The sequence below is a fragment of the Callospermophilus lateralis genome, chromosome 4 (assembly GCF_048772815.1).
Source record: "Callospermophilus lateralis isolate mCalLat2 chromosome 4, mCalLat2.hap1, whole genome shotgun sequence".
NCBI classification, from domain to species: Eukaryota; Metazoa; Chordata; class Mammalia; order Rodentia; family Sciuridae; genus Callospermophilus; species Callospermophilus lateralis.
The window spans coordinates 93,787,466-93,859,554 of record NC_135308.1 but is presented as its reverse complement, the minus strand read 5'-3'; the positions used below and the strand labels follow the sequence as shown (position 1 = coordinate 93,859,554).

General features: G+C 38.3%; 1 protein-coding gene across 3 annotated transcripts; it reads right to left on the bottom strand.

The window, feature by feature from the left end:
* Positions 1–27,911: 27,911 nt before the first annotated feature.
* Bmal2 (basic helix-loop-helix ARNT like 2) lies at positions 27,912–71,691 on the bottom strand. 3 transcript variants are annotated; one of them, XM_077109234.1, is made up of 15 exons: positions 71,629–71,691; positions 69,225–69,326; positions 60,847–61,004; positions 56,941–57,020; positions 55,232–55,324; positions 53,516–53,633; positions 52,563–52,706; positions 47,318–47,558; positions 46,755–46,861; positions 45,369–45,519; positions 44,255–44,313; positions 43,045–43,153; positions 30,851–30,926; positions 29,302–29,395; positions 27,912–28,099 (listed from the first exon to the last, which is right to left on the bottom strand). In XM_077109234.1, the coding sequence occupies exons 1-15, from the start codon at positions 71,673–71,675 to the stop codon at positions 27,963–27,965; spliced, it is 1,716 nt and encodes a 571-aa protein (XP_076965349.1). In that variant the 5' UTR covers positions 71,676–71,691; the 3' UTR covers positions 27,912–27,962. The 3 variants fall into 3 exon arrangements, with proteins under 3 accessions (XP_076965349.1, XP_076965351.1, XP_076965350.1); XM_077109236.1 differs by lacking the exon at positions 69,225–69,326 and having other exon boundaries at positions 71,629–71,690; XM_077109235.1 differs by lacking the exon at positions 71,629–71,691 and having other exon boundaries at positions 60,847–60,999; positions 69,225–69,310.
* Between the last annotated feature and the right edge of the window lie 398 nt (positions 71,692–72,089).

Here is a 72,089-nt window from a genome sequence, read left to right as displayed (position 1 = left end):
GTAGGTATGGGCAAAACCATCGTAAAATTTTGGAGTAAAAGAACCCAAAACCAAATATTGCATGGGATTTTGCACTCATGTTTTTTTCCCGTAAGTCCAAATTGGACATAAGGAAGAAAAATCATGTATATATATTTTTCAGAATGTGAATTTATGGAAACTCTCAAAAAACTTCTCGGTCCTAGCTCAGAAGATTAACAAATGGTTGCACATTTATGTTTGAAGTTAAAATGTTTAAGTTACAGACATTCCACTTTTTGGTGATTTTCTGTTTTACTCAACGTTCTCAGTTACAATGTATAGTTCAGATTACAGCAATTTGTATCTGCTTTATATTCATGGTGAACAAGGTTAAATGATGTGTGAGGTCATTTTTGAAAGGTCAAGTGGTTGCAGAAAGTTTGAAGAGCACAAGAAAAGTCTGAAATAGAGGAAAATGGAGATTGGGAAAGACAACAAGCTTTATTTTAATTAATATCAATTGTACATATTACTGGTTTCAGTATGATATATCTGTATATTCTCACAGTGTATATTGATCAAATCCCACCACCCTTCTTACAGCCCAGCCCCACCCACTGCCCTGGCATCCTTCCCAGTCACTAGTAATCACTATTCTAACTTCAGGTTGACTTTTTGTTTGTTTCCACCTGAGAGGAAGGAAACATGCAATATTTGTCTCTCTGTATCTGGCTTATTTTGCTTAAAATGACCATCTTCAGTTTCCATCCATTTTACTGCAAATGGCAGAATCTTATTCACATTATCTTCCTACAATTATCTTCATACAATTATCTGTTGATAGACACCTACACTGATTTCATGTCTTGGTTCTTGTGAATAGTGCTACAATAAACATGGGAGTGGGATAGTTAGTTGGGTCATATGGTAGTTCTAGCTTTACTGTTTTAAGGAACATTCATCCTGTTTTCTATGGTGGCTGTATTAATTTACCTTCCCATCAAGAGTATGTGAGTTCCTTTTTCTCTACACAATCACCAGCATGTTATTTTATTTTATTTATTTATTTTTAGAGAGAGAGAGAGAGAGAGAGAGAGAGAGAGAGAGAGAGAATTTTTAATATTTATTTTTTAGTTTTCGGCAGACACAACATCTTTGTTTTTGTTTGTATGTGGTGCTGAGGATCGAACCGGGGCCGCACACATGCCAGGCGAGCGCGCTACCGCTTGAGCCACATCCCGAGCCCCGAAATTTTTTTTCTTGGTGGTACTGGGGATTGAACCAGGGCCTTGTGCATGCGAGGCAAGCACTCTACCAACTGAGCTATATCCCCAGCCCCTACCAGCATGTTATTTTATTGTGGTTTTGGTAATAGCCCTTTTAAATGGGGTGAAACAAAATCTCATTACAGTTTTGATTTATGTTTACCAGATGGCTAATGATATTGAGCATTATTTCATATGTCTATTGGCCTATTTCTTTTGAGAATATCTGCTCATATCATATGCTGAATTTTTAATCAGATAACTAATTTTTAATTAAATTTTTTGAGTTTTTATCTTCTAGATATTAATTGTCAGATAAATAGCTGGAAAATATTTTCACCCATTCAGTAAGTTGTTTCTTCATTCTGTTGTTTCCTATGTTGTCCAGAAGCTATTTAGTTTGATGTAATCCCATTTATCAATTTTTGCTTTTGCTTCCTGTGCTTTTGAGGCTCTATCCAGAAAATTGTTACCTGTACAAAGATTTGAAGTGTTTTCATTATGTTTTCCACAAATAGTTTGAGTTTCAGCTCTTAGGGTCTTTGATTTACTGTCAGTTCATTTTTGCACAGGGTAAGAGGGGTCAAGTTTCTATTTTCTGTGTGTGGATGTCCAGTTTTTTCTACCACCATTTTTTCCCTTCAGACACATTTTATTATTATCTTGATACAGTCAATAAACTTGAACTTGTATTTGTGTTCAGTTAAAATATAATATAAAATCACCGATTCTCTGATATAAAGGAAGCAATCACCATTTAATAAACATACCTGATTTGTTTTGTATAAAAGGGTTAAGTCTACAACTAAACTTTTTGTAAAAGTTTAGCATGAATAATAAGTACATCATTACAATTTTTATGCAGGAATATACATCTGCCACTATCCAAGAAAACTGTAGTTTACAAGGTCCCCCCATATATATAAAATGTGTGTATATATATATATATATATATGAAATGTGGTATATATATGAAATGTGTGTATATACATATATATACACATACTATATATACATATATATGCATGTTTATATATATATATATATATATATATATATATATATATATATATATCAATGAATGAAATGTATATGGTGGGAATACAATATAAAGAAAAACTTCCAAAAAGATTCTTTCAATTTGTCATCCTCCTGGTGGGAAGGTTGGAAAATAAGTTCAGTGTCTTAAAAGATCCTGTAGATTTGCTCTCGTGGGGAAAAAAAAGTCACGAGCACTATTTATTCAGCAAAAATGTTTTGTTTATTGACACGAACTCAGAAGGGAATTCAGAAGCTTGCAAGAATGGGGTACTGATGTTCACATTTGGGGTGGTCAGTAGCATTCTGGATGCCAGATTCTGCCTGGATCTCATGGGAGTGTAAATCCAGAGCAATGTGCATACCCGAGATGTAGTTAATAAGGTGCTGCAGGATTTCCATCTTGCTTACCTTGTTCTGGGGTGGGGGTGCTAGGCACCAGCTTCTTGAACTGGGGTGGTAGATTTTCATGTTGTACAGCAGCCTCATCAGTTCGTCCACTGGGGGTTTGCTCCCAGAGATGCTGCTTTTCCTATCAACCTCACTGAAGGATTTCAGGCTGACTGTGGCGGAAGGAGAGGGAGATGGAGGGAGTGGGCTTCTCTGGAGCTCAGGCTGTCACTGCCACTCTTAGGCTTAGCTGCACTTGGCACCAGGCTCAGCTCAGAATCCCAGTACCACTCCTGTTGAGGAGGCTGTTTCTTCTTCAATGAATGATGTTAGCACTGTTGTTGAGGACCAGTTGGCTGTAGAGGTAGATCTCCATTTCCATATTCTGGTCCATTGATCCATGTATCTGTTTTTATGCTAACGCCATACTCCTTTGGTTACTACAACTGTCATATGTTTAAAATCGAGTATTGTGATGCCTCCAACTTTGCTCTTTTTGCCCAAGGTTGCATTTGATATGCAAGGTCTTTTGTGATTACATATGAATTTCAGGGTCATTTTTCTAGTTTTTCTCCCAAGTTGCTAGGATTGCAAACATGTGCCACTACACCCAGCTCAGTCTGTTATCTTTTAATTGAAGACATCATCCATTTATATTCAGTTTTTTAAAACAATTTTTTTAGTTGTAGATAGACACAATACCTTTATTTTATTTGTTTTGATTTTTATGTGGTGTTGGGGATTGAACCTAGTGCCTCATACATGCTAGGCAAGTGCTCTACCACTGAGCCACAATGCCAGCCCCTATGTTCAAGGTTTTTATTGAAAGGTATGGCCTCATATCTGTCATTTTGTTGATTTCCATCTAGTTTTTTTAAAAAATAATTCTTCCTCTTATTCATCTTTCTGGTTGGATGGCTTACTCTTTTGACAATGCTTCTTTTGTCTTTTGTGTATCTAGTCTTTTGATGGAATTTATACTTTCACATGCTCATGATGGTCATTATCTATCTTTCGTTTCTGGATGTCAGACTCCCTTAAGCATCTTTTGTAAGGCTGGTTTGGTGGTCATTTGATCAGTTTTTGATTATCCTGGAAGGTTTTATCGTGCCATTTCTTTTTTTATTGGTGTATATTGTGCAGAAGAATGGGTTTCTTTGTGACATATTCATACAAGTACTTTGATAATTTTCACCCACCACTCCGTATCTTTGGTCCCCCTTCCCTTCCTCCTCTCTCTCTCAATCCTCTTTCTCTTTTTTTTTTTCTTTCAGTTTTCCTGCTATAATTTTCATGTCTTACTCTCAGGGTGAGTGCCCCCTGATCCAGTGAAGAAAAGCAGTTTTAAGACCAAAAAAAAAAAAAAAAAAAAAAAATGCAGAGGTTTCTGGTTCCTTCACAGCAAGCCTAGACAATGGGACCCTTAAGATGGTTCCCTGTCACAGCACCATCTGCACCCAAAGGGAAACTCTTCTGCCCTGGCTTGCTATGCAGAATCCAGGTTTCCCATCTGCTCAGACTTCACATTTGCCTGCTAACAGATTCCTAGAGACTGCTGGGATTCTCTTTCAGCCCCAGAAGGGAGCTTCCTCTCCCTCACTGAGCTGCCACACATTTGGTGCTGCTATACTTTTGTGATTTCCCTTATTCTAAAAATCAGTATTTCTGGATTTCTCCTGGTCACTGACTGTCTTGAGTTGCATGCCAGTCCCTTACCTCCTCACGCAGCTGCTCACATCAATTTGGTTCAGTCCTATGGAGCAGCCAATAAATGCTAAGTGCTTCTCGTCCACCATCTTTTCTCCTTCCCCTCATTCCTAGAGGATAGCTACACTGAGTTCAATCTTGGTTGACATTTATTTTCCTTTAGTACTTAGAATATGTCATTCTCTTCCCTCCAGCCTGTAGGGTTTCTTCTGAGACACTTGCTGTTAGTCTAACAGGGTATCCCTTAAAGATGTCTTGGTACTTTTGCAAATTTTAAAAATTTTTTCTGTACTTTTAACAGTTTGACTTTAATATCATGGTGAAGATCTTTTCTATCATGTCTACTTGGAGCTCTAAAAGCTCTTAAATATGGATGTCCATGTCTTTCCCCAGATAGTTTGTCTGCTCTTATTTCATTGAATAGATTCCCCCCACCTTTTTATTAATACATTATAGTTGTATATACTGATAGGATTTGTTGTTACATATCAGTAACAATCAGTATACTATTGTAATACAGCCACATCAATGTTTATAGAAGCTCAATCCACAATAGCCAAGTACATGCACACAATCTAACAATATAATTTGGTCATTATCACTTCCCAGCACTTGTCCTCACTCCTCACCTCTCACCCTTTAGTCCCTTCTACTGATGTCCTTTTTTTTTTTTTTTTTTAAAGAAAGAGTGAGAGAGAGTGAGAAAGAGGGAGAGAATTTTTTTAATATTTATTTTTTAATTTTTGGCGGACACAACATCTTTGTTTGTATGTGGTGCTGAGGATCGAACCCGGGCGGCACGCATGCCAGGCGAGCGCGCTACCGCTTGAGTCACATCCCCAGCCCCTGATGTCCCTTTTTTAAGGAGTGCCACCCCACTTTTGTTTAACTTTATTTTATTTATTTATTTACTTTTATGTGGTGCTGAGGATCGAACCCAAGGCCTTAAACATGTGAGGTGAGTACTCTACTGCTGAGCCATAACCCCAGCCCCATCCCACTTTTCTTTTTGTTTTTCCTCTCTAGCTTCCTTATATGAGAGAAAATTTACACACAACACTTGACCTTCTGAGTTTGACTTATTTCACTTAGCGCAATGGTCCTAGTTCCATGCATTTTCTTGCAAATGACATAATTACATTTTTCTTTATGGCTGAATGAAATTCCATTGTGTATATATACCACAATTTCTTTATTCATCCATTGATGAACACCTACAAAAACTGGTTCCAAAGTTTGACTATTGTGAATTGTGCTACTGTAAACATGGGTATTCATGTATCACTGAAGTAAGATAACTTTAATTCTTTAGGGTAAATACTAAGGAGTGATATAGCTGGGTCATATGGTGGTTCCATGCCTAGTTTTTTTGAGGAATTCTCATACTGATTTCCATAGTGGTTGTACTAATTTACAGTCCCATCAATAGTGTAAAAGTGTTCCTTTTTCTCCACATCTGCTCCAGCATTTATTATTTGTATTCTTTAAAAAAAAATTTTCAATTTCTTCTTTTTAGATATACATGACAGTGGAGTGTATTTTGACATATGTACGTGGAGTATGATTTCCCATTCTTGTGGTTGTACAGAATATGGAGTTACACTGGTTGTGTATTCATATAGGAACCTAGGATAGTTATGTCCAATTCATTCTACTGTCTCCCCTCCCTTTCCTTCATTCCCCTTTGTCTAATCCAATGAACTTCTATTCTTCCCTTCCTCCCTTATTGTGTGTTAGCATCTGCATATCTAAGAGAACATTCAGCCTTTGGTTTTTTGGTATTGGCATATTTGTCTCTAGTTCCATCCATTGACTGGCAAATGCCATAATTTCATTCTTCTTTATGGCTGAGTTGCCGCAGTCTCTCGGCTGGGCACAAATCACGAGTCTCCACACAGCTTGTAGATTCAAACAGCAATTCTTTATTCCCGAACTCACACCGGCCGTCTACAAACACGCTCTGGGGGAATCCACGTTCTCTGCCCAAAATCCACACTCTGCCCTGATCCACTCTCTCCCAAATCCACTCCGCATGGGCTTCTGTCTCCCAAAATATACTGTCTGACCCTAAGCACTCAAGAGGAACTCAGCAGCAGGATACGCCCTATTCTAAAGGGGAACACCCTAATCTCCTATTATACTAAACCGCCCTATTCTAAAGGGGAAACACCCTACTCTCCTATTATGCTAAACTGCCCTATTCTAAAGGGGGAACACCCTAAACACGGATCCTGCCCTGGTCCTTGAGCAAGGTCACCTTTCAGAAGTCCTTCCACTAGACAGCATGGGAGTAAGCTGGCAAGGAATTTGTCATACCTACTTGGCTGATGGCTCCCAGCACTGAGTAATATACATTGTGTGTGTGTGTACATATATGTACATCTATATACACATTTCTCCTATTCTGTACATATTGCACACACACACACACACACACACACACACACATCACATTTCTTTATCCATTCATCTGTTGAAGGGCACCTAGGTTGTTTACATAGCTTGGCTATTGTGGATTGAGCTTCTATAAACATTGATGTGGCTGTATTACTATAGTATACTGATTTTTAAGTCCTTTGGGCATATAACTGGGTCAAAAGGTGGTTCCACTCCAAGTTTTCTGAGGAATAGCCATATTGCTTACCACAGTGATTGCACAAATTTTCAGTCTCACCAGCAATCTATGAGTGTACCTTTCATTCTGACTGGAATGGGATGAAATCTAAGTGTACTTTTAATTTGCATTTCTCCAGTTGCTAGAGATGTGGAACATTTTTCATATACTTGTTGACTGATCTTATTTCTTCCTTGAAGTGCCTGTTCATTTCCTTTGTCCATTTATTGACTGGATTATTTATTTATTTTTTGGTAAGTTTTTTGAGTTCTTTGTATATCCTGGAGATTAATGCTCTGAGGTTCAGGTGACAAAGATTTTCTCCCATTCTGTAGGCTCTCTGTTCTGTGAAGAAGCTTTTTAGTTTGATACCTTCCCATTTACTGATTCATAATTTTACTTCTTGTACTTTAGGAGTTTTGCTGAGGAATTTGGTTCCCAAGCCAACATGATGGAAATCTGGACCTACTTTTTCTTCTAGTAGGCACTTAATACCTAAGTCTTGATCAATTTTTGAGTTGAGTTTTGTGCATGGTGGGTGAGAGATAGGGGTTTAATTTTATTTTGCTACAAATGGATTTCCAGTTTTCCCAGCACCATTTGTGGAAGAGGTTCTGGTCCTGGGTTTTCTTTGTTGGTAGGCTTTTGATGGTGTCTTCACCATTATTTTATCACTGATTTCTAATTTCATTGCATTATGATCTGATAAAATACAAGGTATTCTATGTTTTTGTATTTGCTAAGAGTTGCTTTGTGCCCTAAGATATGGTCTATTTTAGAGAAGGATCCATGTCCTGCTGAGAAGAAATTGTATTTCAGTTATTGATGGATGAAATATTCTATATATGTCTGTTAAGTCTAAATTATAAATTGTATTCTTTAGTTCTATAGCTTCTTTAGTTTTTGTTTGGAAGATCTATCTGGTGATGAGAGAGGCATGTTAAAGTTACCCAGTATTATCATGTTGTGATTTATCTGATTCTTGAAATTGTGAAGGGTTTGTTTGATGTAGGTAGATGCTCCATTGTTTGGGGCATAAATATTTCACATTGTTATGTATTGTTGATGTATAATTCCCTTAAGGAGTATGAAGTGTCCTTCTTTGTTCCTTTTAATTAACTTTGGTTTGAAGTCTACCTTATCTGATATGAGGATAGAAACCCCTGCTTGTTTACAAAATCCATGTGAATGATAAGGTTTTGTTTTCCCCATCATTTAACCTTCAGTCTGTGGATGTCTCTGCCTATGAGGTGAGTCTCTAGGAGACAGCATATTGTTGGGTCTTGTTTTTAAATTCAATCTTTCAGTCTGTTTTCTAATTGTGTTTAGGCCACTTACATTCAATGTTATTATTGAGAAATTATTTTTATTCCCTGTCAGTTTGGTTTATTTCTGGTTTTTAATTTGAATTAGTTTCTCCTTCGACTATTCTTCTATGGTCATCATGATCAGTGTGGTACAATTTTTAAAAATAAACTATCATGGGCTGGGGTTGTGGCTCAGTGGTAGAGTGCTTACCTCGCATGTGCAAGGCACTGGGTTTGATTCTCAGCACCACATATAAATAAATAAAGCTGCATCGATAACTAATAAAAATATTTCTAAAAATAAAAATAATAAACTATCATGTTCTTCGGAAAAAAGAGCATAGAAAACTTATTCAAAATTTTATATAATTCTTTGTACTTATCAGATAATAATTGAATGAAATTAGAAATCAATATGACTAAACTCCACAGAAATTACATAAAGACATGGAGATTGAATAATATTCTTGAATAATGAAAAAAATCAAGGGAGAAATTTAAAAATTCTTGGACTCAAGAAAAATTCTTGAACTATGAGAATAGTGGTACAACATACCAGAACCTCTGGGACACTATGATCATGATGAGCAGCATATACATAATAATGGCTTTTCTGTTGGGTGTTAATGGTGCAGTATTTTTATACACTGAAATTTTCAATAGGAATAAGAACATTAAGAGAATAAAGATCTTAGATGAAAATGAAGAATAATAACTCTGGTGTTCTAACCCACAGAATTAATTTAAACTCCCTATAAATCCGTGACATAAGGTTATCTCGTTATGAAGAACAAAAGTTCTTAGAAGTAGGCAGCACAAACTTATACTTTTTTTCACTTTAGTTTTGATTATTTGAGCTAAAACACAATCATACAAAGATACCTCAGATAATTTTCATACTACCAGTGCACAAGTTCAGGGATTTTACTTTAAAAGAAAATCAATCCACCATCAAAATAAAGAGGCAAATATGACTTTCAAATCATTTGAAAAGCATAGTGCTTCTCTGTCTAATATAGACTCAAATGCTGTAATTATAACTTTCAAATTTGTGCAATAAAGTGTGTGTGTGTGGCGGGGGGGTTGTTCATAAGAACTGGTTTTCTGTGCTTTTAATCTTCATCTTCTCACCTTCAGATATTCTGATGATGCAGACATTTGGTCATTTAAAGGTGTCCTAAAGATCTTGATTGCTGTCTTTGCTTTTTTCCTGTGTAAATGGACTATTTCAAAAGGCCTGTCTTCAAGCTCAGACATTCTTGTGCCTGTTCTACTGTTATTGAGACTTTCCACCAAATTTATGACTTATTGAGCTCTTCAGTTCAAAGATTTGTATGGTTCTTTTTCAAAATCACTTTTGCTGAATTTCTCATTCATAACATGATCGTTTTCCTAACTTTATTTAACTGTTTCTCTGCATTCTCTTATGTCATTGAACTTTAAAATTTTATTTTTCTTACTCTTTAACAGGCACCTCATCTATTTCAATTTCTTTGTAATTTGTCACTAGCATTATCTTTTGGAGATGTCATATGACCTTTTTCATATTTCTTGTATTCCTACATTGAGCATTGTGCCTCTCCTACATCAAATATATCCATTACTTTTATAGTGAGGCCTTCTTGGTAAGCAACTTTCTCCTAAATACATATTGCAGTATCAATTTGTTTTGCAATTATGCCTTTGTTTCCAGCTGGGTACCATATTGTAACCCCCCTGTAGCTTCTTTTAATTATTATTAGTGAATTCAGGCACAGTATGTACTGTGTCGGGATCAGAAACCCACCATATCTGTGGTCTATGCAAGAGTAGAGACACTTTAACAATCTAGGCAGGTGTGGTATAGAGAGTAGGTCTGTGTGGGCACACACTATGTGTCCCCCTATAATGGGAATAGTAACACCTATCAGAAGATAAGAATTTCCTAACTGTTGAAATTCATTCTGTTGCCTATAAGGATCTCTGGCACTGGCTGCACCAGTAATGATGAAGGACCTGAAGCACTTGTCCTCCAACCAGACAGTGTTGCAGGCCCAGGTTCTTCTTGAAGTCAGGCGGTGGCAGGAACCACTACAACCCCTCTGTGGCTCTCACATGCAGCCCTATCAACAGTGTGTGATCAGACAAGATGTAGGAGTTGTGGGAACTTCTGCATGGGTGACAAAAGGAACTATGATTTTTCTCTGTTGCTACTCTGAGAGTGTCTGCCCAGGAGTGGGACATCTGGCCAATCCCTAGCAGTGCATGCCTGGGGATAGGGTGACATTGAGGGCTTTTCTCCAACCAACTCTTTCAGCTGTAGAGTCTACCAGAGGTGAGTGACAGCAAGATAGCTGGAGCCAGGGAATAATCTTGGTGACCCCTTAGTTACGGGTGTCCAGTGGGGAGGGTGGCCTGGGTTCTTCTTCCTCCACCAGCTAAGGCGCCCTACAGGGCTTAACAGGGCATGTAGACAGCCCATTACCAGGAGTGGAACAATTCTTCACGGGAGGAATGATTATTTTTTCCTGCCCCATTTAGCAAAAAGAAGAAATCTCTCTAGAACAGTTTTCAATTTGGGGCTTGGAGGATTTTGCACGTGTGCACACACACACACACATCCCAGAGAACATTCAGCAATATCTCCAGACATTTTTGGTTATCACAACTGGGATGTGCTACTGGCATCTAGTGGGCAGAGGCCAGGGGTGCTGCTGAACATTCTACAGTGCGCAGGACAGACTCCCACAACAAGGAATTATCCAACCCCAAATGCCCATAGTGCCAAGGGGAAGAAACCCTGCTCTAGAGAATGTGCTATTTTAAACTGAAAACTATAAAGTGTCCCCCGCAAGTGGAAACATTACCCAAGAATTTAAAAATATGCTTGGCTGGAGTCCTGGTCTCTCAGCATGGTTTGATGCTATCAAAGTGAGCACAAAGATTTCAAGAAGGCAGTTAGATTACAGGAGCTCCTTGAAGGCAGTGTCTGACTAGAGCCTTCAAGCCACCCACCGTGGCCTGGTGCCAGGTGCCACCTCTATACAACAAGCAGCCTCCTACAGACACACGCTCTGCCACTGCATCTGTCCTATGGCATAGGACACCCCTACTGCAAAGATCCCCTCTTTTTTTGACTTGGAGGCGGCCCTGTTACTTAAAATGTTCTTTTTTCTACTTATGTAAGTTCAGATAGGTTCATAACTGGGGATAGCTACATAATTTTCTCCTTAAGTTGTCACAGATAATGTTAGTCAACTTTGTAGCTATAATCTTTTCCTGTTATGTTTTTCTTGTTATTTATAGACCAATTATCTATGTCGAGGGATAAAAGAATGGATCTTTTTTAGTTGGTTCATTTTCTGGAAATACAAGCAAACTCTGTGTATTCTAAAAATACATAAGCAATTTGTGTACTCTAATTTGCTACAAAGGGAGGGTCAAAGGGGAGGGGCGGGGGGCGGGGACGGAAGGAAGGAAAAGCAAAAGGACAAATGAGATTTTAAAACTTCTGCTTATCAAAGAAAACTATCAATAGAGTGAAAATACAATTTACTAAATTGGAAAAATATTTGCAAATCATCAAAATCTGTTAAGGTATTAATATCCAGAACATATAAGTTTTAAAAATAAACAGAAAACCCCTAAATAACTCAAAATATGATCAAAAGACTTGAATAGACATTTTTTTTTAAAGAAGATACACAAATGGCCAATAAGGATATGAAAAGAGCATTCGGGGATCCAACATGGCGGCCGGCGAGGAAGCTGCACTTTCAATATCTCCACATTAACGGGATCAGAAACACCAATTAAAACAGCTACATTCTACCTACTGAGGATCTTCTAGCAAAATTCCGTTGAAAGGAGACCTGCCGAGAATTAGTAAGTTTATTAGACGTGACAGTTTGCCCCAGACAAGTGAAACTTGACTGGCAGCGCGGGCTCAGAGTCCAATCCCGCGGCCACCCGCCGCTTCTGCAAGCGGCAGGCGGCCCAGAGCAGCGCGGCAGAAGGGTCCCCGCCCAGCCAGCAGACAGCGCCCGCCATCCCGGCTACCCTGGCGGCCCTGCTTTCGCTCAGCGAACAGCCACCCCACCCGGCTGGTTCTTAGCCACGCCGCTGCAGCCACCCGGCTTTACAAGCACCCCCGGCGGCCCTGCTCGGCGAGAAGGGTCCCCGCCCTGCCGGCAGACAGCTCCCGCCATTCCGCTCTTGTTCTGCAAGCAGCCACCCCGCCCGCTTGGTTCTTAGCCACGAGGCTGCAGCCGCCCGGCTTTACAAGCGCCCCCGGCGACCCTGCTCGGCGAGAAGGGTCCCCGCCCTGCCGGCAGACAGCTCCCGCCATTCCGCTCTTGTTCGGCAAGCAGCCACCCCGCCCGCTTGGTTCTTAGCCACGAGGCTGCAGCCGCCCGGCTTTACAAGCGCCCCCGGCGACCCTGCTCGGCGAGAAGGGTCCCTGCCCGGCCAACAGACAGTTTCCGCCATCCCGGCTACCCTGCCGGTCCCGCTCTTGCCCTGCAAACAGCCACCCCGCCTGCCTGGGTCTTAGACACGCGGCGGCAGCCACCCGGCTTTACAAGCCCCCCCGGCGACCCTGCTCGGCGAGAAGGGTCCCCGCCCTGCCGGCAGACAGCTCCCGCCATTCCGCTCTTGTTCTGCAAACAGCCAACCCGCCCGCTTGGTTCTTAGCCACGAGGCTGCAGCCGCCCGGCTTTACAAGCGCCCCCGGCGACCCTGCTCGGCGAGAAGGGTCCCCGCCCTGCCGGCAGACAGCTCCCGCCATTCCGCTCTTGTTCTGCAAACAGCCAGCCCGCCCGCTTGGTTCTTAGCCACGAGGCTGCAGCCGCCCGGCTTTACAAGCGCCCCCGGCGACCCTCCTCGGCGAGAAGGGTCCCCGCCCTGCCGGCAGACAGCTCCCGCCATTCCGCTCTTGTTCTGCAAACAGCCACCCCGCCCGCTTGGTTCTTAGCCACGAGGCTGCAGCCGCCCGGCTTTACAAGCGCCCCCGGCGACCCTGCTCGGCGAGAAGGGTCCCTGCCCGGCCAACAGACAGTTTCCGCCATCCCGGCTACCCTGCCGGTCCCGCTCTTGCCCTGCAAACAGCCACCCCGCCCGCCTGGGTCTTAGACACGCGGCGGCAGCCGCCCGGCTTTACAAGCGCCCCCAGCGGCCCTGCTCGTCGAGAAGGGTCCCTGCCCGGCAGGCAGACAGCTCCCACCATCCCGGCACTCCTGGCGGCCCGCCCGCTCTGCGAAGGGTTACCCCACCCGGCTCTTAGCCACGCGGGCGCCATCTGCCTGGCGCTGAGGGAGCCCCCGGCGGCCCAGCGCAGCCAGAAGGGTCCCCGCCTGGCCCGACAGAAGGCACGTGCCCTTCCGGCTCTGCTAACGGCCCTGCCCACCCAGGAAAGGGCTCCCCACCTTGAGAGGATGGGAAGGAAATCTAACCAAGCCTCTATGAATTAGCGAACTGGGATCTAAAACCGGAGATTATATCAGACCAGAGACAAGCCAGTTCCACCTCTCCCTTCGGTCACTCCTGCAAGGAGCCAGGGGCCCGCCATAGCAGAGAGGGGAAGTCACCAAAGATCGGCCAAAGAGATTCCTTCCCAGCGGACTCTAAATTAGCAGGAGCGGCGAGGGAGCCGGACGGAGCTGGCGGGATCCGTGGCAGCGGCACGGGAACCGGCGGGAGCTGAGGCGGCGCTGACGCAGGAGCCGGCGGGAGCCGCGCGGCGCGGGTCTCCCAGCTACAGCACCCACCAGTGCTGACGACTGAGGTCTCTTGCACCAGATACGGGGGCGTGGCTACCAGAAGAAAGAAACGCGATCAGTATGAAAAGACAAGGAAAGAAAGGACCACAAGCAATGCAGGTCAACTCAACTTTAGAAGAGGTAATATCTGCAGCAGATGGAATGTCAGATAAAGAATTCAGGATATACATGCTTCAGATGATCTGGAGTCTCAAAGAAGACATTAGACAGCAAAATCAGACAATGAAAGACCACTTCGACCACTTCGACAATAAATTACACAAACAAATCCAAGAAGCAAAAGATCAATTATACAGGGAGATAGAGGTTATAAAAAACAAACAAACAGAAATCCTGGAAATGCAGGAAACAATAAACCAACTTAAAAACTCAATTGAGAATACTACCAGCAGAGTAGAACACTTAGAAGATAGAACATCAGACAATGAAGACAAAGTATTTCAACTGGAGAAGAACATAGACAGCTCAGCAAAGCTGTTAAGAAACCATGAGCAGAACATTCAAGAAATATGGGATAACATAAAGAGACCCAACTTAAGGGTCATGGGGATACAGGAAGGTATTGAGGTCCAAACCAAAGGAATGACCAATCTATTCAACGAAATAATACGAGAAAACTTCCCAGACTTGAAGAATGAGACAGAATCCCAAATCCTAGAAGCCTACAGGACGCCGAATGTGCAAAATCATAAGAGAGCCACACCTAGACACATTATAATGAAGATGCCCAACATACAGAATAAGGAGAGAATTTTAAAAGCTACAAGAGAAAGGAAGCAGATTACATTTAGGGGTAAACCAATCAGGATAACAGCTGATCTTTCAACACAGACTCTGAAAGCTAGAAGATCCTGGAATAACATATTTCAAACGTTGAAAGAAAAGGGGTTCCAACCAAGAATTGTGTATCCCGCGAAATTAAGCTTCAGGATGGAAGATGAAATTAAAACCTTTCATGATAAACAAAAGTTAAAAGAATTTGCAGCTAGAAAACCAGCTCTTCAAAACATCCTCGGCAAAATATTACAGGAAGAGGAAATGGAAAATATCAATGAAAACCAACAGCGGGAGGTAGTACAGTAAAGGTGGGGGGGAATAATCAAAGAGGAAAACAAACCATGTTTAGTAACATAAATAAACAAATATGGCTGGAAGAACAAACCATATCTCAATAATAACTCTAAATGTTAATGGCTTAAACTCACCAATTAAGAGACACAGGCTAGCAGAATGGATCACTAAACAAGACCCAACAATATGCTGCCTTCAGGAGACACATCTGATAGAAAAAGACATACATAGACTGAAGGTGAAAGGTTGGGAAAAATCATATCACTCATATGGACTTCGCAAACAAGCAGGAGTGTCCATACTCATTTCAAATAAAATAGATTTCAAGCCAAAGTTAATCAAAAGGGATGAAGAGGGACACTACATACTTCTCAAGGGAACCATACACCAACAAGACATAACAATCATAAATATATATGCCCCAAACAATGGTGCAGCTATGTTCATCAAACAAACTCTTCTCAAGTTCAAGAGTCTAATAGACCACCATACAATAATCATGGGAGACTTCAACACACCTCTCTCACCACTGGACAGATCTTCCAAACAAAAGTTGAATAAGGAAACTATAGAGCTCAATAACACAATTAATAACCTAGACTTAATTGACATATATAGAATATACCACCCAACATCAAGCAGTTACACTTTTTTCTCAGCAGCACATGGATCCTTCTCAAAAATAGATCATATATTATGTCACAGGGCAACTATTAGACAATATAAAGGAGTAGAGATAATACCATGCATATTATCTGATCATAATGGAATGAAATTGAAAATCAACAATAAAAGAAGTAAGGAAAAATCATGCATCACTTGGAGAATGAACAATAGGTTACTGAATGATCAATGGGTTATAGAAGACATCAAGGAGGAAATTAAAAAATTCTTAGAGATAAATGAAAACACAGACACAACATATCGGAATCTATGGGACACATTGAAAGCAGTTCTAAGAGGAAAATTTATTGCTTGGAGTTCATTCCTTAAAAAAAGAAAAAACCAACAAATAAATGATCTAATACTTCAACTCAAAATCCTAGAAAAAGAAGAGCAAAACAACAGCAAAAGAAGTAGAAGACAAGAAATAATTAAAATCAGAGCTGAAATTAATGAAATCGAAACGAAAGAAACAATTGAAAAAATTGACAAAACTAAAAGTTGGTTCTTTGAAAAAATAAATAAAATCGACAGACCCTTAGCCACGCTAACAAAGAGAAGAAGAGAGAGAACTCAAATTACCAGCATACGGGATGAAAAAGGCAATATCACAACAGACACTTCAGAAATACAGAAGATTATCAGAAATTATTTTGAATCCTTATACTCCAATAAAATAGAAGATAGTGAAGGCATCGATAAATTTCTTAAGTCATATGATTTGCCCAGATTGAGCCAGGAGGATATTGACAACCTAAACAGACCAATATCAATTGAGGAAATAGAAGATACCATCAAAAGACTACCAACTAAGAAAAGCCCAGGACCGGATGGGTATACAGCAGAGTTTTTCAAAACCTTTAAAGAGGAATTAACACCAATACTTTTCAAGCTATTTAAGGAAATAGAAAAAGAGGGAGAACTTCCAAATTCATTCTATGAGGCCAACATCACCCTGATTCCTAAACCAGACAAAGACACTTCAAAGAAAGAAAACTACAGACCAATATCTCTAATGAACCTAGATGCAAAAATCCTCAATAAACTTCTGGCGAACCGGATACAAAAACATATCAAAAAAATTGTGCACCATGATCAGGTAGGATTTATCCCTGGGATGCAAGGTTGGTTCAATATACGGAAATCAATAAATGTTATTCACCACATCAACAGGCTTAAAAATAAGAACCATATGGTCATCTCGATAGATGCGGAAAAAGCATTCGACAAAGTACAGCATCCCTTTATGTTCAAAACTCTAGAAAAACTAGGGATAACAGGAACATACCTCAACATTGTAAAAGCAATCTATGCTAAGCCTCAGGCTAGCATCATTCTGAATGGAGAAAAACTGAAGGCGTTCCCTCTAAAATCTGGAACAAGACAGGGATGCCCTCTCTCACCACTTCTGTTCAACATAGTTCTCGAATCACTGGCCAGAGCAATTAGACAGACGAAAGAAATTAAAGGCATAAAAATAGGAAAAGAAGAACTCAAATTATCACTATTTGCAGATGACATGATTCTATACCTAGCAGACCCAAAAGGGTCTACAAAGAAACTATTAGAGCTAATAAATGAATTCAGCAAAGTGGCAGGCTATAAGATCAACACGCATAAATCAAAGGCATTCCTGTATATCAGCAACAAATCCTCTGAAATGGAAATGAGGACAACCACCCCATTCACAATATCCTCAAAGAAAATAAAATACTTGGGAATCAACCTAACAAAAGAGGTGAAAGACTTATACAATGAAAACTACAGAACCCTAAAGAGAGAAATAGAAGAAGATCTTAGAAGATGGAAAAATATACCCTGTTCATGGATAGGTAGAAGTAACATCATCAAAATGGCGATATTACCAAAAGTTCTCTATAGGTTTAATGCAATGCCAATCAAAATCCCAACGGCATTTCTTGTAGAAATAGAGAAAGCAATCATGAAATTCATATGGAAAAATAAAAGACCCAGAATAGCAAAAACAATTCTAAGCAGGAAATGTGAATCAGGCGGTATAGCTATACCAGACTTCAAACTATACTACAGAGCAATAGTAACAAAAACAGCATGGTACTGGTACCAAAACAGGCAGGTGGACCAATGGTACAGAATAGAGGACACAGAAACCAATCCACAAAACTACAACTATCTTATATTTGATAAAGGGGCTAAAAGCATGAAATGGAAGAAGGATAGCATCTTCAACAAATGGTGTTGGGAAAACTGGAAATCCATATGCAACAAAATGAAAATGAATCCCTTTCTCTCGCCATGCACAAAAGTTAACTCAAAGTGGATCAAGGAACTTAATATCAAATCAGAGACATGGCGTCTGATAGAAGAAAAAGTTGGCTATGATCTACATACTGTGGGGTCGGGCTCCAAATTCCTCAATAGGACACCCATAGCACAACAGTTAATAACTAGAATCAACAAATGGGACTTACTAAAACTAAAAAGTTTTTTCTCAGCAAAAGAAACAATAAGAGAGGTGAATAGGGAGCCTACGTCCTGGGAACAAATCTTTACTCCTCACACTTCAGACAGAGCCCTAATATCCAGAATATACAAAGAACTAAAAAAATTAGACAATGAGATAACGAATAACCCAATCAACAAATGGGCCAAGGACCTGAACAGAAATTTCTCAGAGGAGGACATACAATCAATCAACAAGTATATGAAAAAATGCTCACCATCTCTAGCAGTCAGAGAAATGCAAATCAAAACCACCCTAAGATACCATCTCACTCCAGTAAGATTGGCAGCCATTAGGAAGTCAAACAGCAACAAGTGCTGGCGAGGATGTGGAGAAAAGGGTACTCTTGTACATTGCTGGTGGGACTGCAAATTGGTGCGGCCAATTTGGAAAGCAGTATGGAGATTTCTTGGAAAGCTCGGAATGGAACCACCATTTGATCCAGCTATTCCACTACTCGGTCTATTCCCTAAAGACCTAAAAAGAGCACACTATAGGGACACTGCTACATCTATGTTCATAGCAGCACAATTCACAATAGCAAGACTGTGGAACCAACCTAGATGCCCTTCAATAGACGAATGGATAAAAAAAATGTGGCATTTATACACAATGGAGTATTACTCTGCATTAAGAAATGACAAAATCATAGAATTTGGAGGGAAATGGATGGCATTAGAGCAGATTATGCTAAGTGAAGCTAGCCAATCCCTTAAAAACAAATGCCAAATGTCTTCTTTGATATAAGGAGAGTTACTAAGAACAGAGTAGGGAAGAAGAGCATGAGAAGAAGATTAACATTAAACAGGGATGAGAGGTGGGAGGGAAAGGGAGAGAGAAGGGAAATTGCATGTAAATGGAAGGAGACCCTCAGGGGTATACAAAATTACATACAAGAGGAAGTGAGGGGAAAGGAGGGAAAATATAAGGGGGAGAAATGAATTACAGTAGAGGGGGTAGAGAAAGAAGAGGGGAGGGGAGGGGGGAGGGGGGATAGCGGAGGATGGGAAAGGCAGCAGAATACAACAGACTCCAGAATGGCAATATGTAAATCAATGTGCAACTGATGTGATTCTGCAATCTGTATATGGGGTAAAAATGGGAGTTCATATCCCACTTGAATCAAAGTGTGAATTATGATATATCAAAAACTATGTAATGTTTTGAACAACCTACAATAAAAATCAATTAAAAAAAAAAAAAAATGAAAAGAGCATTCATCATCAGAGAAATACAAATACAACAATCACTAGTATGGCACTATGTAAAAATGTGGATGTATAACCGATGTGATTCTGCAATCTGTATATGGGGTAAAAATGGGAGTTCATAACCCACTTGAATCAAATGTATGAAATATGACATATCAAGAGCTATGTAATGTTTTGAATAACTAATAATAAAAAAAGAAAGAAAAAAAACCACAATGAATTATCACCTCAAACTCATTAGGAAAGCTACTGTTTTTTATAAAAAACCTACTAATGAGTTGGTAAGAATGGAGAAAAATTGGAACCCTGTGTACTGTTGATCAGAATGTAAAATGGTAAAACTGCTATGCAAAATAGCATGAAGAGTCCTCAAAAAAGTGACAGCCAGACTATTCAACAGCCTACAATTCCCTCCTTTCCCCACCTGTGGCTACCACAACCTCCTTCCCAAACAGGTCTCAGAATATGTAAAAATTTTGTAGATGGTAAAGACAGCATTTCAAATCATCGGGAAAAGAAAGGACTATTTACTGAATGGCTGCAAAGCAAGGGTATAATACTAAGTAAAGAAAAGTAGACTTCTGTGTCTCATTAAAGACCAAAATAAATTTCAGCTAGATCAAAAAGTCTGTAGTGTAAAACTGTGAAACTACATGACACTAAGAAAAAGGCTTAGGTGTGTGATTTTGGAGTAGAAAATGTTTTCTTCTTAAGCATAAAGCAAACAAAAAAATTAGGGGGAAAATTGACATATTTAACCACGCAAAAATTAAAGAATATTGTGTTTGGACTTTAAAGCAGGTGGGTCGTTTTGATCTGGTAATTAGACTTATAGAAATTCATCCTAAACAGAAACAGAGGCACACAGCAAACACTTGTGCAGAAGGATGTTAACTGACATATTTCCCATGATAATGAAACTTTCCAAACATTCTAAATGTTTCATAATAAAAACTTAAAATGGTTAGTTCTCTGTTCCAAAATCCTGCTGGGCAAATTAAGAAGTAGCAATAAAAGCATAATTAGAAATGTAACTATGAATATAATTGGCCAAAGTTGTGACTGCTCAGGAAAATAAGAATGAGACCTCAGGTGAGGCTTTCTTTTTCTGTACTTTTATATCTTCAAATATAATCTGATCTTTAGCTAATTGTATGTGTTACTTCTGTATCAGAAAAAAAAAAACATAAGCATAAAATTGTACAAACAGGATTCTACCTTTAAAAAAAATCATTAGAATACAAAGGCCTAGAAAAAGAGAACATCCAGGACTGTGGCTGTGGCTCAGTGGTAGAGCGCTTCCTTAGCACATGTGAGGCACTGGGTTCAATCCTTAGCACCACCTAAAAATAAATTAATGGTTAAAAAAGAAGAAGAAGAAGAACATCCAAGTACTGATTATAGTTTTTCACTATGTGAATATTTATTATCTTGGCATCTTTTTGTACCATGAATTTTCAAAACGAATAGGAAGTTCTTTTATAATCAGAAGAACATGTTATTGGTACTGGGGATTGAACCCAGGTATACTCTACCACTGAGCTACATCCCAAGCCCTTTTTCATTTTTTTGGTACCTGGGATAGAATCCAGGGGTGTTTAGCCATTGAACCACATCCCCCGCCCTTTTTTTTTTTAAACTTTGAGACAGGGCCTCATTAAGTTGCTGAGGTTGCTTTGAACTTGTGATCTTCCTGCCTCAGCCTCCCAAGCTGCCCTGTTTATTTTTTATTTTGAGAGAGTCTGGAGTTGCCCAGGATGTCCTTAAACTTGCAATCCTCCTGTCTCAGCCTCCCGAGTTACTGGGATTACAGGCATGTTTCAATGTACCCTGCAGAAAAAATATTAAAAACGAAATATGCTATCATAAAGAGTATGCTTTCTAATTCAATGAATTTTCATTATTTTATGTCATCATGTCCATCTTTTTATTCCCAAAAATGAATATTGCAGGTACTATAATTGAACCTTTCTTGACATTTGTCAACAACAGAACAATACCAATAGAACATCAAATCATTAATGATCAGCTGATTATGTGCTATTAGTCTAGATATCAATTCTAATAGAAGGGAAGCCTTCAGAATTATTCCTGAGCCAACCATATATTAAATGAAATTGAAGACTTCTATTCAGCCAGGCGTCGTGGTGTATACCTGTAATCCCAGCAGCTCAGGAGGCTGAGGTAGGAGGATCACGAGTTCAAAGCCAGCCTCGGCAACTTAGGGAAGCCCCAAAGCAACTCATTGAGGCTGTATCTCTAAATTTAAAACACACACACACACACACACACACACACACACTTTTTATATTCTCTCTATATATAATTCCTGGCACAAAAAAAAAAAAAGAAAGAAAAGAAAAAAAAATTCTATTCAGTTGTAAGTTTACATCATATAAGCTTCTCATTTCAGTGTAGACTTTTAGGCATCAAATATAAGGATGTGCAAAAGATTTCCTCCAGTACAGAAGTGAATGTGGGCACTACTGCCTGAAGGACAGACCAGAAACACATAGCTGGTGAGAATTTAAGACAGCTCTTTCTTGGTCCTCTCAGCACAACTGCCTTAGGCAATGAACAAAAATGATGGCCAAGGTGGAAAAAATGTTTCACAACTCGCTACTCCTGGTAAAGGATCAAAACCAAAAATATGCAAGACTCACACACCAACACCCATAATTCTAGGAAGTTGGCCATCATGAGTCACGAGCTTTTCATGGACCCTTCTTCTGCATACATTCCATTCCATTCCTTCTTCTGGCCTAGGCTGTCCAGCTGTTGGCTATTTCTGACATTTTCTTCAAGGATGCCTTTGAAGCTCATTTTAACTCATCTAGTCAGAATTTAAATGTTCTAAAGGGAGGGAAGATAAGTAGTAGGCTCTGCCTCATTCTGAGACTCTGCTCCCCACCCCACTTCCTTCGGAAGAGCCCAAGAATGAGAGGTCTGTGAGGGTCCGTTTATTTTGAACAGGAGGATCAGTGGTTCTGAAGTGTAGCCCTTGGGCCAGAAGCACCAGCACTACTGACTACTTACTGGTACTGCTTACTGAGCCACACCTCAGACCACTGAATCAGACAGTGGGGGTGGGGCTGTAACCTGTTTAACAAGCTCCCAGTGATTGTAAGTTGCAGAACCACAGGTCTGGAAGAATAAGGGGGAACAAAAAGCCAGAATATAATAAGCCTGGGAGATTATGTACAAGCAGAGATGAAGCCTGCCCTCGCTAGGCTCTTAGCTCTTGCTAATTTCCTTTAAATGTCAAGGGCCCTGTTCTATGGTTACTGCCTTCCATGGTCTCCCCCACAAAACTGGTATCTTAGAAGCAGGGACTAATGAAGCCGAGCACAGCACAGGATGAATGAGTGCTTAAATTGGAACCAATGGAGTCTTTTGGTGTTCCCAGCACCAACATCCCCCCCCCCCCCCACACACACACAAAAAAAAACTTTATAGATTTCCCCTTTATCAAATCAAACTGCTTACCTCTTTGTGTAGTTCACATACACCTTCCCTCAATGGGGTTGTCTTAGTGTCTGTATTCTGCTATTAGTTATATATCTCTATTATTTGGGTTGAACTTTTGGGAAGCTTAAATTACTCCATTGCATATATATTTATCTGGTATATAGCTTTTAGAATTCTTAAAGATGAAGCTTTAATGACACTCATCTCCAACATTTACTGTCACACTGTAGATCTTACAATACTGTTGATCACTTTGGAAACCAGTGTCAACCTAGCTGATCCAGAGGCCCAAATCAATGGGCATTTTTTAGTAAATTACTAACAAATAGAGAAGCTCTCTTTCTATTGAGATTGCCCGTTATAAAATACCCACTTGGAGCTTCTGAGTGTCATTATGGAGAGAGGGTCCACCAGAGGCTAAAACCCGTTGGTGGAAAGAGGGAGAGTCAGAGAGGCAAAGTGCTACAGCATCAGGCTGTGATATGAGCTGGAAGAAACCTTTATTGGTTAAACCACTAGGACTTTGAACTTGTAGCCATAAGGAAAGTCTGTGAATGTACCCCAAATCTATGCAGTAACACTCTTCATCATAACCCCCTGCTTAGTGGTCTGAGAACCTGGGGTCTTGAACCCCACCTATGTTTATACACTAGAAAATAGCTAAGTGCCAGGCATGGTGGTGCACACCTGTAACCCCAGCTACTCTGGAGGCTGAGGGATAGTGAGACCCTGCTTCAAAAAGGGCCTGGGATGTAGGTTAGTGATAGAGTGCCCTGTGTTCAATCCCCAGTCTCTGTGTCTGTCACACACACACACACACACACACACACACACACACGCACACACAGAATCAAAGACACACTTTTGAAAGCGTATTAATTAAAAAAAAACTACAAATAGTAATTATTATAAAATATAATTTAATTTCACTATTATTTACCACAAAATTTTAAAAATATCAATATACAGACAAGAGCAAGTGAACTGGAGAGAGCTAAAAACTGTAGAAAAGGCAAATCTACACTTGAGAACCTATGAGCATCGGGTTCCGAGAGCCTACCCCAGACTGGACGGGTTTGCTAAGGTCAGTTCTAGCTAGCAGCACATGTGGGAAACTCCCTACACCAAAGTTCTCATATTATGTGAGAAGGCGCCCCCAGACCTCCCTTGGAAAGCATTTCTCATCAACCAACCCACACCGGAGAAGCTGACTCATTCGAGGCACAGAAATCTTAAATAGTGTCTCTCACAGGCCCCAGGGAGCTTGGGAAAATTAATCTCATCAAAACACAGCACTGTGAGAAAGGAAAGGTGGCACCTAGTGGCCACTTAGCAGTTTTTCTTTACGGCTTCTTGACAATGCTGTCACCCTGCTCTGCCCTGAACAGTGTTGGGCAAGTCTGAGTCTCTTAATTCCAGAGCTCATCGATGACCTACCTGAATGGCAGGCACATCTCTAAAGCAGGATCTGAAACAGAAACCATCAAACACAGTCTAGTAACTAGGCATGGGCTAGTCCACATACTCGTGCCCCAGACTCCACAGATCAGGACTCAAGAACAGAAGTTAATTTATAGGAGACAAAAGTAATATGACCTTTTCTGTTGTCATTGTAGATACACACTTCCCTTCAATTTCATTATTCACTAATATTCTCCACTCTGTATTTTCCTATTTCCCAAAGGATTTTCAAATTCAGTGACAATCAGATGGTGTCAACCTATAACTCAAATTCTATTTGACTGTAGGCTACCATCATGTAGTAAAATGTCTGATCAAATTTTTAAATCTGGCACATGACTAGAGGCTCAGTTACTTGTACTTAATCAAGGATCAATAAATCAGGTTGACTGTTGAACGGTAGGCAAATAGACATTAACACTCGTGGTCTGAAAAAGATCAATAAATATCTTTCAAACAGTATTTAGAGGTAAATATCATCCTGATGATATAACCTTTGGTCTACTTTAATAATATCCACTTGATGAAATGATCTAGAGCAGCACTGTCCAAAAGAAAGAATGAGAGCCACGTGCGTGATTCAAAATTTTTTAGTAGCCACATTAAAGTAAAAAGATACAAGTAAAATTGTAATGTTTTACTTAATTCAGTATATCCAAGATAACATTTGAATACGTAATCGTTATAAAACTAACAAGCTATTTTAATTCACATACTAAGTCCGACGTGCTGCAGCCCCAGCACATTTTACAATACAAATTTTACAATTTGTATTGTAAAATACAAATGTGGTTTGTATTTTTTACTTTGATAACACCTCTCAGTTTGTAACAGCCACGTTGCAAGTGTTCAATGCCACATGTGGCAAGTGGCTACAGTAAAGGACAGTCCAGTTCTAGGTCTACCCCAGTGCTTAAGTTCTGTGGATTAGAATCAGAGTCACAGCTGGGAGTGAACTCAGAAAGCAAACTTTTTTTTTTTTTAAATAAATGAGGAAACTGAGGCACAGAGTTTTAAACGGCTACAGAGGGACTTTGGCTACACAGTCCCTGGCTACACAGGGACTCTTCCCACTCTGATATGATGTTACAGGTAACTCAGAGTTAAGAAAAAATTACTGTCTTTGATATTTTCATGCAATTTATAGATGTGTTATTTCTCACCAAAATTCAAGATGTTAACTTATAGGAGACAATAGTAATATGCATAATCCATACAAATATTTAACTCCTAGTTCAATGAATTTTGGAGAATACACTAAATTTGGGAGAACCATGGTACCATACAAAGCATGGATGGGCTGGATTCTGGGTCCAGGACAAGAGAATCTGGAAAAAATCAGAGTGGGCTAAAAAATAAATAAATAAATAAAATTAAAAAAATCTATATGCCCAGAGCATTCCAAGGGCTACCTGCCTGTTGGCCTATGGAATAACCCCTCCTTTTGCAATAAGAAAACTCCCGCTGTGCAAGGCAGCAAGGGCTGCATCCAGAAGCTCTGCCCCTCGAATCATGAGGGTTTGCCCCTCCTATTTTTGAGGCCATCCCATAGTGATGACATAGCCCACCACCAGGAACCTGCAATGGTGCAGTCCCCTAAAAACAGCTCTGTTGGTGGGCAGGCAGAGGGGCCATGTGATCTTTCATGCTTCTTTCAACTTAGCTGTAGTGCTGGGGCTGCAGCACGGCAACCCTCCCTCATCTTGAAGGGTTTCTTTGGCGTGTTATAAACCTGGATGTCTCTCAAGGCCTCAAATGTCAGCCCAAGAAGGGTGCTGACCCCGATGTTGCTGGAACACACGGTATGGGCTCAAGAGCACAATGTGCCAGTACATCCTCAACTACACTTGAAAGAAACATTTGCTTTGGGTGATTGCCTGTTGGTATGTCTGTCATTAACACATCTGATGAAAATTCTCATTTATCACTTAATGGCCTCCAGAAATATCATGAAGGTCAAAGTAACACATTGCTTTGGTGAGGGACTCAGAGGGAAATTTGCTGGACGGGTGTAGCACCATATGGAGAAAAGTGGATTTGAGCCCTTCATTGGGGCCTGAGGGCTTCCCTCTTAGTTTTCCAGCCTATCCTTCTTTTGTTTGTAAAATACAAAAAAAAAAAAAAAAGATATAGGAACACATTTGGTAATCTGTAAAGAGATATTAAAACACAGGTATTTATAAAAGTATGATTCCCAAGAAGGTAGGTATATAGAATTTTAATTAATCTTAGTTCTTATACTCAATTTGAGCTACTTCTGGATTAATTACTATTTAAAATAATGCTTTCCAAAATTTTAATTGTAACTAGAAAATTGGTTTTAAAATGCATTCTCATTGCCTTGATTAAAAAAATGTACTTAATATTTACTTCATTACTTTTTCCTTACAGGCATAACTGAAACTACCTAGAAAACTACAACTATTTCCTGGATCAATTAGTCATTTAGCTAGTGAGGCCATTGCTTTGCAAATATGTATAAAGAAACTAGCTTATACATATTAAACACTTTAAAAATCCATGAATTTAATGTATGACTTTACCCAGGACATTTTTTTTTTGGGGGGGGGTACCAGGTATTTAACTCAGGGGCACTCAACCACTGAGCCACATCCCCCACCCTATTTTGTATTTTATTTAGAGACAGGGTCTCACTGAGTTGCTTAGTGCCTCGCTTTTGTGGAGGTTGGCTTTGAACTCTCAATCCTCCTGTCTCAGCCTCTGGAACCAGTGGGATTACAAGAGTGTGCCACTATGCCCAGTCCTTTACCCAGGACACTTAATCTGCCTGGACCTATTTCTTCCTAACCATGTTTCAACAGCAAAAGTCTATTCTATCTGTAATGAAAATCTTGAGTGTTTATATTAAGAGCTAGTTTTGTTAATCAACAAGATCTAGGACCTAAGATTCTTCCTTTTCTGTAAACAAAGTTAAAACTCTTTTTTGGCTTTTTTCTGTTTTAAATAAGAAGTCATCTCACTTAAAATTCATCTGAAAGTGCTTGACTGAGCATAAATATCCTGGCTGTGTTCTTGCCAAATTCTACAAAGATTGATTATAGTATTCATCAAGATTATGATTACAAGTTGCACTGTCCCTTTAAGTGTACAAGCACTTCCTGTTTTCTTAGAATGAATGCCCTATCCTCAATTAAGGAAACGCTCAAGAAATGGAAATGTTCCAAATTACACAAACCTGTATCACAAATCTGTGGTAAATAAATCTTAGACACAGGAAAATGTCCACATTAAAATTTTCAAACTTAAAACTACATAAAAAAATAATAAAGTCAAAACAACATGTATGTAGTGGTATTAGTCAGAAATATTTTAGTTAAAAATATGGCAGCTAGTGGGTTTTAAACTATTTCATGGCATAAAGGGGGTGATAATAAACTGATCAGTTTCCAACCTCCCTGTTGAGAGTAAGGTGCAAATCTATAAAAAACTGGTAGATCATTAAGAAAACATGTAACCAGTAGTATCCATACAGTACTGAAGAAGAGACAGTGTTTTGTAAATGAAATGCTTGAAAACGTTTCTCATTTTTGGAGAGAGAAGTCAAATGCTAGAGTGTCCATTGGATGTCACTGAAGTCCCCGGGGTCTCCTAGACCCCCCTCTGCTTCTAAGTAATTCATGAAAGCAGCCATGGCTGTGTCCTCATTGTCACACAGGGCATCGAAATCCAGCTGTGCACTGTCACCTAGTGAATTAAAATACAGGCTTGCATAAGTAAAGGTTACCAAGGTCACACATTTCACAAACTTGGAGGTTGGATCAAAAACGGCAAAGCAAGGCAGAGACATCATACAAGGTACTTTCAGAATGTGAAGCACATGTCTAAAATTGGCAAAACCTGATGTATTTTTAAATAGGTCACCTATTTTTATAACAATCTGATGTTAGATAAGCTGCATTTGATTCATCCCATGTACAGAAGCTTTGTAATAGGAGATGGTACTGCTAAAGGGAACAGACTCTCAAAGTGTTGAATTTAGGGCCTTGGGTGTATGTGCCTGGAAGGACAAATTTAACTTTCATCTGCTTGAGAAAGATTTCCATTTGTTTAAGGCTAAAAGCAAAGGACTGAGACAAAAGTGTTATCTTCCAAAAAAATCTGAAATTTTCTTACAGGTAGGTAACCAGATTTCTAATTGAAAAAGGATATATAGAAGAACCATTCAAATTAGAAATAGAAAGAGGTTCTAGAAATTAAGGGTGAAAACACAGATAAAGATTAACTGGTTTCTGGTTATCTTTCTAAGTACAACAGAATTTAAGATGATTTCTATGTGGGTCTCTGTGTGAAGCTGAATCAAATCCCTTGATTCTCTTTAGGCTCAGCTTTCTAGAAAGTGATGTCAGTTATGAGTGTCTGAAAATCTTTGATTCAATTTATTAAAATCTTATACTTCTTTTTGTGATATGTACCTTTTAAAAAATTCTTGGTGATTCTTGAATGGATATTTTTTTTTCCCTACTTAGAAAGACCTTAGTCATATTTAAATCACATGTATTCTGGGCTGGGGTTGTGGCTCAGTGGTAGAGCGCCCACCTAGCATGCACAAGGCACTGGGTTCAACCCTCAGCACCACATCAATGTAAAATAGAGATATTTTGTGTCCACCTAAAAGCTAAAAAATAAATATAAAAAAATAAAATAAAATAAATAAGTAAATTGCATGTATTCAGCAACATCTAAAACCGACTGAAACAACAACTGAATTCTTCACGGCACCTACATTTTAAAATCAAGAGTATGGTTTTTCTATTTAGAATCTGGAATGACAAAATCTTAGTTTTAAAACAGCGTGCTTCTTCAGAAGTCTCCTGTGCCTGAAAACGATGAGTAAGAGGAAGTTTCTGGAAAACTAACGTGGCCGGCTGCTGCCAGAGACAACTTACTGAGGAGGGGCTCGTGAGTGCTCTGGCTTTGCCTGGTTGTCTCCAGCTCCCCTGTTTCTGAAGGACTCAGTGAAAACAGCTCTTGATTTGACATCTGCAAACACAGCATAACGAACAGTTAGGTTCGCACTTGAGTGAGATAAAAACCCCTTGGCAGTCAGCAGAGACCTGCCCCCAGCACCACGGCCCCCTGGCAGCGAGCACCTACTGAGCGCTACAGGGCAAGCACCCCATGGGCATCATTCCATTTCACTTCTCAAATGTGAGGATCTCAAGTCTAAAAATCCATTATCTTTCCCAAGGTGTTGAGGCCATGATTATAAACCAAGGCCACTAGGCTCCAAAGCCACCACTCCGAACCACAACGAAAGGTACATGCTATTAGGAAAAATTTTACGAGAAGAAGGCAAAGTTTATGACCACAAATTCTTTGTGTCAAAGTCATCTCAGTAAAAAAAAAAAAAAAAAAAATGATGGCAAAACTACACTTCTTGTGAAATTACTGGGGAATAGTACTTTAGAGTGCAGGACAGATTAGAGCAGATCCTTTTACCAAAAAGTTTTAGACCGTTCCATGCAACACGATCTAATATTCAATGTAGCTCACAAATCATTGGCCTGTATTGTTGTATTAGATTGATGCATTTTATCTACAAAAGCCTTTATAGAGTATGATACTGGAGATTTTCTTGCAATAACTTAAATCTGTTTCCTAGCATATTGCCTCATTTGCTAAATGTATGAATAAATGAATGAACAGGTCAGAAGACTTAGATTCTTACACGAATTCTATATAATATTTATGTTTTTAGGTTTTGTCCCTGGTCATATATAAATTATTTTCTCTCATATTCTTATACTATCTAGTTTACATACTTACTTTAGAGCTTTTTGTTATTTGTATCATATTAGAATTATATTGTATTTCCATCTTCTAGTTGAGTACTATGTTTAGTCATTTTTGTAGAAGCACCAAGACATTTCAATTAGCTAATGTATGTTTAATTGAATGAAATGGCAGGGCTGGGGATGTAGCTCTGAGGTAAGCATTTATGAGGCCCTGGATTTGATCCCCAGAACAAAAATTTTTTTTTTCTTGTGGCTTATCTTTTTCAAACCACAAGAATACACGTAATCTACCAATTTAGACCCTAACTATAATCACAGCTACCATTAATTGAGCATTTACTATGTGCCAACACTGTTTTAAGAGTTTGTTTTTGTGTTAAACCATTGAATTCTCACATTCCTTCAGGGGATATACTATCATCCCTGCTTTATAAACGAGGAAATTGAGGCACACAGTTTAAGTAACAAACCCAAGGCTATGTAGCAGTAAGTGTCTGAGTCACAGCTTGGACCCAGATGGTATTCTAACAACTTCACCCTTAACCATTATTCTAAACTTTGATGCATCTTAAAAACCATTGAGTGGCTAGAAAGAGTTCATTTTCTTTTACAGGATGGCTTCTTTTCTCAGAAGAAATAATCAAAGAGCAAATTTTATCATTCACTAATTTCTTGAACATTGTTATTTGAGTATACTTACATTCCTGCAGGTGACCGTGTGATTATCTCTCATTGGCTCTGTTGGACTTGAATCATCAAAGGATGAAGTCTGTAACCTTTAGAAAGTGACACATAAAACATTTGCCTTATTTACATATTTTAAGGAGAAATTTACATATTTTCCTCTATTTACATATTTTTGTCTCTGAATACATAAAATACAGCAAGGAACTTGAGGCTGAATGTCATAAAGGTTTTCACAATCAGTCTGACTTGTTCGGTGCCAGAGTTACTTTTGACATGGAGTGCTGAAAGTCACTCACAATAAACAGAGAAGTCAAGCTCTAGGACAAAGCCCTTGAGTAAACCTGCCACCTAATTGTAGAGCAAAGCAACAAAAGGAGAGCAGTGTAAACCAGCTACTTGTGTCAAAAATCAGTCCTCATAGCTGTGCCTGGTAAACAGAGAAGTCAAGCTCTAGGACAAAGCCCTTGAGTAAACCTGCCACCTAATTGTAGAGCAAAGCAACAAAAGGAGAGCAGTGTAAACCAGCTACTTGTGTCAAAAATCAGTCCTCACAGCTGTGCCTGGTGGTGCATGCCTGTAATCCCAGCAGCTTGGGAGGCTGAGGCAGGAGGATCTCCAGTTTAAAGCCAGCCTCAGCAACTTAGGCCCTAAGCAACTGAGTGATAAAATATTTTAAAAAGGGCTGGGGATGTGGCTCAGTGATTAAGCACCCCTGGGTTCAATCCCTAGCACAAAAAAAAAAAAAAAAAAAAAAAAAAAAATCAGTCCTCGAGAAGACTTTACGCCAAAACAGAAAGTCAAAGATTTATTAACATTCTATAATCATTTTCAAGTGAGAAATATAATTTATACCCCAAATAATCCCCAGGCACAGAATCAATGAAACACAGCACAGAGAAGAGAATGGCAAAAACTTTACGTCTTCATGTATTCCTAAGAAAGTTGGTAAGAAATTACAGAGGAAGAAACTAAAACAGAAATAAAATGCCTTAGGTCACAAAACCATGAGAAGGAAAGATTGGGAACGCATCTACGGGTTTTCCATAGGACAGTCCATGTATACAGCTCAGCCAGCTTTTCATTTTGTGGGTTCATGCCCCACCACCTCCACCAGATTTATTAAAGTATAACTGGTTTACAAAATGTTAGATATAGGTATACATTGGAAAATGATTAACACATTCACTTCATACCTATTTTGTGGTGAGAACACTAATATCCACTCACCTCGCAGTTTTCAAATACATCTAGTACATTATTATTAACCACATAGTCACCATTTTGCACCACAGATCTCCAGAACTTATTTACCCTCTTATTGAAACTTTGTACCCGTTGACCAACATCTCCCTAACCCCCATCCCTCATACACCAATCTACTTCTATGAGTTTTATTTAGATTCCAGATATAAGTGAGATCATGCAGCACGGGTCTTTCTGTGCCTGGGTATTTCACTTAAAATAACATCTGTCCTTCATGTTGTTGCAACCGATAGGGTTACATTCATTTGTATAGCTGTATAGTATTCCACAGTTCTTTTTATTCACTGATGGACACTTAGGTTGATTTTTTGGTTACTGTGAATAATCCTGCAACAAATGTGGGGGTACAGATACTGCTTTCATTTCCTTCGGATATATCTGGGATGGCTGGATCATATGGAAGTTCTATGTTTAATTTGATGAGGAACCTCCATACTATTTTCAATAATGGCTGCATTTAGATTCCCACCAACAGTGTGCAAGAGCTCCCCTTTCTCCATATCCTTGCCAACATTTGCTGTCTTTCATCTTTCTTATATAGACATTCTAACTGGAGTAAGGTGATATTATTGTGGTTTTGGTTTATATTTCTCTGATGATGGTGAGATTGAGCATTTTTTTTTTTGATATATTGGTCATCTGTATGTCCTTTGAGCATTATCTATATCCTTGCTCATTTTTTGAGTTGTTTTCTTAATGTGGAGAAGTGTGAGCTCCCTGTCCGTTTTAATATTACTTTAATATATTGTCAGGTATTGGATTTGTAAATATTTTCTCCCATTCCTTACCCTGTGGTTTCCTTTCTCACAGAAGTTTTTACTTCAATAAAATCCTATTTGTCTATTTTAGCTTTTGGTTGCTTGTGCTTTGGGTTCCTATTCAAAAACCACTGCCCAGACCAATGTCATGGAGCTTCTCTCCTGCTTACTCTTTTAGTAGTTTTATAGTTTCTTGTGTTTTAATCTATTTTGATTTGATTTTTGTATATGGTGTGAGACAAGAGTCTAATCTCATTTTTCTGCAGGTGGGTATCAGCTTTTCAACATCATTTATTGAAGATACTGTCCTTTATTGAGTGTTGGCAACTTGGTCAAAAAACAATTGATCATAAATGAGTGGACTTACTTCTGGGTCCCTGGTGCTGATCCATTGCTCTGTGCCTGTTTTCAGGCCAGTAACATGCTGTTTTGATTACTCAAGATTTATAGTTGATTTTTAAATCAAGTGGTACAATGTATCATGTTCTGTTCTTTTTGCTTAAGATAGCTTTGGTGGTTCTGTATGAATTTTAGTTTTTTTCATACTTCTGTGAAAAATGTTATTGGAATTTTGATAGGGATAACACTGGATCTGTGGATTTCTTTGGGAAATATGGACATTTTAATAATAGTTGTCTCAAACCATGAACATCCACTCATCTAGCTTTCCATTTATTTGTATCATCAATTTCTTTCACCAGCATTTCACAGTTTTCTGTGTGCACACCTTCCATGTCCTTGGTTAAACTGCTCCTAAGGTTTTTTGTTTTTGGTAGATATTGTGAATAGAATTGTTTTATTGATTTCTTTTTGGATAGCTCATTGTAAATATACAGAAACACTGATGATTTTATATCCTGAAACTGAATTTGTTTATTCTAAAGAAATTTTGATGGAGTCTTCAGGGTTCTCTCTATATAAGATCTTGTCACTTGCCAAAAAGACAGTTTTACTTCTTTGTTTCCCACTTGGATGCCTTTCACATCTATTTTTTTTACCTAACTGCTCTGGATCAGACTTAAGCACTATATGGATTGAAGTGGTAAGAGTGGTGAGCATTTCTATCTTGTTCCCAATCTTAGAGGAAAAGTTTTCAGATATTCACCACTCAGCTGCCTGTGGACTTCTGACATATGGACTCTATATAAAGTTTAGTTCCATTCCTTCTATAGTTTGAGTATTTTTATCATGAGATGTTGAATTTTATCAAATGCCTTTCCCACATCTATTGAGATGATCTTATGATTTTTATCCTTCTCTGTTAATGTGGTATATCACATTTATGGACTTTGCATGTATTAAATGATCCTTGCTTCTCAGGGATCAATCTCATTCAATCATGGGGTATGACCCATTTAATATGCTGTTGAATTCAGTATGCTAGTATATTTTGAGGATTTTTGTTCATGAGGGATATTGGCCTGTAATTTTTTGTTTCTCTTTCTGTGTGGAGATTGAACTAAGCATTTCATACATATGAAGCAAGTGTTCTACCACTGAGTTATATCCTGGCCCCAGTTTTCTTTTCTTGTGGTAATCTTATCTTGCTTTGGTATCAGGGTAATGCTAATCTCATAAAAGAAGTTTGGAAGTGTTTCCTCCTCTTAAATTTTTTGGAAGAATTTAAGGAGGATTGGTATTAATATTGTTTAAGTGTCAGGTAAAATTCAGTAGTGAATCTATCAGGTCCTGAGTTTGTATTATTGATTTAATTTCCTTATCTGTATTGATCAGTTCAGATTTTTCATTTCTTCTTTATTATTCTTGGCAGATAGTATGTTTCAGGGAACTTAATCTACTTCTTCTAGGTTATCCAATTTGTTGGTATATAATTGTTCAAAGTAATATTTTATTGTCCTTTGTATTCCTTTGGTATCAGTGTTAATATCATTTACAATTTTTAGTTTATTTTTTAGTGTATAAACTTCAAGTGTACAATGTTTTTGATATACACATTGAAAGGATTACTGCAGTCAAATTTACATATTCATCATGCTCTGGTTGTGTATGTGTTCAGCACCAAAAATCTAAGCAAATTTTTAGTATACGATATTAACTCGTGTTCGCATGTTGTACATTAGCTCTCTAGATTTATTCACCTACAGAAATGCAAATATATATACTTTGACCTACTTCTCCCCATTTCCTTCCCCTCCCTGCCTCTGGTAACTACCACTCTACTTTCTACTTGCTGTTTCTATTTATTCCACCTTTTTTTCTTTTGATTCTGCATGTAAATGAGAATACATTATATTTCTCATTCTGTGTATGGATTATGTCACTTGGCATAATGCCCTCCAGGTTCATCCATGTTGTCATTGTTCATAATTTGAGTCTTCTTTTTGTTCTTGGTCTAGATAAAGATATTTCAGTTTTATCTTTTCAAAACCCCAATTTTTAGTTTCATTTGATTTCTATTTTTCAAGTGTCCATTTATTTCTGCTCCAATAATTTCATTCTGCTGACTTTTGGCTTAGTTTGCTCTGCTTTTTCTAGTTCCTAGAGGTATCAAGCTAGGTTATTTGATATATTCTTTTCTCCCCCTTAATATGTATTTTCCACTAAAAATTTCCCCTAAGAATTGCTTTTACTGCATCCCATATATTTTGGTATGCTGTGTTTAAACTTTCATTTGTCTCCAGAATTTTTTTCTTTGATTTATTAGTTGTTTAGTAATACACTGCCTAATTTCTACATTTGTTAATTTTAAAATTTTCCTCTGATTCCAAGTTTCATACCACTGTGTTCAGAAAATATATTTGATATATGACTTATTTCAGTCTTCTTAAAATTTCTAAGACTTGTTTTGTGGCCTACCATATAACTCAAGTGTTCTTGAAAACAATGTAGTCTGCAACAGTTGGATGGGATGATCTCTATATGTCTGTTTGGTCAATTTGGTGAATAGTGGTGTTGTTCATGTGCCCTGTGTCTTCACTATTTGTCTGGATGCCTTTATCCATTGCTGAAACTATGGTACCTACTATTAATGCAATTTATCTCTTTAATTTCATCAATATTTGCTTTACCTATTTAAGTGCTCTGATGGTGGGTGAATACATATTTATAATTGTTATATCTTTATTATATATTATTATATTATATATCATTTATATAATGACTTTTTTGTCTCTTGTCACAATGTTAGACTTAAGGTCTATCTTGTCTGATGTGAGTATAGCCACTCCTGCTCTCTTGGTTACCACTGGCATGAAAAAATGTTTGTTTATCCCTTCATGGCCAGCCTCTCTCCTTGGAGCTAAAATTAATCTCTTGTGGGCAGCATAGAGCTGGATCTCGTTTATAATCCGTTCGAGCCACTGTATATCATTGAGTGAAGAGTTAATCCATTTACATGTAATTATTGATAGCTGACTTACTCTGCAACTTGTTTTCTGACTGTGCTGTAGCTTCTGTGTTTCACTGTTTATGACCTGACTTTTCTTTTTCTTTTTTGGTGGTGGCGTATTTTGATTTATCTTTTGTGTGCCTACTATAGGTTTTGTATTTGCCATGAAGCTTACAAAAACCATCTTATAACAGGTCATTTTTAGATGACAATTTCAACCATATACAAAACTTCTATACTCTTTCCTCCATTTTATGTCACTGGTACCATAATTTTTCTTTTGTCTATCATATATCTGTTAACAATAACTAGTTATAATAATTTGCTAATACTTCTGTCTTTTAAATTTTATGCTAGAGTTAAGTGATTTGTGTACCACATCAACGTATTAAAATATTCTGAATTTGACTATATTCTTTACAGGGAGTTCTGTATTCTCATGTTTTTATGTTAATGCCCTTTCATTTCAACTTAAAGAACTCTGGTTAGCCTTTCTTGTAAAGAAAGTCTTGTAATGAACTCCCACAGCTTTTGTCTGGAAAAATCCTTCTCCCTCTTTCATTTCTAAAGGACAGACTTCCTATATATAGTATTTTTGGTTGGCAATATTTTCCCCCCTTTCAGCACTTTGATGATATCTTCCCACTAGTTCTGGAACTACATTTTTCTGTTGGGAATTTGAGAGTCTTAAGGAGGTTCCCATGTTTATGACAAGTTACATCTTATCTTTATGCTTTAAAAGTTCTCCTTGTCTTTGATTTTTGAGAATTTGATTAAATATCTCTCAGTGACCATCTCTTTATATTTACTCTATTTGATCTTCATGGATCTGAATGTTCATTTTTCTCTCTAAGTTTGGGTATTTTGTGCCATTTCTTTAAATAAGATTGCTTTCCCAAGGCTGAAGTTTCAGCTCAGTGCTAGAGAGCTTGCTTAGCACTTGTGAGGCACTGGGTTCAATCCTCAACACCACATAAACATAAATAAATAAATAAAATATTGTGTCCATCTACAAATATATATATAAAATTATCGCTTTCCCCTTTCTCAGTCTCTTTTGAAACTCCCATAACATGTAAATACATTTACCTGATGGTGTCCCACATGTCCTATAGGCTTTCTTTACTCTTTTTCAATCTTTTTTCTTTTGTTCCTCTGACTGGGTCATTTCAAATGACCTATCTTCAAGGTCATTTATTCTTCTGTTTCATAGTCTGCTGCTAAAGCTCTCTATGGAAGTTTTCAGTTCTGCCTTTATATTCTTTAGCTTTTAAGATTTCTGTTTGGCTCATTTACGGATTCTCTGGGTTGAACTTCTCATTTTGTTTGTTGTTTTCCTGATTTTATTTAGTTGTCCGTGTTTTTCTATAGCTTGTGTTGATCTCCATTTATTTAGAGTTTTTGGCAGTGTTCTGTTTCCCTGACTTTTTTCATGATCCTTATGGACTTGTGTCAGTACCTTCACATTTGAAGAAGTAGATCCCTATTCCAAAGTCATTACAGACTGGCTTTGGCAGAGAAAGACCCTCACCAGTTAGCCTGTGTAGAGATTCTGGGGAATGGGGATGATATTTAGCAGAGTCCACAGGCAAGCTTGCCTATAAAGTCCTCAAGCAGACTGGTTGGGATTGGGTCAGTAGAAGGGTGGGTCTGGTACCCAGATTTAAAGAGGCCAACCTGGTCCATGTGGTTGGGCCAGGATCCTGGTTCAGGAGGGTATATTTAGCTCTCTGGTGTAGTCCTGGGTTCCTGGGGATGAGCTCAGAGCCCGAGTATACAGGGGTCAGCTGAGCGCTGCAGTAGTTCTAGAGTCCAGGTCCACATTGGCAGTTGTAGAGTCCTGCCCCATGTATACTGGCCCAGTACCAGGGTCTACTGAAGAAGACCTGATCTAATCTCTGGGTGCATCAAGACCAGAGACTGAGTTGATGGTGCAATCTTAGGGCATGGGGCTTTGAGGACAGACCTGGCTTCAGATTTCATAGAGCTAGGCCTATGCTGGTGTCCACAGTGAAGTTGAGTGCTCACTTTACTCTCCTTCCCTCACATGGATTCTTTAGCTCTTGTGATGGTATTTTCATGAACATAAAGTTGTTTGTGTTAATGTTTCTGAAAGGAAAAGGGCACTTAAAGTCCTATTCTGCCATCTTTCTGACATCACTATTGGTTCATATTTTAAAATCACTACCTGCTCATTTAGTCTTGCATTAATGAAGAAAAATATCCTATCCCTCATGCCTTTCACTCCAAATTAACGTTCTGAATCATGGTTGTCTTCATATTAGTCCCCTGCAAAAACAAATCTAAGTCCTACTTTACCTTAGTGAGAACTCCTCATTGCTCACCTCTCAATTGAATGTGCTTGTCCTTTGAAACCAACATGTTTTTCCTTCTCACCTCTATACATTAACTGAGGTGCCACCATATAGAAATGCCCTCCCTGCTGTATTGTGAACTTTCTGACAGAACCCAACTGTCAACACATGGCTCTATTTTCACTTATGATGTTCCTATAACATGGTCAAATAATTTTCAAAAACAGTGCCAAGAAAATTCAATGGGGGAAAAGGGTAGTCTTTTCAATAAACATTATAGAAAAACTGGATACCCACATGCAAAAGAATGAAGTTGAGGGCTGGGGATGTGGCTCAAGCGGTAGTGCACTCGCCTGGCATGTGTGCGACCCAAGTTCGATCCTCAGCACCACATACAAACAAAGATGTTGTGTCCACCAAAAAAACTAAACAATAAATATTAAAAAAAAATTCTCTCTCTCTCTCTCATTAAAAAAAAAAAGTCAAGAATAAAGTTGAACTCTTACTTTAGTACAAAAACATCAAAGACTAAACTTAAGTCCTCAAACTCTAAAATTCATAGAAGAAAATAGTGGAATAGCTTATAACATTGAATTTGGCACCAATTTTTTTGGATATGACACCCAAAACCAAGAAAGGAGATATCAAAAGAAAGTGGATAAATTTGGACATCAGAAACAAAACTTTTGTGCAAAACAAAACAAAACAAAACAAACAAAACATAACAACAACAACAACAAAAAAACAGCAAAAAGGCAAACCATAGATTGAGAGGAAATACTTGCAAATCATTTATCTGATTGAGGGCTAATGTCCAGAATATATAAGCTACTTGTACAAACCCAACATCAAAACAACCGTATTACAAAATGGGCAAAGGACCTGAATAGACAATACTCCAAAGAAGGGAGACTAAGGGCCAATGAACATGTGAAAAAAATTCTCAACATCAGTAATCACTAGGCAAATGCAAATCAAAACCAAAAACAGATGCCACTTTACATCCATTAAGATGGCTATTATCAAAAACAAAGCAAAATTACAAGCATTGGTGGGAATGTGGAGAAATTAAAACTCTTGTGCATTGCTGGTGAGAATGTAAAATAGTGTAATGTAAAATGGAAACAGTATGGTGGCTCCTCAAAAAAAAAATAAAAATAGAAATAGCAGATAATCTAACAATTCTACTTCTGGGTTTTTCAATTCAAAGGAATTGAAAGCAAGGACTCAAACAGATATTTGTACATCCATGTTCATAGCAGCATTACTCATAATAGCCAAAAGGTGGAAACAACCCAGGAGTCTATTCATCCACTGATAAACAAAATGGGGTACACACATACAATGAAATATGAGTCAGCCTTAAAAGAAAATTCTTTCACATGCTATAACATGGATAAACCTTTAAAGCATCATGTCACAAAAGAACAAGTACTGTCTAATTCCACGCACAGGGTACTCAGAGTAATAAAATTCATAGACCTAAAATAGAATGGTGGTTGCTAGGGATTAGAAGAAGGGGGTATAGGAGTTTTTGCTTAAAGAGTACAGAGCTTCATTTTTGCAAAATGAAAAAGTTCTGGCAGTAGTGGTGATAGCTGTGCTAAATGTGCCGATATTTAATGCTAATAAACTATACATTTAAAAAGAGAAAAAATAAAATGCACATCCAGATCCACTAATGTCTTTTCCATTGCCTAGGTCACTGAGTTGTTAAGATGGATCCTGTAATGAAAGTCAGTCTAGGATTAGATGCCAAAAATGCAAACCACACATTTGAGCAACTAATCAGGTACTATGTGATAAAATCAGTTTTACACTGTATGTTTGTGATGAGATTTATAATCAAAGCACATGATGAAACATGTTTTACAACTGAAGTATTAAAGTACTTAGTACAAAGTTTAAGTATTCAATAAGTATTTGTTCATTAAATAGGCAAATCAAAGGCAAATGGCAAGTGTCTCAGTAGTGATTTTTTTTTCAATTTAAAATTCTTAAAAATTGCTAAAAATTAAAATTGTACAAAGTCAAATAAAAAATAAAAGATAAAAATATCACTCTTTTATATCTACTGTCACCTAATACCCAGTCCCAAATATGAAAGGTAGCCAGTTTGAACAAATTTTTCATATTGCCATATATTATATTATAGACTCAGAGGTTTCTTCTCTATAACTGCAAAATCTCAAACACCCTGAAAATAGGAAGATTTTTCTAAAATCATTTAGTAGCAAAATCTGAACTCAGAAAAATCTAACTTTGACTGATATTTTTTAAAAATTCCATTTTATGTTATTTAATGAGTATTTACATGCTTCACTCCAAAAATCTATTTTTATCTTCTAGAATGGAAAATTTCCAACAGATTTAAAAAAAAAAAGAGATGGTATGAGGAAATCTCGTGTACTCCCAAACAGCTTCAATACTTATTAACTCTTTCTTAATCTTATTGAATGTAGATATCCACAAGCTCTTATTTCTCTTTTGCCCTTAGGATTATTTTGAAGCATATCCCACTTTTCCACTTAAACCATATCTACCTCTCATGGCAGAAGTACTGATGCAAATGACTTGCCCATGATACAAGTGTTCTCTGGAGGTGTTACACATAACCCTTAAAAAGGTGGGGTGGGAATTCCCAAACACTATTTTTCTTTTTTTAAAATTTAATTAATTTATTTTTATGTGGTGGTGAGGATTGAACCCAGTGCCTCACGTGTGCTTTAGGCAAGCGCTCTACAACCCCCAGCTACAGCCTCAGCCCCCAAACATGATTTTTCTAAAATCCAAAGAAATCGAGTTCTAAATAATTCTGAGTTCAAAACATGTGGTCCCAAGGGTTTTAGGTGGGCAATTATGAACCTGCATACACACATATTCACATATATCCACATATTTTTCCTCATACAAGTTTGTTATTCTACATGTTATTTTTTTTTCTATTCCTATGCCTTTTGCTATTTACCATATATTTCAATCTTTCCATATTAGCATAACAGAATTACCCATCTTTAAACAGTTGCAGAGTATTCTACTGTATGGATATACTAAGAATTATGAATTATGGTTATGATAAATATTTAACAAATAGTAAAGCAAAAAAAACAGCCTTGCTCATAGATCTTTATACAGATGTTTAAGAACATGTGCTTCTGGGGTAGAATTGATGAGTTTGAGGTTATATATACATTTACATTTTTTAATGAATATTGTCTAATTGTCCTCCAAAGTCACTGTATTAATATACATTCACACACCTTATGATGTCTGTTTTCTTACTCTTTCACCAATACTGAGTATCAACTTTCAAATCTTTGTAATCTTCTAAGTGTAAAAAGTACCAACCTCATTTAATTTAATGTGTGTATATTTAACTGAATAGAGATGAGTAATTTTTAAAGTTTCTCAGCCATTTGATTTTTATATTCTCTTCATATCTGCTAATGCTTTTAAAAATTGAATTTTGATTATTAAAACTTTTTTATACTATGAAGTTTAATATGCAGTTATGTAAAGTTTAATACATACATACATTTTTATAAAAGTTCATATAACAAAGTTAAAGATAAATCAAACTAGAAAATGTTCATTTCATGATAGTTTGAATATCTTAATATATGAGGAGTTTTATAGCATAAAGAATAGTTATAAAAAGTTTTAATATATAAATTCTTATAAAGTTTGCATCTATGTACTAAACTTGATGCACAGTATGGCTTATTTCCACTTACTGATTTAAAAAGCCACTTTTACTATACAGTAACTTTCCATATGCATTTGAGTCCATTTTGGAAAACTAATCTTTTACATTAATCTATTTGTGGGTTGTACCAAAATATAGTGATTATAGCTTTAAAACATTTTTTAGTCTCTGACAGGGTTAGTCTCATTTTATTTTATTTTAGTTTTGAAGTTTTCTAGACATTTTAATATAAGTAGTGTCATTTGTCACTTATTTTTACCTGATTCAGGTCAGTCTAAGGACACTGAATTTTATATCAAATTTTCACAATCAAAAACAACTATGTCATAAAAGTTATTTGAGTTACCTTTTCTGTATCTTTGTAAATATTAAAAGTGGTTGTTGTTTTATGTAGGTCTGGACACTTTCCTTTTTTATTTTATTTTGGATGGTGCTGGTCAAACCCAGGACCTTATACATGCCAGGTAAATAGTCTACCATTGAGCTACACCTCAGCCTCAGCCCTGGACACTTCTTATGAAATCTATAGGGCTGGAGTTGTGGTAGAGTGCTTGTCTGGCATGTGTGAGGCACTGAGTTCAATTGTCAGCACTGCATATAAATAAATCAATTAAATAAAAGATCCATTGACAATTAAGAAATATTTTTTAAAAGTTTGTAACTTAAAAAATATATATTTTTAATATTGTTCTAGTGTTAATCTCTTCCATTATGTTAGTAAACTGGCTATTTGCTTATAGAAAAACTGATGTTTGTATGTTGGTTTTGTAAATGATAAATTTACTTGTGAAAATATATGCAGCAATAAAGCATTACCTTTGTAAATTCAGAACTTCATTTGCAATGTCTGTTCCGATACTGCCAGCACCAAGTACAGTTCCAGTAGACATTCCAGGCACATGGATGCAAGATTGCTTAGGGGATTCTAAACAACAGCAAAAGAAAAATAATTCAATTGAGACTTTTAAAAAGTATGTAACTTTGGTTAATAACTTTCTTTTTTTTTTTCAGTTTTCCAGATATTTTTTCTTTTGTTTTTCATTGATTTTATTTTTTAAATTACACGACAGTGGAATGCATTACAATTCTTATTACACTTAGAGAGCACAATTTTCCATATATTGTATATAAAGCATGTTCACACCAATTCATGTCTTTATACATGTACTTTTTTTTTAACATTACAATTCTTATTATGCATATATACCACAATTTTTCATATGGTTAATAACTTTCAACTCAAATAATTTTCTAGTTTTCTTTCTCCTCCTACTTTCATCTCCATACGAAGGCCTGAGAAATACTACTTTATTTCTCATATTTCCTAATATTTTTATTACACAAATATGTTAGTACAACCCTGTGGTTAAAAACTACCATATTTCACCAATAATCATTACAGATTTTATGCCAAAATTTTTTTCAAAATAGTGGGGTGCCAACATTATGTAAAATTAAAAAAAAAATAGAAATTGTGCTGGTATTACTTAAAAATCATTCATTACTAAACTGTCTTTGGTGCAACCTTAGGATACATGGAATCCACGTAAATGAGGTGGTAACAATTATGTGGTGAAATATGGTAACAGATAAGCAAAAGCTGCCCTTAATACTTTTAATTTCTGCAACAGATGTTTAACAAACACCACAACAGACAAGGGACGACACTGGCTGCCAGGGAAGGCTGTTAAAACATTATTCCTGCTCCTGAAGCCAGGGGGAGCCCAACAAATGCACAACTCATGGCAACACAATGAAGGCTGTAACCCAAGTGTGAACAAAGAGCTGTGGGCATTCTAAAGGAGACATGGTGGCACTCCTGGGAGTTTCCAAGGGGGTACCTATTTCCCTGTGAACTTACTCCCAAATGTGGGATGCCGATAAGCCACCCATAGAAGTCTTCTAATTTCACCTTGAAATTTTCCCCTCTCCAAGACAGAAAAAAATAGTAACTGCATAATACTATTAAGTAATAGTCTTAATGGTCTTAGCAACAAGTCTTCCACCAACTAAAACCTAAACTTACCTTCTGATGATTGAGAGCTGCAGTGAAATAATGAAGCTCCTCTGGTCTCACTATGCCCCCTAGAATTTAGAAAAAAATAGGTGATTCTTTTCCCCCTAAGATAAAGAAAATTGTTAAAACAACTACATTAAGCTCCATGCATTTGATTGTCAATTCTTGGCCCATTTAATGTTTTATGTTCATGTTAATGTACATATTGTTAATATCACCACATCAAGGTATTTGATATGCTAATTATCAGGGCCATTGCCAAATATCCTATTAAGTATATGGTCTCACAGTAACAAATTCTCAGTTCCTATCCTAGTGATAAGAAGGCAAAGATTACTGGAATAAGTGACAGGCAATGTTTGAGATAAATTTTTGGTGCTTTTTTTTATATACCAAATATTGCAGATAATAAAATCAATAGCCGGGCATGGTGGTACACGCCTGAAATCCCAGCAGCTCGGGAGGCTGAGGCAAGAGGATTGCAAGTTCAAAGCCAGCCTCAGCAACTTAGTGAGACCCTGTCTTAAAATAAAAAATAAAAAGGGTTGGGATGCGGCTCAGTAGTTAAGCCCCTCTGGGTTCAAATCCCTTATACCCAATCAATTAATCAATCAATAGGTCTAATAAAACCTTATAGCATCATAAAAGAGAAACTTGTAGAAAAACAATAAAACTTAGAACAGGGCCATGGGAACATACTGTTGCCAGTCAGGAAAAGTGGGCTCTTCCTTCAGGCTGACACAGCTATAGACAGTGTTGCCTAGCAACACTTGGGCTGGATTTCTACTCACTCAGTCACATGTGGCACCCAGACTGAGAGGATGTACATGCAAAATGACATGCAGTTTAAGGACAAGACAAGATCATGAAGGGTAGGAAGGAAATGCCTAGATAAATGCTTTTACCATCATGTATTACACCAAGCAAAAGTACATTACAAAAGAGCAAACTTTTAGTTTAATTGGGGGAACTATTGCCAATGAACAACTCAGAACACAGCGGGCCCTCTGCATCCTCAAGTTCTGCATCCATGGATTCTACCAACTGCAGACTGAAAATATTTAGGGGGAAAAATTGCATCCATTTGAAATTAATATGAAGGTCTTAAAAGTAAAGTACTTACAAAACTAGTGTGTTGACAGACACAATATATTCTAGTTCTCTGGTCCAAGGATTAGTGAAACTAAACCACTGGCTTTTTAAAGTTACAAAGGAGCCATCTTTCACTCTGAATTTGTATGAGTCTGTAAATATTTTCTCCTTACTCTGTAGAACTTAACAAGAAAAAAACATTATTAAATATTAATCAAATTAAATATTAAATTAAAAATTTAACAAAATTAATCTGTAGCAACTGGAGAAATGCAAATGAAAACTACTCTAAGATTTCATCTCACTCCAGTCAGAATGGCAATTATCAAGAATACAAGCAATAATAAGTGTTGGCAAGGATATGGGGGGAAAAAGTACACTCATACGTTGCTGGTGGGACTGCAAATCGGTGCAACCACTTTGGAAAGCAGTATGGAGATTCCTCAGAAAACTTGGAATGGAATCACCATTTGACCCAGCTATCCCACTCCTTGCTTTACACCCAAAGGACTTAAAATCAGCATACTACAGTAATATAGCTATATAGAAGTTTATAGCAGTTCAATTCACAATAGCTAAACTATGGGACCAACTTAGATGTCCTTCAACAGATGAATGGATAAAGAAAATGTGATACATATACACAATGGAATATTACTCAGTCTTAAAGAATAAAATTATGGCATTTGTAAATATGGATAGTACAAGAGAATATCATTTTAAATGAAATAAGCCAATCCCCCCAAACCAAAGGCCTAATGTTTTCTCTGATCAGCAGATGCTGATCCATACTGGGGAGGGGGAGGGAACAATGAAGGGACTTTAGATTGTACAGAGGGGAGTGAGGGGAGGAGAGGGGCAGTGGGGATGGGAAGGATGGTGGAATGAGACAGACATTATTACCCTACATACGTGTATGATTACACTACTGGAGTGATTCTGCACCACATTCAGCCTGAGGAATGAGCAGTTGTGCTCCATTTGTGGACAATGTTTCAAAATGAATTCTATTGTGGGCTGGGGATGTGGCTCAAGCGGTAGCGCGCTCGCCTGGCATGCGTGCGGCCCGGGTTCGATCCTCAGCACCACATACAAACAAAGATGTTGTGTACGTCGAGACTAAAAAATAAATATTAAAAAAATTCTCTCTCTCTCTCTCTCTTTTAAAAAAAATGCATTCTACTGTTACGTATAACTAATTAGAACAAATTTAAAAATTTAATAAAATTAGATATAATTAAAAACTAAATAGTAATTAAGTACTAATAAAATAATAGCCAATAAGTATAAGTCACCATAAAAATCAATTCCTTGAAGAATGATTCATATTACTAATTTCACAGGAGGAGAAATTTAAGAGTTGAAGCTGTAATAAAAAAAATCACCCAAAGAGTACTCAGCTCAGGGCACAGCGTACCTGCTTTGTGCTTGTCAGTCAGGTTACTATGGTCATCTTGATGAAAATATTCATAACAAGAAGTTCCCAAAAGTTCCTGAGGCAAATATCCTAAAATGGCTGTTGCTCTGGTTTTAAAATTGAAAACAAACTTCAGAATTGGTGAGTGCACTCCCTCCCAGAACACTGGAGACCCATCTGTGGTCAGAATAGTGGGGCTGTGGCCTTGGGGATGAGTGACCACTAGGCTGCCCTTGGCGGCTCTAGCCAGGACTAGGGCTGCACACCAGAACAGTCACACAGACACAGCCCCCAACCCAACCCCAGGAGCGCCCTTCCTACTCCCCATCAAAACTGTGGCCACTAGCCAGGCCCAGTCTCCGCCTTACTGGTTAACAAATATTTTCCCAATTTATATTTTTGCTTGAACAAATTTACTGACACATCCATACCCTTATCTCACCTAAACTTTATTCTCTGCTCTGAAGCCCTTAAAAAAAACCCAGCAGTACTACTAAACTACAGCTTTCATAGCCTCAAACACCCCATCGAACGCTACATCTTTACATCATGTAAATGTTTACCTTTGGTCTACGTACACAAATTTTCCATTCATTGCAAACCGTGTTATGAATTCAGTTGGTTTCACTTTAATTTCTCCACTGTTCTGTGGGACAATATACGGATGCAATCTTCCAATGGCAACGAGGCAGGTAAAATGACTGTTGTCTTTCTTGTTGTCCCTCTCCTCTTCCATTCCAACCATATTTGGAGGCCAGCTTCTCAGGTAACCAGTGCAGTGGATGGTACAGAATTTTCTATGATCTAATTAAACATTTTTAGAAAATGACATTTGCATAATTATAAACTCTAAAACTTCTTACTTTGGCATTTACAGTAATTATAATGGCTGTGAAATGGTCTTTAAATATGCTACAGTGAAAGGGGAAGGGAATCGCATCAAAAAGAAACCATCAAGGACAACCCCTAGGGGGCTCCCCTCTCACCCATGCAAGAGTTCTGTTTCTATTCTACACAACTGAATAATAAATCCTACTCCTTTCATTCTTAAAAAAAAAAAAAAAAAAGCTGGGAACAGTGGCACATGCCTGTAATCTCAGCAGCTAGGGAGGCTGAGGCAGGAGGATGGCAAGTTCAAAGCCAACCTCAGCAACGGCAAGGCACTAAGCAACTCAGGGAGACCCCGTCTCTAAATAAAATACAAAATAGTGCTGGGGATGTGGCTCAGTGGTCGAGTTCAGTGCCCCTGAGTTCAGTTCTCGGTACCCCTCCAAAAAATATTTGATCTTGTTATTTAATGATTTTATTGATAGGTGTTCCCCCCCACCCCAGAAACTAAATCAAATTATGTCAGAAAAGTAACTGATTGCTTTAATTTAGGATTAAGTAGGCCTATACTTTTTATATTCCAAGTCAGTTCTGTTTTTGTGGTATTAGGGGTCTGATCCAGAGCTTTGGCTATACCTAGGCCAGGTCTCTATTAGTAAGCTACATCCCTAGACCTTTTCATTTTATTTTGAGCAAAGTTTTGCTAAGTTGCTGAAGCTGACCTTAAATTTGAGTTCTTCCTGCCTCAGCCTCCAGTAGTTGGGACTATAGGCATGTGCCAATGCTCCCAGTTTCCCAGGGTTTTAAATTATAATAATTATCTCTTAGAAAAAGTTAAATTTCATGTATTTTAGCTTATTAATTTTGGGGGTATATTATAGTTTATATTCATAAGCTTAAAAAGAACATTTAAATCATTATGCATACATTCTTAAATTTCCTATGTTAGCACTTTAATAATAGATATACATGGTATATTATAGAAATATTTTAGGGAATATTTGGATAAATGTAATAAAAGGTAAAGATAAAATCTACCTAAAAAAATAACTTTTCAGAAAAATCCCAAGCAATGAACTCATAAGGAACAGCCTGTCAAACAGGTCTACTAGAATAAAAAACTGAAAATATCCATATGCTCAAATATCAGGAAGTGCCTAAGAAAACAATGAAATACAACACAGGCCTAAAAGATGGGCGGTATACAGTTCATAGCAGTCCTCCAAAAAGGGGATTTAGGAGGTAAAAAGTAGAGGGAGAGAAGGGAAAAGTCTTTTAAACAACTTGTTTGTGATCAGATTTAGGAAAATCCAGAACAAGCTTTGTTTTACATTGGCATTATTTGGAAAGACTGTTATCATAATAAATCTTAAAAAGAAAAAAAAAATTTAAGTGGAAGACCAAATGGGTTATCTTAAAAAGAGCAAGGTGATAACTGCAAACATGTCTAGAAGACATGTGCCATCCTGTTTTAAGTGCTTTAAATGTATAACTTATTCTATCCTCAGAGTCCTGTGTGAGGTTCTAATATTACCCTCATTGTCTTGGGAACCAGGGTTAATGCCAAAATTGCAGCAGGTACAGGGTGCAGCTGAGGTTTACATCCAAACAGGCTGGTCCAGAGCCCGGATCCTGAGCTACTCATGCCATGCTGTTTGACAGTGAATGCTCTATTATGGGAGGTACTCAGACAGGAGGTGGAGGGCACAGGTACAAAAGGGTGTTCCCAGTCAGAGGGAACAGCCAGAGCAAACAGATGAGACAGTAATCAGATGTGGCTAATGCAGAGGCTGCATGGGTAACAGCTGGAGAATAAAGCAGGGAACACCCTTGAGGTCTTATAAACCATACACAAGACCTTGCATTCAACACCCAATAGACATCATCTTTTCCACATCCATGGATGCCTCAAATAACAAAACTCATGATCCCTTCCAACCTCAGATAGAGTCTTTATCACTTCTTCCCTAGCCTGATTCATGCCACCACAATTAACCCAGGCAGTTAAATGAGAAACCTAGAACTATTCCATGCTCTTTCCTTTACATCACCCTGATGTCCAACATAACTCAAAGGAATTAATATAGGGATAATCATATATACAACATTTTCATTCATATTAACAAAATTAGGTGGTAGTCAAAAATAATAAGCCTTGCTGGGTGCAGTGCAGTGATGAACACCTGTAATTTTAGCTACTTGGGAGGCTTAGGTAGAGGAGTGTCAAGTTGGAGGCCAGCCTCAGCAACTTAGTGAGACCCTGTTTAAAACTAAAAAGGACTGGGGATATAGCTTGTTGGTAAAGCACCCCTGGGTTCAATCTCCAGTACCAAAACAAACAAACAAAACCCAGACTGGCTGAATAAAACAATATGAAATATTGTTTTTATTTTGTTTTAAATAAACAATATTTTATGCTGCCTATAGTAAGCTTTCTATACCAATAAAGAAAGAGACAAAGTGAAAATGATATTCCAAGCAAATGGGATCTTAAAGCAATTAGGAATAGCTACACTTACACCTGGCAAACGAGACTAAGACAAAAACTAACAAGAATCCAAGAAGGTCGCTAATGATCAAGGGATTGATTCACCAAGAAGACAAATGTAAATCCGTACATACCTAATGTTCGAGCACCAGATTTTATAAAACAAACACTATTAGACCTAAAGGGGGAGAGAGGCGCCAATACAATCATACTAGGGGATTTTAGTACCCACTCTCACTGATAGACAGATTCATCCACAAAAGTCAACAAAGAAACTAAATGATCTATGAAATGAACTTTTACAGAAAATTCCAGCCAACAGCTGCAGAATACATATTTTTTTCATCAATACATGTTATTTTCTCTAGAACAGACCATATGTTAGGTCACCAAACAAGTGTGACCAAGGGCCAGGGACAAGAAATACCTTTCCAAGGTATTCATTCTCTCCTTGTTCTCTTTCATTTTTCCTTCTCTTCCTTCTGAGCCACAAATACTAGCTATTGTTTCAGTGCCCCCTGGGAGCCAAACACTAATGAGCCACATGAAAGAGAACTGCACTCCTAGTCTTCATCAGCTCAGTTCAGGCTGCCATAACAAAACACCACACACAGGCCCAAACAAGCAATTTTCTTACAGTGCTAGAGGCTAGACATCTAAGATCAAGGAACTGGCAGGCTTGGTTTCTCCTGAGGCCTCTCTCCTTGGCTTACGGATGGCCTTTCTCTGGGTGGACGAACAACTCTAGAGTCTCCTAGTCTTCCTCTGAGGACCCCAGTCCTATTGGGCAAAGGCTGTACCATTAAGCCCTTGTTTAACCCCATCACCTCTTTAACGCCTCTGGCTATAAATACAGTCACAGGGAGGTTAGAACTTCAACAGACAAATTTGGGGCAAACATAATTCAGTCCATAACACTCACTTTCTGTAAATTAAGAGGAACTTGCCTAAGGGTGCACAGTTCTTAAGTGGCAGACCTGACACTAAAATCCTAGGGAATTCAGAGCCCAGGCCCTTCCAACTGTGCCCTAAGGCTACCCACCAGCATTTCTGTTGTGAGGTAGAACCCACAACCAGAACCTGGAGCATCTTTGATTCTAAATAGAGGTAAGAATAGTATTTTCATGGGGCTGAGGGAGAGCTCAGTGGTAGAGTGCTTGCCTAGCATACTTGAGGCCCTGGGTTCTATCCCCAGCACCAAAAAAACAACAACAAAAAGTTTTCATGAGGATTAATTCACTTAGCATAGTATCTGGTACAAGGTAAATGCTTATTGAGTGGATATGAGTGGTTATCATCTTAGGTGGTTGTCAAAAACAATTCAGACCAAAATTTTTAAGTTAAATCCTGTAGCTCCACACAAAAAGCCTCCTAAAGGATAAGAAAACAAATCTCAAGTTGAAATTTGAATTAAAAAATCCTATATAGCTTAGTATATTCTTTTTTAAAAAAAATATTTATTTTTCAGTTTTCGGCGGACACAACATCTTTGTTTGTATGTGGTGCTGAGGATTGAACCTGGGCCGCACGCATGCCAGGCGAGCGCGCTACCGCTTGAGCCACATCCCCAGCCCCAGCTTAGTATATTCTTAGGCAAAAAAAGTTATAAGATATTTTGCAGTTCCTAAAATTCCCTCACAAAGTTAAACAAATGAGTTTTTAACCAACTCATAAAGCATCTGCAAGATGAATGTAGAAAAGAATTGCAAGACAAATATTTCCCAAAGAACCACAATGTCACGAGAATTAAAACCACATCTTGAATATTTTAAGAAACTTTCGCTGAAATTAATCAAAAAAGGCTATTGTGCCATTAACATTTGTGTGTGTGTGTGTGTGTGTGTGTGTTTAAAACTTTTTTAAAAAAAGATCTTTTATATTTTAAAAAGGAACAGTGGAGTATCATAACAAAATTTTCATCTCCATCTCTGGTCATCTCCTTTAATAGCTCCCAAACTATAATTTCTTTTCTTTTTTAAAAATATTTTTATATGTATGGACCTTTATTTTATTCATTTATTTATATGTGGTGCTGATAATCGAACCCAATGTCTCATACATGCTAGGAAAGTGCTCTACCACTGAGCCACAACCCCAGCCCCCAAACTATAATTTCAGCAGCACTATTAAAATCTTGGTCAATGAAGAAAATATGTAATTACCTGATACATTTGAAAGATACAATGAACCAATCTAAATAATTATGGTTAAAAAACAATCTTATGGGCTGGGGTTGTGGCTCAGCGGTATAGTGCTTGCCTCACATGCATGAGGCACTGATTTAATCCTCAGCACCACATAAAAATAAAATACAGATACTGTGTCCCACTAAAACTAAAAAAATAAATATTAAAAAAATCTTATTTTCTTAGGTGTTTTTGGTCTTGAAGCCCTGACTATACATTTTACTTTTTTTTCTGTATGGAAAGTATTTAGGACATTAAAATTTGCATCTATGCTACAAATCACTTGACATTTCAAAAGGATCATACCTTTCTTCTTTAAGTTGGATAAACATCCGTGTTCTTCTTTGACAGAGATTTTACAGCTCTTTATTCGGCAGAAGAAAGATCGTCTGGAGCCAGAATACACACGTGTCCTTCCAGCGTGACAATTACTGTGAACGGGCAAACCAGCTTTGGCAGAAGGGGGCAAGAGAAGAGGTGGAAAGGAATATTTTCAAATACTTTTAAAATTTACCTCCTGATGTTTTCTGATCACCTACAGTTTTTTAACAAATTGAGAAAATAAATGATTATTTAAAGCAACATCATGATTATACAATAAATCCTGAACTGAACATACCAAAAAGTGTGGTTGTCAAGCAATCACATTGGACATTTCAAAACACTTGCAGTTTTTCTCCCCCACCATGGGGTGGATAATAAACTTATATGAAATAAAATATTGAATTAAAAAAATAAAGAAAAACTTCACTACAACCACTGTCAGAGGCATAGAATTTTTATATCATATTGGCACTTAGCATTTTCAGAGATTAAGTATTTTCACAGAATATAAAGAATTAATCTACTTCCTGAGACCAGTTAGTATAACACAAGGTCTTTCATACTAAAAAGAACTAACTCAGGTATTGTCTCTTAGCATATACCTAAGTAATGAAAACTCCAACAATTGTTTTTACCCCAAACAATATCTTCTTAGAAAAATTCATTTGCTTATAAAAAATAATGACTATGAATCAGTCATATGTTTCCCAAAGCACCTTCATTTGAATTGATCGCTATACTTATTTTCAGGTGTCTGTGTAAGTCTAGGAATTCTCTATATGGCTATGTATTTTTCACCCTCTAGAGCTGGTGAACATAAAGTTCACTAATTCTCTTCTTGATAAAACCTTAATTAGCTGGTTTAAAAAAATGTACAGCTGTACTTTCAGGTAACAATTATATTTATAGAAAATGGTAAATAAATGAGTACTTACTTTTGGCATCTATTAGCTTCTCTCTTGGTGAAATATCAGAAGAAGAAAGTTGTTCCTTTACTTTGGCAACATCTTTTGGATGTAAGAAGTCAAATAAGCTTTGTCCCGTCAAACTAGCCTATTCATAAGGCAGAGGTGCATTTAAAAATCAGTGCCACATTTTTTTACATTTCCTCACACAGACATATGATAAATATTCCCTGTTAAAGGCTGATTTTTCTTAAGCTCAAAGATATATGTTCACTACATGGTGAGACATTGTCTAAGTCAGTGTTAGAAGCATGGTGATATTTGTAGACAGAAAAAGTACATGCACTCAGAACTATTCTTGGATACACACAAACCATATACAAATGCCTAATTCCCAATATTCAGTTAAATCTTGTTACTGTTTTTAACATTCCCCCATTTTACATAGTATGTATAAATCACTATGATTTACTTTGAGCTTTTTTATCCTTGATAAAAGCAAAAAGATTACATTATAGAATATGTAAATCACAGAATATCCAATTTTAGGGTATAAGATCGCTATACTCTAAACAAACATAATACTAAAAAAAAAAACAAAAAAAACCCTCTCACTTCCCTGTCTGACTACAATGATCATACCTCTTCTGAACTCCTGTATTACCCAGGTAGACATTCCTGTAGCAGGTGGAACAGATGGACCAGCTGACACAAGAAGACAGAGAGACTAGAAAACTAGCAACCTGACTTATGTACTAGGGTGTGTGTTTGGCTGATATAAGTGTATGTCCATAACTCTCTACTTTGGAGCAAGTCAGGTTTCTGAATCTGAAAAGCCAACTAGATCCTGTTATCACAGGAATCCCAACATCTTCCTGAGTAGCCAGTGAGCCATTGAAATGGGTTCTGATGTGAAAGTCAGTGTCCAGTGGAGCTGAACTCCGTGCCACTGATTTGGAACTTAAATGCTACCCTGTATCATCAGTTAGCTTGGTGTGTGTATGGTGATCTCCAACTCCAATTAAAAAGGAGTCATCAGGTCTTGTACCACTCCTGTGCCCCCAGCTGTCACAGCTGCATGATTAACTGGTTCTCAATCCTTCTGCATAAAGGCTTATAATACATCTTTTCTAATATTTAACCCATTACCTATAAATGCCTCATATCCTCCCAACCTTGAAAACAGAGAGGAAATAATGGGGGTTACTCAAGATCAAAGCTGTGGTCTACCTGATTTCTAGTTTATTCACTCTGTCTGATTAGTTTCACTACTGTAGTTTTTGAGTAGCTAGTTGAAATTAAACAGTGCTCAGGAATGAGGTAAGCCAGTTACACAAAAGATGTACCTTGGATTTGTTGCCAGAGCTGAAATCAAGAGATATTATGCAATGTATATAACTTAATAATGAGCAATAATGTTGTCTCTTGACATACAGAAGGGTGACTAACACTTTTCAGACACTCCAGTTTGGTATCTTTTTTAGTCACTGTACCCTGAGAGACAGGTATAATTATTATTTCCCATATTTACATAGAAGGAGGCTGGGGTTCAAGAAAATTAGCCTGCTAAAAGTCAAGAAAAGAACACAGATGTCAGTAATAAAAACCTACCCTCTTTCCAAGTACCTTCTTCTAATTTAGCAAAACCTAATCCCCCATACCATGGATTAGTTGTTTAGAAATAGCTTCAGAAATATGTATTGTTCAAAAAATTAAACATTGGAAAACATCTTTAGTTTTCGATACCTGATCATAATTAAGTACTTTGGAGACTGACTTAGAAACGAAGAGAATTTTTCCTCTTTCACATCCAACCACAAACAGGAAGCCTTCTGCAGTCTAGGATTTAAAAAAAAAAAAAAAACACAATAAAGTGTAAAATATCTTATGTCTTACATTAGTTCAGATGTTAAGGAAAATATGTGGCAATAAAATCAAGAGTGCTTAGCGAGATGGTAAAAATCAATTTTAAGAATTTTTAAAAAAAATATTTCTTTTAGTTTTCAATAGAGCGTTATTTTATTTATTTATATGCGGTGCTGAGAATTGAACCCAGGGCCTCACATGTGCTAGGCAAGCACTCTATCACTGAGCCCCAGCCCCAGCCCAAGAAAATTTATTAAGATGTAAAGATTGATAGATGATCAAACTGAATCCTAGCTTATGTTTTTGACATGGAAGCTTTAGCTGTGGAACGTTCAGTTCAGATATTTTCTAATATAAAAATTACCTTGATCAAATTCTACTCTCCTACATACAGGAAGTCTAGTCATCAAAAAAAAAAAAACCCCACCCATAGTGAGGATGGAGGGTGTGCCAAGGTGAGGGCATTGCGCAGGTCAGGAAAGGTTGGACATGCGTCACTGGACACGTTCACGACACTTTCACATACATTCTGAATAATGCGACCACTCATTCAAAAACAGACTAAAAATTCTAACATATCCTCATCTCCCATGATATCTACCCGACAAATTCCCCTGTGATGCAGCCAATAGGGAAATGGAGATGAACAAACACAGAACAGGAGTCTGGCACTCCTACTTGGCATTCCTTGAACTTATTTTTTACCAGTTGGAAACGAGTGAGGTGAATTAGGCAGAAATATTCGGGGGAAGGGGGGTGGGATCCACAGTTATATGTATGAAGTTATGACTGAAAAAAAAATACAAAGATTTGTGAGAAAGCTTCCCAGAAATACATTTCCCTATGTTTAAAAATTATTATTTTGTTATCTGCAAAAATTCCTATTTATTCATGTTAGGAATACTCTATTTACATTTCATGGTTTAAAGAAAAGAATAACTTCATAAAAAAACAAACAAGAACAACAAAATCTAAGGGCTGGGGATAGTAGAGCACTTGCCCAGCATGTACGAGGCTCTGGGTCCAATCTCTAGCACCGAAAGCAAAATTAAAAAACCTTAACGAAAAATAAAGAAAATCATGAAAACATATTTGAAGACTGTTTAACAAGAGTACAGCTTGAAGCTCATGTCATAGCAGATGACCAAGACACTTATCATCTGCCCAGGATAAGCCAATCACATGTCACATCTTCCATGGCAAACCTCCAAATGGTGACTCTGAATCCTCACACATATGGAAGAATGAGGACAGAAATGCATAGACTAACAACCCATTCTGCAAGCAGTGACTGTTAATGATCAGAGAACAAGATCCTGAGGAACAGGACACTAGTTAGAAAGCTCTGAAGAGGTGACAATAGTGGGGACGTGTAAGGAGTTCACGTTCCAGACAGGCGACAGGGCCCATCCTTCATCTCTCCTTCACTAATGAGGCACGCCAATTTCTGTCTTCAATTTCTATATTAGAAGAAATGTGGTAGGATACACATTCTGTATTCTGTGTGTTTGAACAGAAGCAAAGAAAATCTGCCTCCCACTCAGAAATGAAGGGACAAATACAACTTAGACATATATCCCTTCACTTACCTTAAGGATTAGGTGCCTGAGTTCATTATCCTGAATAAATGAAGGTCTATAGTGATCTCCTAAGTAAGAATTTGTCATGCCTAAAAATAAACAGACCAAGAAATTATTGAAAATAGAGTGGAGAGGGAAATGAGGTAAGTTCTCAGTGAGCCCTAGCAAGGATGCTGGCGCTACTGAGGAGGAGGATGGCGGGGGAGCATTTTCTCTTCTGTAAACTTTCTCTTCTTCCATTATTACTAGATTAAAAACCTTGCTTTGGGGTTGTAAATCCTTGGAACTACTCATTCCTTTGTATTCAAATTCACAAATAATAAAAGCTTTAAAAAGCTTTATAAAATGCATGTGCAACAATATTCAAGAATACAGAAGAGTTAATTTGATAATTTCTTAACTTATTAAAACTCCATAAGAATTCCCCTGGATGGGGAAAGCCTGGAAATGTAAACAAATTTTATGGATTTGTAGTATTTTCAACTAAAAAAACTCCTTCAAAGATTACATGGAGACTTTAATAATATACAAAAACTATGTAAAATACAAATGAAATAATTCATTTTGAACCCCTAACTCAGAGATCATTATATTGAAATTAAAGCCTCTAAAGCAAATGAAACATTGGAAACAAAGAGAAGGACCAAAACCTGGGTAAAAGTTTGACCAGAGACCAGCAAGAACCCAAACTACCCGTGTTGAGAGCATCCAACCCCGACATGTGATAGCCCTTTGTGGTCACAAGGGGGCGCAAAGGCTGAGCCATAGAACCAAAGTGCAAGATCCCCAGGGCAATTGTGATGGAGAAGCAAATCCACTTTCCCCAACTCCCTTTGAAAGAGTTAGGTGGGGATAACACCCCAAGACATTTTAACCACAAATTGACCCTTGAATAGACCTGCAGCCCACACTCACTGATAACTAAATGACAGGGGACAGAAAACCAAAAGCACTTCATGGTGAGTGGGTTACATTTTCCCAGACTAGTAGCATCCCGAAAAGCCCAGCATAAGCAAAGGAAAATCTCCTCTGTCCAAAAGAACAAGCATCATAGGCCTCAAAGAATTCCCCTGAATGATTTCTCCTTTGTTATTACGACACAGCACCTGGTGGACTGTAGCAGGAGGGAGTTGAGAAAGAACTGAAAGACACTCAGACAGGGTTCAGGGCCAGGGTACAGCAGTGGAGAGATTGTGAACACAGCGGGGACATTTCTAGGTCTGGCTTGAAGCAAGATTGGCAGAGCACATACAGCAGAAGCAAGTTAGGGAAAGCCTGTCAGTGAAAATCCCAAAATGAGCGTCCTGCACGCTGGGGAGGAAGCACATGTTGAAGAGAAAGGAGGGCAGAGCAGGTAGGGCTGAGGCTACAGCAGGTTAGCCAACACCACAGATGCTGAGATATTAGATAGAGCCACGAGCTCTAACCCACCTGCTTTCAGAATTCCAACAGCAAAAACGACAAGGCAGCATGACTGCTTCACTTTCCCACAATGTTGGTTATGGGTGGCAGAACTCAAAGTGACCCCAAATGACAATTACCAACACTCTTACTACCACCTTCCCCATTAGAAAACTATGCTAGCAATTCATATGTATTAATTTGTTTACTTTTTCAAAAATATTTTTTTAGTTCTTGGTGGACTTTTATTTATTTAATTAATTTATTTATGTATATGTTTGGTGCTGCGAATCGAACCCCAAGCCTCACACATACCAGGCAAGCACTCTACTACTGAGCCACAACCTCAGCCCCTAATTCTTTACTCTTAAAAAACGACCCCAAAGGCAGATGCATCATCCCCATTCTAGACACATGGAAATTGAGTATTAGAATGTCAAATGGCTTGTGGAAATCACAGTTATGAAATTCAAGGAGTCTGGATTAGGAAGTTTGCCACCAGGGCCTACACACATGAACCACTCCACTCTGCCACCACTGGCAAACAGACTGCAGACACAGGATGCTCACAGGCTCTCTGGAAGCACACGCTGCAGAGCTGGGCCTCTCCAGACGTGGTCTGCAGACCACAGGCATCAGCAAACCGCGGGGAGATGAGGTCAGAATTTAAGAATAAGCAGTTATGACAGTTTTACAGAAGTGCTAACATTTTCATGTCATCTAAGCCCTTGATTATTTTTCCAGTTATCAACTGTATTCTACAATAGGTGGGGAGTAGCAGCAGGTTACACTGGTCCCCCACCCATTTAGTGAAGAGTGTAGTGGGGAAAAAAAATATTTAAACAATGGTCTGCCTTTAAAGTAATTATGGTATGGACCAAGACACATGGTTCACGTGCAGCCCTTGAAAACCCAGCTCCTACACTTCCGCAGAGCAAGCCTGGTATACTCTACCAAGTGCACTGGATGCAGATCCGATGGCCTATGTCATCTCATGTAAGGGGGAGCAGCACTGACTGAAGGACCTGGTGAGGCTGTATGGACGAGCACCTGACCACTCACTTCAGCTCAGAAGGACTGAAGGCAAAAATTGACACTCTGCTGCAAGGAATCCCCCATGGATTTAGAGAGTGCCTCCTCCCCGCCAAGCTCCCATGGCTCCCAAGCTACACTCAGACCTCGGCTGGGACATTTACCACAGCAGGTTTTAATGATTTTGCCATCAGTCTGTCCCCCTTGACTGGCCATGAACCCACAGAGGGCAGAACCTTGACTCATTCATTTTTAAACCCTAGCACAGAGCAGGCATATAGTTCAATTCGTTGGCTGATCCCTAGCTTAGGTTCTCCTTTCTCAGGACTAACGTGAAAATACATGAGTAATTTCAAGGCTGCAATCAAATGACCTCCGTTGAGCCTGCAAATTTTCATTGCTACAAGATTCAAGGGAAATGTTGCATACACTTTTTGCAAGTCCACTTGTGGGCAAAAGAGAACTTTACTGCACAACAGACTATTATGAAAGTAAGATTTCCAATCACGCTCCCAAAAGGAAGCAGCCTCAGGAGTAATACTGCTGTCCTCTAAGTTGCTTCAACTGGACCTGGCAAAGTCTCTGAAGGAGGTCCATGTAATTTCCTTTTCCCTGAAATAGATGTTCTCTGAAAAAGATGGCGTGCAGTGTAGGACAGAGATCTAGACTAAGCCCCTTGGTCAACCTTTGTTCATTCCTTTTTTATACATTTTGAGCCAAATTTTGCCATCATCTTTTAGATCTTTACAAATCTTCAGAGTCTCCTCTGTGGTCTTCAGCTTGCTACTCTGCCAGGTCTTGTTTTCTCAACCCAAGTTTGTATCAAAAATATTACAATAATCTAAAACTCAATTTTCTACTTCATTACCCAGCCCCTCAAATTAGACTGGAGTTATTCCTAAACCAGGTATGGTTTCTGCTATAATGTAGACACATATGCATTTATTATGCTTCAATTTAAAAGTTAGACTGAACTTGGGGGACTGCTAGTGTCAGACACAAGTACACACACACCAAAAGGCAAGGACAAAGGACTTGGTACGTGGGAGGATACCTGAGACTGGTAAGGTGTGATGTATTTTAAAGTATTACTGACAAATCTGAATGACATTTTAAGAGAAATTGAATTCAAGGAGACTCTTTTCAAATAGAAACTTCCCGATGCCTTTATAATTAATACTGCTCCTCAGAACTTCTTAAGTATTGAGAGAGATGAAGGGCAAGTAATATTCTCTTCATATTGCACACAGGAAAGCAAGCAGAATATAAAGACTCTGAGTTCACGCTGTAAGCTTGAGATAAAGCTTTCATCAGAACCAAGTTTTCTGACTTTCAATATAATATTCTCGCCACATACAGACTGAGGACAGACAATGCCTATAAAGGGGGAAGACACATGGGAATAGAATCTCAATAGTCAGTAACAAAACCAACCAACCAGAGACACCAGAAGCTTCTGGGGGAAGCTCCTCTCAAACTCACCTTTTACAGACTTCAGGTGCTGGACAGCCATTCTTAAAACTGTGAGTTTGTCCAGTTTACGGGCCACAGGATTGCACTGAGGGATCATGGCAGACAGTTCTTCAATCAAGTTGTTCATTTTATCTCTTCTCCGCTTTTCGGTTTGGCTATGAGCTTCTCTAAGAGGGAGAGAGAACCTTCTTTATATCACCATTCAGGAGACCCAGAGGCACCCCAGAGGCACTCCCTGGAGCACCATGAGCCAGGCGAGCTCCGGTGCTCTTCTGCTCAACTCTGGCCCTGCAGGTGCCATTTAGGGAAAAGGAAAGAGCTGTGGGAGCAGGAAAAGCACTCATAAAATTCCTGTTTCTCTGGCTGGGGATGTAGCTCAGTGGTAGAGCACTTTGCTAGCATGCTCAAGGTCCTGGGTTCCATCCCCAGAGCAGCCCCTCTGTTACTGCCTTCCTTTAGGTTCTTTGCATGGCCCCCAAAGCCTTTTAGAGTTCCTTTTTCCAGTGTTTTCCTCTTCTAGCCCATTACACACATCTTCCAGAAATCACCTTCCTAATTCTCTAAGCCCATCTGCAGTGCCCCAGAGGAAGAGCCAAGCTCCCTGGTTCCACTTTGAGATTCTTCACAACCTGGCTCATGCCTTCCTCTCCAGTTCCATCTTTGCACATCTTTTCCTCACAGCTCCAAACATCATGTGGCAGCAATGCCCAAAACACTTGTCACAACGTCACACACCTCTTCCACGCCTCACTCTTCACCAGGCTTGGAATGTCTTTTCCTTGCCTAAAAAAATCCTATTCTATTTTCAAAACCAAATTCACTCATTCTTCTGGAAAGCTTTCTCTGACGACTCCCTGACCAATCATTCCCCTTTCTTGTCCACCTCAGTGCCTTAAACACCACCATCACAATTCATCCCATCTTAAACACCATCAATTGTAAAATATACTCACAAGGAAAGAAAAATACCCTCAATTATCAGGAATATGTCACAGATGATAAGACATTTCCCCAGATGATAAAATGTAACAAGATAAAATGTAGATCTTAGATTTCAAGAATTATGCTGTTTTATTTCCAATATTGTGCTCTAAACATTTGTCTGTTTCTCCTACAACACTCAGATTGTGGTAACTCTGAAAATACCATGTATGAAGAATTTGGAGAGGGGCTGGCCTGGGGCTCAGCGGTGGAGCAATTGCCTAGTATGTGTAAAGAACTGGGTCTGATCCTCAGCACCACATAAAAATAAATAAATAAAGGTACTGTGTTCATCTACCATGAAAAGAAATAAGAGGAAGGAAAGAAGGAAGGAAGGAAGAAAAAAGAAGGAAGATTTGGGGAGGGGGGAGCAATTTGATGGGAAAGAGGAAAAGTGAAAGGCTTTCCCTGATCTGTTTTTACAGAGACTTTTAATCAAATGGGAAAATGTAATTTTTCCAGATTGCCAGGGGTTGGGGGACTGTGGGAGACTGTGACAGAGACTGCCAATGCTGACATTGCCACCACCCAGCCACTCTCCCTTAGCAACGCCATTCTGGAGACAAAATAGGTACTTTGGGGGTGAACTGGATGGAATTCAAATTTCATTTACACAAAATTTAGTTATTTATTCTTTCTTTGATCTAATTATGAGCAACTTTTAGATTAAGATTTTCTGATTTAGGGCTGGGGATGTGGCTCAAGCGATAGCACTCTTATCTGATGCGCGGGGCACTGGGTTTGATCCTCAACACCACATAAAAATGAAATAAAGATATTGTGTCCACCTAAAAAATAAATATTAAAAATTTTTAATAAATATTAAAAAAAAAGATTTTCTGATTTAAAGAATGTCACAGCTGCGGCTGGGGTTGTGGCTCAGCAGTTGAGCACTCGCCTCGCACATTCGAGACCCTGGGTTCGATTCTCAGCACATTAAAAAAAATAAAATAAAGGTATTGTGTCCATCTACAACTAAAAGAAATTTTTTTAAAAAAAGAATGTCATAGCTATTCTCTTGTGAAAATGATCCCTGGTTTCTCCCAGAAGTACCCATCAGCATGGGCAGCATCAGTGGCCCAGAGGGAGATGAGTGCAAGGTGGGCACAAGGTGGGCCACCGTGGAGAGCGAAGAACAGCGATGGCAGGAGCTCGGAAACTCTGAGGGAGGCGAAATTACCAGTTTTGAATATGGTAGTTTACTTGAAGGAGCTGCACCTGAAAATATTTCTGGGGGGTTTATTAAGGAAAGGCATACTTATCAAGAGGTTGGTTCTTTTACTGATAATTTATCAGCCCTCAATTCTAAGTAAAGCAATGGCTACTTAGAACTATGCAAGTGTTTTATAGAATCGACTCAGAAGACAGAATAAATACAGAAAACGCAAAAGTCAGATCCGGACACTTTTGCCAGATGTAGAAAACAATTCTGTTATTATTTAAAGAATATGTGAAGTTGGGCGCAGTGGCACACACCTATAATCCCAGCAGCTCAGGAGGCTGAGGAAGGAGGATAGCAAGTTCAAAACCAGCCTCAGCAACTTGGTGGGGCCCTATGCAACTCAGGGAGACACTATCTCAAAATTAAATACAAAAAAGGCCCAAGGATGTGGCTCATTGATTAAGCACCCCTGGTTCAATCCTGGGTACCTAAAAAAAAAAAAAAAAGAAAGAAAGAAAAAAATATGTGGAAATGAATGACAAAGAGTTTATGATGAAAGATTTCTAACATCAGATGCTTCTCAGATGCAATTTTGATTTGTTCAAAGCATGAATCTGTTGTTCTCCAATACTTAAAGAAACTAATCATTGTTTTTAATAAATAGCTCCTCTAAGAGAAATTTAAAGGCACAAAAGTCAAAATGTTATTCATGTAGATAGAAAGGTAACAAGTCACTGATAACATTGCTCTCAGAGCATATCAAGTGAGGCAAACCTGAAATTCATGAATGAATTCTAACTTTAAATTGTTTTTAGTTTAGCTAAAGGTGTGTGTGTGTGTGTGTGTGTGTGTGTGTGTGACCTCTTCCACCTACCATGTACCATCTTACAATTCAATGTACCTGAAGGACTTCATTTTTACTTGTTGCTCACCATCTTCCATTCTACAAAGAACAGGATGAAATGTCAAACTACATGAAATATCTCTCCTATAATTCTTTTTTGTTTAGTTGTTGATGGACCTTTATTTTTATTTACTTATATGTGGTGCTGAGAATCTAACCCAATGCCTCACACATTCGAGGCAAGTGCTCTACCACCGAGCTACAACCCCAGCCCCAGCTCTCTTATAATTCTTGAGAAAGAAATAAATGTGAGATAAAGATGATCATCTCATTCCTATGAAATCTTTAGCTATAAATGCTACCTTGAACATGTAAGAATCCAAAATGAAGACTATGTTACATGAGCTGCTTTCCTACCAAAGCTGCTAGGCAATGCCATCCCCATCAGGGAAACCGAACTGATGTTAATGAACAATGAACAATAATTGATGTGCTCCTTGGAAATAATCTCATACCAATTTTGGGAAAGAATAAAACTTTCATAGAAATAGGACTGGGGATGCAGCTCAGTGGTAGGGTATTTGCCTACATGACCAAGTGCTTTGGGTTCCACCTCCAGTACTGAAAAAAAAAAAAAATACAGTTTTTTTTGGCAAAACAATTGATGGCTTAACCAAAAACGTTATGACAGCTGTACTAAAACAGTCCGAAAATGCATTAAAAATGTCATACCTTCAATCAAAAATAACTTTTTTGTCTAATAATCTATCTGGATAGTAAGAAATACTATGAAAATGGGAAACTCTGATTACTTGTAATATTAACTGTGCTAATTGTCACATTAGCACAGTCCCTGGCATCAGAAATGTACTCACCAGTGCATCATCAAGTGACATACATTGATGGTGATTCTCAACAGTAAAAAATTATTTAGGCTAAGCAATTTGTAAAAGTATGTATAAAAACATACATTTTCAAATGAGGTGTAGTGCCTATAATTCCAGCAGCTCAGTCAGGAAGCTGAGGCAGGAGGATCACAAGTTCAAAGCCAGCCTCAGAAAGTTAGTGAGGCCCCAAGCAACTCAGCAAAACCCTGTCTCTAAATAAATTAGGGAAAGAAAAAAAAAAAGAGCTGGGGATGTGGCACAGTGGCTAAGTGCCCCTGGGTTCAATCCCTAGTACAAAAAATAAAAACAAATAAATATATTTACACACACACACACACACACACACACACACACATTTCCAAATGTATTATTTTGCTTTTCTTATCTTCTTCCAATCTATTTCCTAAACATGTAGAGACATATATGAAACCAGCTCTGATTATTTAACTTAGCCACAGTCTATGTGTGTGTGTGGTGAAGTTGTACAGATATTTCTGGGTATTCTACAGATATAATAAGCAAAATTCAGGTCACAGTATATAACTTTTTAAATCTTGTCTTTTTTCACTTTATAAAATGAACATTTTCCTAGAGTTTTAAATATTCTTAGGGAACATGATTCAAAATAATTAATAGTGGCCCACTGATTAGCTATACCATAATTTGCTTAATCATTTTCTAGTGTTGGATATATCAATATTCTAGTATTTTCGACATTATAAATGATATGGCTACTAATATTGTGGTGAGTACATCTTAATTATTCTCCTAAAATAAATTCCTAGAAGTATAATTTATAGAGAGCTGTTTGAATGTTTCTGATTCACCTTAGACAACTTCCCTCTTGAAAGATTTAACAATGATCATTTTCCAGGCTTTGAAAAAAGTCTGGCCTATCTCTGAACTATTTTATTTACTTGAACTCTTTTATTTAAATTTTAATGTTTTTCTTCTTAGAATGCTCTTTATAGGAAATTTAATCACATTTAAGAAGAGATGCTTATGAATATTCCAAATAAAAAGTATCACTGAAGGGCTGGGCCTAGGGCTCAGAGGTAGACTTGCCTAGCACGTGAGAGGCCCAGGTTTAATCCCCAGTATTGAAAAAAAAAAAAAAAAAGACTGTTAAGCTTATTCAAGTGTTACTTCTCCTACTCACTTTTAATTAAAGAACTGTTTTTAAAACACATTTTCACATGTTACTTGATTTTCATAACACAGTGCAGTTATCACTATCCCCATTTTACAGATGAAGGAACCAAGGCTGAAGCTGTAGTTGCTAATCAAGGTCCTGCAACTACAAGCAGCCAAGTGAAGTTCACTGTGAAGTCGCTTCCAGGATACTCGCCATTTCTCTCAACACTGTCAGTCTGCACTGCGGTTACTACACATAAAATTCAAACAGCTTCTCTGAAGCCAAAGAGAGGGTCAAACTAAGTCAGCTTCCTTCCCTGTTTCTCTCTTTTATTCATTTATTAAATGAATAAAACAGAAAGTAATTATACAGGTGAATGATCTTCTTCCTAATGGTCTGGAATTAATATACATATATAGAACTTCAATTTCAAAAGGTAAACTTCAGCTTTTTAGAATCGTGCTTTTGCTTTGATTATCAGGGTTTTAGCAAATGAACCCACCGAGTGAACTCATCTCCTTAGCAAAGTTCAAATATACTCCAATCATGAAATCCAAATATACTTTTATCTAATGGTCTCTGGCAGAACAGGACAAAGGCAAGAGCCTGAACAATCCATTTGTTTGCAGCACAAACCTAGATAATTAGTGAGTTTGTGTATTTTTTCAGGCTGGCAATAGGTCTACAGTCATAATTTTTCACAAATGTCTTTTAACAAGCTTTCTGTTAGTAATAACGTTCTCACTACTTGAATGCATTTTCTTGGCATCTTAACAATAGTAATGCAATTATTTTAAAACACAGTTGCAAGGACTCCTTGAAAACTACTTTCACTACATTTGAATAAAATGTAGGCATTCTACCAAAGCAAATGAAGTCAGAAGCAATATCAAAATATGCTCCAGATTTGCCACTTTTCATGTGTCCCTCTTCTTCAAATGTGTTTCTTTGGCTCCTGCAACTCCACCCCCACTCAGAACCACACCTCTTCATGTTTGGGGTATGCTCTTTTCCTCCCTTCACTGTCTTTAGGGGTAAATTCTCACCCCCTGCTCTTCCACTCCACAAACTTCTCCCAGTGATGTGATCCATGCCTGACACTTCATTATTTCTTGTACAATATTGATGTCTGAATCTTATCTCCAAGTCCAGCCTCACCCCTGAGTTCCAGATCTTCATGTCTAACTGCTTACCTGAAGGTTCCATAAATACTCCATTCTCAGTGTGTCCAAAACTGAGCTCCTTTCCCCTCAGTCTTGGTAAATGAAAATCCCACTTTCCATCAAGGAGCTCAAATCAGAAAGCATGGATACTTTTCATATTCCCTCTCGCCAAGCAACAGCCACAAGGCCTCAGAGATTCAGTCTTGCAAATATGTCTCAGTCCCTTCCTTCAATGTCTTTCCTCTGCAGGGCCACTCTCTTAGACTAATGTTCAGAAAACCTAATTTGTAGCAAAAGCTTCTTCTTGACCTGTTCTCTCTGCCTGCTCGTTTTCCTCCTTCCACCGAACCTCCATGCTATTCCTGAGTGATTCTTTGAGAATGTAAGTCTATACACTTCACACCTACTGGGATGCCTATAATTAAAAAAAAAAAAAATGAAAATACTAAGTATCAATGAGGATGCGAAGATATTGGAATACTTGTACACTGCTGGTGGGGATGCAAAATTATACAGCCACTGTGGAAAATGGCTTAGCACTTCCCTAAAAATGAAGCAAGTATACAAATGGAACTACCATATGACCCAACACCTCAGTTCCAGCTGTAGACCTCAAAGAACTAAAAGCAGGAACTCAAACTGGCACTTTTGTTCACAGCAGCACTGTTCACAAGAGTCCCCAAGTGGAAATAATCCAAGTGTCCCTGAACAGATGAATGGATAAATAAAATGTGTTAGTACATACATACGATGGATTATTATCCAGCTCTATAGGGAAATGAAATTCTGGTACACGTGACAACCTGGGCAAACCCTGAAGACATTACAATAAGTGAAATAAGCCAGACATCCAAGGACAGATATCACTTAATTTCAGGTGTGAAATACGTAAAAATAGGCCAATTTATAGAGCCGGAAAGCTGGGCCTGGGAGGAAGGGAGGGACAGGGACTTGCTGTTAGTTGGTTCAGTTTCTGTTTGAGGTGATGAAAAGTTTGGGGACTGAACAGTAGTTTATGGTTCACAACGCTGTGACTGTTAACTGATGCCGATGAAAAATTTTATGATACACAAAAAAGTAGGGTGCGGGTTGGGAAGGGCAGAGGCAAGCAATTTTTTAAAAAACGTAAATCTGATCCGGTTTGTCTCAGGCTTAGAACTCTTCAGTCTCCTGAAGAACTTCGCATTCAAGGTAACTTTGAGGTTCTTGAGTTCAGCTGCCCTTCCTGACCTCATGCCTGTTCATCCCTCAAATCTCATCGCTCACCCACCTGTGTGCACCCTCCTCTCCTCTCTGAAAACCACCTGTTTCTGCTCATCCACATGCTACTTGATGCCTTGTACTTCTGCACTGTTGTTCCTTCTACCTAAAATGCCTTCTCCACTCCTGCTCTGTAGGCTCATTTCTACTCTTCATTTAAAACAGCTTCTCAAACTTCTCCAGGAGGCTGTCCTCATGCCTGATCTCAATCTGCCTCAAAAGGCCAGCTTTCTCTGTTGCCACACACCCCAGGTGCCTACTACAACAGTTAGGATGAATAGCATGATTAGCACCTTCCCAGCTTACCTACGTTCCCTGTGTCTTACCCATTTTTCTCCCCTCTCTGCTGGGTGTCATAGCAGGTTCTCAATGAACACTTAATGACTACATTCCACAGAATCTTCATCAGAGATCCTTCTAAAAGACTCAGCTCTCCATTCAAAACCAACAGTGCCACAGAAAGACTGATCATTCTCATACATTCTTCTTTTCTAAATAATATTAAACACCCCTGGCCTAGGGCTATGACTCAGTGTTATTAGAGCACTTGTCTAGCGTGCATGAGGCCCTGGATTTAGATCCCAGCACAACTGAAAAATAAAATGAAATAAATGAAAAAAAAAAAAACTAAACTAAAAACTCTGAGGCTACATAAATAACAATCAACCTCATCTTTACTGACTGGCTTCCCCAAATCTCTGGAAAAAGTCCAGAAACTCATTTCCCGAGCCTCTGGAAAATACACTGTATAATCAGCATTTTACAAAATCCATAAAGTACTTTGAAGTCCATCACTTCCTTAGAGGGCACAGAAAACGGTGGGATAAAAGAAGGTCTATAGCAGGATGGAGAAGCTGTGGGACAGAGAGCCCATCAGGGGGACATACACCTCCACTGACACCACACAGCCCCTTAGGAGGGCAGGGAATATGTCAAACCATAGTCCAGGACTTACCTGCTGCCACTGGGTGCTGATATTTCTATCTTTGTTGAAAGAAGATAGGTAAAGGGATTCTGAGAAAGCTTTTCCACCACTTTTTCTGTCATGATTTCTGACCTGGAAGGAAGGAGGCCTTGGGTCACCCCCTACCCAGATGTACCAGGAAACAGCATGATTGCTACAGGTCACCCGACCCCATCCAAGAGCAGAGAGATAGGAGGTGAAGAAATGCCCCACTTAGAGTCAGACTTTCTAATCCATGTGTAATGTTCTCCTCATGGTGAAGTATTGTGATAAAGAAGGCAAGGACCACCGGGTGTGGTGGCGCATGCCTGCAATCCCAGTGGCTTGGGAGGCTGAGGCAAAAGGATCGCAGGTTCAAGGTCAGCCTCAGCAACTTAGCAAGGCTGTAAGCAACCTAGTGAGACCCTGTCTCAAAATAAACAATAAAAAGGACTAGAGATGTGGCTCAGTGGTTAAGCGCCCCTAAGTTCAATCCCTGGCATCAAAAAAAGGACAAGTATTTAGCTGTGACCATAAACATTAAGTGAATTCACCTTATGCTGACATTTCTGAATCCTAGGTTCTTCATTTTCTAAAATGTGGGCAGTTAAGTAAATAATCTTTACTGTTGGCTGCTGCCAAAAAAAAAAAAAAAAAAAAAAAATTCAATCTGGCAGTAATAGTTTGTGATCTTTCCTCTGGGACCAATTCTATTTTCCTATGTACCCCCCAAAACCTCCACATGGCCCCTAGGTGGCAGGAAACACTGGTACCTCTGGTACTCAGGGTTCCCACTTCAACTGAGGTGATCAACAACAGTAGTGCTTGTGATTCTAAAGATGAAGGGAAGAGATTAAAAAAAAAAAAAAAAAGACTAAGTCACTTTTAGCTCAGGTGAGTGGGGACCATCAACTGACTGAGAATGAAAAACAGCCGACAGCTGTAGACAAATTGTCACTTGGTGCACTGCCGCTTCCTGAGCATCGCCTTAATGGAAGAGGCTAAGAGAACAGACAACCAAAATCAGTAGATCTTCCAATCGTTTATACATGGCTTGGGAGGTGGCTTGGTCCTTACATTTGAATCATATTCATTCTTCTGTCTTGAGAATCACAGCTAAATTATGAAGCATACTGGGAAGAACTACATCAAAAAAAGCTGGGATGCTGCATTATGTCCTCATCTTTGTCCCAACTCAGAAACTGTCCCCTTCACTTATGGTGGGGACCGATCATCAACTTTCACACCAACGTAAGTACTAGCCTAAGATGAGTTGCAAACTTTATTGTGCTTCAATCTAAGATGAATTGTTACTTTTATTTTGTCCTAATGTTTCCATCACATAGCTGTAGCTTTAGAGAAGTCACTAAAGAATATTTCAGGGGGCTGGGGATGTGGCTGGGGCTGGGGATATGGCTCAAGCTGTAGTGTGCTTGCCTGGCATGCGTGGGGCGCTGGGTTTGATCCTCAGCACCACATACAAATAAAAAAATAAAGATGTTGTGTCTGCTGAGAACTAAAATATATATAATATTTCAGGCTATAAGCCACAGTAGATGACAAAAATAAGCAAGGACATAGTAAGTATTCTCAGCATTCACCTTCCTATCCACATGGCTTAACTAATATGGAAACAAGAGTTTTATCTGATTAAATTGACCACAGATAACCAAGGATTCATTGGTTATAATGTAAATGATGAGTAAGGCAGTAAGTGGTATTTATTATTTTAAGCCAAATATGCAAGAAGATGTTCTCCTCATGGTTAGTATTTCAATAAAGAAGGCTAGTATCTAGCTGCGACCATAAACATTAAGCAAATTAACCTCATGTACCTACATATCTTTTAGGGTCTGTTGATCCTCCTACGTATCTAATAATCATCAGGGTTGATGGAGAAGTTCCATCTCACTCAATGTCAGGTAGCAGTTGGGTGGATAATCATGTTGCCATGTATTTTATTTCTTGACATAATCTTCCCAGTTTTTATGCCAACTTTTTTTTTTTTTTTTTTTTTTTTTGCAAAAAACTAGGGTACAATCATTATGTGAAACTTTAAAAAAATGGTGCCCGGGCTGGGGCTATAGCTCTGTGGCAGAGCGCTTGCTTTACACATGTGAGGCACTGGGTTCGATCCTCAGCACCACATAAAAGTGAACAAATAAAATAGAGGTATGCTGTCCATTTACAATAAAATGTTTTAAAAAATGGTGCCCGTATTATTTAACAATCATTTATTACTAAACTGTCCTTATTGCAGATTAGGATACATGAAATACTTATGACTATATATTAACGCAGTGGTGACAATTATGCAGTGAAATACAGTATCTAGAAATAGTAATTTAAATAGCAATCTTATTCTCTTTTCCCTAGAGTCAAAGATTTCATTGAGTTAGAGCAAAACTCCACTTACTGGGAGGGGTCCGAATCGCTTCCTTTGCGTTTTCTTGGAAATTCCATCACGTGTGAGCTGAAGGGCCCAACCACTGCTGGTTTCACCCCTGGGCTCACGTGACAGGAAACCACAGGAGCAATACCCTGGTTTTCCTCCAGCAGCACTTTACCTATGAGACACAAAGCACAATAAAACAGGTATTTTATTTATTTTTTTAAAAATGTATATATTTTAGTTGTAGGTGGACATAATACCTATATTTTATCTTTCTGTAGTACCGAGGCGCAAACCCAGTGCCTCACACATGCTAGGCAAGTGCTGTACCCTTGAGCCACAACCTCAGCCCCAAGAAGCATATTTTAAACACTGATTTGCACTTTTATATATCACTGTATCTCACAATTTAAATAACTTTTCTGTCTTGATGTTTCAAAAATATCAGCTAAGTATAGCATAAGAAAGACTCAATAGGCACATTC

Coding starts and splice junctions, on each gene's coding strand:
- Bmal2 (XM_077109234.1), bottom strand. CDS start 71,675: ATGGAATTTCCAAGAAAACGCAAAGGAAGCGATTCGGACCCCTCCCA. Junction 45,520..46,754: donor GACTGACAAGCACAAAGCAG/GTACGCTGTGCC, acceptor TTTCTTGTTAAG/TTCTACAGAGTAAGGAGAAA. Junction 28,100..29,301: donor CACTCACGAGCCCCTCCTCA/GTAAGTTGTCTC, acceptor TTAATTCACTAG/GTGACAGTGCACAGCTGGAT.